Here is a 72,089-nt window from a genome sequence, read left to right on the forward strand (position 1 = left end):
AGCCACGTTCTGCATGTCAAGCAGGTCCTGCAGCGGTTATTGGAGAACCGTCTGTTCGTGAAGGCTGAGAAGTGTGATTTTCACGCCCACACGACGTCCTTCCTCGGGTACATCATATCCAGGGGAGAGATCAAGATGGACCAAGAGAAGGTTCGGGCGGTTCGGGATTGGGTCCAGCCCGGTACAAGATTGCAGCTCCAGAGATTCCTGGGGTTTGCGAATTTTTATCGGAGGTTTATCCGTGATTACAGCCGGGTGGCCGCCCCTTTAACTGTACTGACGTCTTGCACCAGAAAGTTCTGTTGGTCTCCTGAGGCAGACCGGGCATTTCTAGATTTGAAGAGCCGATTCACCAACGCCCCGATTCTCTCTCAACCTGACACTTCCCGTCAGTTCGTTGTGGAGGTGGATGCGTCTGATGTGGGGGTGGGCGCCATCCTGTCCCAGCGTAGCTCCACTGACGGTAAACTCCATCCCTGCGCCTTCTACTCTTGTCGTCTTTCTCCAGCTGAAAGAAACTACGATGTGGGTAACCGGGAGCTTCTCGCTGTGAAGCTTGCCTTGGAGGAGTGGCGTCACTGGTTGGAGGGAGCGGAGCAACCGTTTGTGGTCTGGACTGACCACAAGAATCTGGCTTACGTGCAATCGGCTAAACGTCTCAACTCCCGTCAGGCCCGGTGGGCTTTGTTTTTTGGACGCTTCAATTTTTCCCTGACGTTCCGACCTGGGTCGAAGAACGGGAAGGCGGACGCCCTGTCCCGGATGTTCTCCAAGACGGAGGAGAGTGGGGCCAAGACTGAGACGATTCTTCCCCAGAACGTTGTCGTGGGAGCCGTTACATGGAGGATTGAGGAGGATGTGATGGCAGCCCTTCGGACACAGCCCGGGCCCGGTAACGGTCCACCCGGTCGGTTGTTCGTGCCTGAGTCGGTTCGTTCTGCTGTCCTTCAGTGGTCCCACGCCAGCAAGATAGCTTGTCACCCTGGCGTTGCTCGGACTATGGCGCTACTGCGCAGACGATTTTGGTGGCCTGCCATGGGAGAAGATACCCGGAGGTTTGTTGCCGCTTGTCCTGTTTGTGCGCAGAATAAGAGTACCAATCGGGCTAGCTCTGGGCTTCTTCACCCCCTACCTATTCCCCGGCGACCTTGGTCGCATCTGGCCCTGGATTTTGTCACGGGGTTGCCCTCTTCTGTTGGTAACACGGTTATTCTGACCATTGTGGATAGATTCAGCAAGTTTGCCCACTTTGTTCCCCTCTCCAAGCTGCCTTCTGCCACTGAGACGTCCGAGATCCTGGTTAGGGAGGTGTTCAGGGTCCACGGGTTGCCCTGTGACATTGTTTCTGACCGTGGTCCTCAGTTTACCTCTGCTGTCTGGAAATCCTTCTGTTTGGCCATTGGAGCTACAGTCAGTCTCACATCTGGATTTCACCCCCAATCTAATGGTCAGGCGGAGAGAGCCAACCAGAAGATGGAGTCCACGCTGCGCTGTCTTGTTTCCTCTGATCCCACCTCTTGGTCCTCTCAATTACCCTGGGTCGAGTATGCTCATAATACTCTCCCTTCATCTGCCACTGGGATGTCTCCCTTCCAGTGCCTGTACGGTTACCAACCTCCCTTGTTTCCTTCTCAGGAGCGGGATCTCTCGGTTCCTTCTGTCCAGACCCACATTCGTCGTTGCCACCGCACCTGGCATCGGGCCAGGAAGGCCCTCCTTAAGGTTTCTGACCGGTATCAGATCCAGGCGAATCGTCGCCGTGTTCCTGCCCCCGCTTATACCGTCGGAGATAGGGTTTGGTTGGCTACACGGGATCTTCCTCTACGGACTGAGTCGAGGAAACTGTCACCGAAGTTCATTGGTCCGTTTGTAGTGGAGAGGATCATTAATCCTGTTGTGGTCCGACTCAAGTTGCCTGCTACACTAAGAGTACATCCCACCTTTCATGTCTCCTGCCTCAAGCCGGTTCTCCTCAGTCCTCTGTTGCCCCCTCCTCCTCGTCCTCCTCCTCCTCGGATGATCGGAGGTGGTCCTGTCTACACGGTGCGCCGCATCATGGACTCCAGACGGCGGGGTCGAGGGTACCAGTATTTAGTGGATTGGGAAGGATATGGTCCTGAGGAGAGGAGTTGGATTCCTCGGCGTCAGATCCTTGACGATGACCTGCTTCGTGACTTTTACCGCCTCCACCCTGGCGCTCCGGGTAGTCCGCCCGGTGGCGTTCGTCGGAGGGGGGGTACTGTCACGAATCCCGTTTCCTGAGTCGGTGTTTTGCCTGTGTTCTGTCCTGGAGTGTTTTTTCCGGCGTCCTGGAACGCACCCTGTCTGGTTGCCGGGCAATGTAGCCAGTTGGGAGTTCTGATTACCCGCACCTGTATCCCATCAGCTATCTGCACACCTGGTCCTGATCATCATCTCTCCTCTTCATAAGCCCGGACCTGACATCCATTCCCTGCCGGATCGTTAGCCATGAACAGTATGTTGTGCCATAGTATCAGCCTCAAGTTGGATAGAATTTGTTTTGTTGTTTTTTACGTATTGCTTGCCTTAAACTTACCTCCGTTTGTTTTGTCTTCAGTTACTCACCCGGATCATTTACCCCATTCCCGCCTGGTCGTCGGAGGATTCTGCTACCCCATTGGATCCACCTATTTACTCCCATCAACTCACCACCGCTGCCCGCTACGCCACCTGGATATATCTACCCATTCACATTCACTTGTAAATAAATACTCACCTTCTTCCTACTCTCCTTGTCCTGGTCTGCTTCTGGGTTCGATTTTGAAAGAACGTGACAACCAGGCCATCCTCCAAAAGTCTTCGCCTCACTGTGCGTGCAGATGCACTCACACCTGCCTGCTGCCATTCCTTAGCAAGCTCTGTACTGGTGGTGCCCCGATCCCGCAGCTGAATCAACTTTAGGAGATGGTCCTGGCACTTGCTGGACTTTCTTGGGCGCCCAGAAGCCTTCTTCACAACAATTGAACTGCTCTCCTTGAAGTTCTTGATGATCCGATAAATGGTTGATTTAGGTGCAATCTTACTGGCAGCAATATCCTTCCCTGTGAAGCCCTTTTTGTGCAAAGCAATGATGACGGCACGTGTTTCCTTGCAGGTAACCATGACTGACAGAGGAAGAACAATGATTCCAAGCACCACCCTCCTTTTGAAGCTTCCAGTCTGTTATTCGAACTCAATCAGCATGACAGAGTGATCTCCAGCCTTGTCCTCGTCAACACTCACACCTGTGTTAACGAGAGAATCACTGACATGATGTCAGCTGGTCCTTTTGTGGCAGGGCTGAAATGTAGTGGAAATTATTTTTTGGGATTCAGTTCATTTACATGGCAAAGAGGGACTTTGCAATTCATCTGATCACTCTTCATAACATTCTGGAGTATATACAAATTGCCATCATACAAACTGAGGCAGCAGACTTTGTGAAAATTAATATTTGTGTCATTCTCAAAACTTTTGGCCACGACTGTACTATCCCCCATAGTACAAAAGTTGACCTATTCAATTTTTCAACTTGTCCTTCAGTGTGAGATGCGATAGATCCCAAATTAATACAATCACTAGCATCAAAAAACCTTTTAAAAGCAATGATGCAACAGATCGTAACGTTTAGCTTAAAATGTTGATAAACTATTAGGCTATTTCTTCACATTAAAAGTGCAGCAATGCGCACACGGCACTAGGATATAAGCACGAATGTTCCAAAATGCAATCAATTATCATTCTCAAAAGTGACTGCAAATGCGATTATGCGTGTAATTCTTCATTATAAAGGTGCATTTTTATGGTAAAATGTATCTTCCCCAAACTTGAAACTCACGCGCCGCCTATGTATGCCAGTTAGGCTCTACACCGGTTGTAAAGCGGATTAATGTGCTTAGTTGTAAGAAGTTATTTGGCCACTTTAATTGTGATAAAGTGGCCTTATCAAACCTTATCAAACCTTATCAAAACATATAGGCCTATGGGCTAGGCTACATGAGGTGTGCGACTATGATTTAAAAAAGTCACAAAAAAAGGCATGACGTGTTTCTTGCCTTACTGCTCACAAGCTGGGCATCATTTACTATTGATAATATATCATTTACAAGTGATTTTGTCACCCATTACACTATTCTTAATTCAATATTGTTTTTACATTTACTAAATAATATATTTGTGATATTTGTTTCAATTTAGAATGGACCATTATCATGCACCTGTCTCAATGCACTTAAATAGTGAATGGAGGACTCTTTTCCCGTGGTTCATTTTCATGCCAGCCAGGTAGGCTATACTCCTGTTGTAAAGAGAAGCAATGTGCTTAATATTAGGAAAGTTGAGAAATATATATAGTAGGCCTTTACAAAGCTGATGGGATCAGATTTCTAATAGAGGCCATCAAAACTCTGTTTTCTCATGCAATTGCATAGCCATGAGCACATGGGCTCTCATTAAATGTTTGATTAGATTTTTGAATACATTTGCATTGATGTCAGAGTGATTAGAGGGATGATATAGTCTCCTCTCTCCTTTATTTTCCTAACCAGCAAGCCTAACCTCCAGTTATCTCTCTCCTCTATGTTTGTACCAAGCCCTGCTAGCTCTCTGTCCTCTATGTTTATAGCAGGCCTTGCTATTTCTCTCTCCTCTATGCTCCTAGCAGGCCTAGCCAGCTCTCTCCTCTCTCCTCTATGTTCCTAGCAGGCCTAGCCAGCTCTCTCCTCTCTCCTCTATGTTCCTAGCAGGCCTAGCCAGCTCTCTCCTCTCTCCTCTATGTTCCTAACAGGCCTAGCCAGCTCTTTCCTCTCTCCTCTATGCTCCTAGCAGGCCTAGCCAGCTCTCTCCTCTCTCCTCTATGTTCCTAGCAGGCCTAGCCAGCTCTCTCCTCTCTCCTCTATGTTCCTAGCAGGCCTAGCCAGCTCTCTCCTCTCTCCTCTATGTTCCTAGCAGGCCTAGCCAGCTCTCTCCTCTCTCCTCTATGCTCCTAGCAGGCCTAGCCAGCTCGCTCCTCTCTCCTCTATGTTCCTAGCAGGCCTAGCCAGCTCTCTCCTCTCTCCTCTATGTTCCTAGCATGCCTAGCCAGCTCTCTCGTCTCTCCTCTGTGTTCCTAGTAGGCCTAGCCAGCTCTCTCATCTCTCCTCTCTCCTCTATGTTCTTAGCAGGCCTAGCCAGCTCTCTCCTCTCTCCTCTATGTTCCTAGCATGCCTAGCCAGCTCTCTCCTCTCTCCTCTGTGTTCCTAGCAGGCCCAGCCAGCTATCTCCTCTCTCCTCTATGTTCCTAGCAGGCCTAGCCAGCTCTCTCCTCTCTCCTCTGTGTTCCTAGCATGCCTAGCCAGCTCTCTCCTCTCTCCTCTGTGTTCCTAGCAGGCCTAGCCAGCTCTCTCCTCTTTCCTCTATGTTCTTAGCAGACCCAGCTCTTTTCTCTACAACCCCATTAGCTCCTGTTGGCTGCAGTCTCCTCCACAGCCTGTTGGGAATCCACAGCCTTGAGTTAGAAATGTGTTTACATTTTGAACATGTTACAAATTATCTGCTAAGACTAACTTTGCGTGACTTGGCAGAAGCCTTCACCTTGCTCAGACTTTGTTTGGGTCAACCTTATTCTGGGGTTTGCTCTCTCAACTTGACTCTTTATCTGTCAGAGCTGCTCAGAGCCAGATGTGAACCCCAACAGAAGGTAAAGCTCTCATCTATCTGCCTATATGTATGCGTGTGTAGGGTGTGTGTGTGTGTGTGTGTGTGTGTGTGTGGCCGCCTGCCAATACACTCTCCCCTCAATCTAACAGCTCTCAGATTTCACTCAACACAATATACATTTATGAGGGAGTTACTACAACATGTAGTTCGTGTGTTGACATATTTTTATCCGCTGCTGCATCAAATTAAGAGATGTATCCAGGACTGTTTTTCTGATGTACCTTATCAGACAAGGAATAATGTCATTCATGTGTCTCATGCATCTCCCTGCTGAACCCTTATCTAAATTAAACTTTTCCCATATGTATCTTCCCAATGTGTATTTAATATTGTTGGGACAAAGGACAGCAGATTTGATTATCTAGTGCTTTAGTTGTATAAGATGGGAACTAGTCTGGTTAACATCTCTGGAGAGAACTCCAACACAGTGAGACTGAGAGTTTTATTAACGTTGGCAGTCTGAAGGACCCAGACCTGCAGCAGACCTTTAAACTGTGATAAACTGCAGGATGTTATTTTTAGGCCATCAGTATGAAGAGACTAATGGAAGGTGTTGTTAGAATGATATATGGATCTGTAGGGGGCTTGACTCACCATCTCTGAATATGTTTTTGAGATCCCAGCCAAGCTCACATCCTGAAAATATCTTTCGAGATCCTAGAAGATGCTGTAAGATCCTACAATATCTTAGAGGATCACCAGGCAGGGATACTTGTCTCTTGTCAGGGTTTAACAGGTAAACCCACAATCCAATAATACTGTATGCTATATGATATATGATATAAGGTATAAAACATTGTTATGGTACATGAGGCATTGATTAATGCTCAATTTTAAAATCAAATCTTTCTACCATCACATCTAAGGCAGTATGACACCAATTTTGATCCAACTTTGCAAATCAATTTCAATGGAGGTACATAACACACTCCCCACCTCTCGTCATGATCTGTTCCATCTTTACCGAGAACCATATTACGGATTTTAACAGGGTCAATAGCATCGCCGTTATAGAACATAGTAGGATGGTGGAACCCTATGCCATTCTGTATATCAAGTGTCTGTGTTTAAAATAAAAAACACTTAAGTTGTCAGATATATGCTGGTTTATTATCCATATAACATCAGCACAGAGGATCCTTTTTATATTCCTGACGAGTTATTCTCTGAATGTCTTGTATTTTGCTGTTCAGTTATTCTCTGAATGTCTTGTATTTTGCTGTTCAGTTATTCTCTGAATGTCTTGTATTTTGCCGTTCAGTTATTCTCTGAATGTCTTGTATTTTGCCGTTCAGTTATTCTCTGAATGTCTTGTATTTTGCCGTTCAGTTATTCTCTGAATGTCTTGTATTTTGCCGTTCAGTTATTCTCTGAATGTCTTGTATTTTGCCGTTCAGTTATTCTCTGAATGTCTTGTATTTTGCCGTTCAGTTATTCTCTGAATGTCTTGTATTTTGCTGTTCAGTTATTCTCTGAATGTCTAGTATTTTGCCGTTCAGTTATTCTCTGAATGTCTTGTATTTTGCCGTTCAGTTATTCTCTGAATGTCTTGTATTTTGCTGTTCAGTTATTCTCTGAATGTCTTGTATTTTGCTGTTCAGTTATTCTCTGAATGTCTTGTATTTTGCCGATCAGTTATTCTCTGAATGTCTTGTATTTTGCCGATCAGTTATTCTCTGAATGTCTTGTATTTTGCTGTTCAGTTATTCTCTGAATGTCTTGTATTTTGCTGTTCAGTTATTCTCTGAATGTCTTGTATTTTGCCGTTCAGTTATTCTCTGAATGTCTTGTATTTTGCCGTTCAGTTATTCTCTGAATGTCTTGTATTTTGCTGTTCAGTTATTCTCTGAATGTCTTGTATTTTGCTGTTCAGTTATTCTCTGAATGTCTTGTATTTTGCCGATCAGTTATTCTCTGAATGTCTTGTATTTTGCTGTTCCTCGAATGTGTTGTTGGCAGGTGATATGTTGTTGTTTCTCTGGTTCAAACCGAACCCTCTGCTCACACTCCTGGCCAGCGAGGATTATGGGTAGTGGCAGAATGAGGGCATGGTTTATGTCCCCAAAGATGCCGCAGCAAAACACATCTTAAAAAATAAATAATTTACACTCCAAACACCCCATAATAACTCCTCTTTGTTTTTTATATAAATAACACAAATAATAACTTAAAACAATGGATAATAACACAAACGTTATAGGCCATTATGGACATTTTGCAGTTTAGTTGTAACTGTGCAGACAGAGTGAATGTCTTTAAAAGGTTGTTAAAACGTTATTTAAAAGGTCTTCCTGTAGGTAGTGAGATGACGAGTACGGTATATGTGATGTGCTTCTGGAACATCCCAAAACAGAAGAGATTAAAGGAATGAAGTGGTTAAATGAAGCCTCTGGTATGTTGCTGCAGTTAACTTCAATTCCTTAGTGAGACCAACAATACCTTAGTAAAGCATTATGGTATCTGGCAGAACATGGAATGTCTCAACAGAAAAAAAAGCCTGTATACATCCCAAATGGCACCCTATTGTCTGAGTAGTGCACTACTTTTAACCAGGGCCCATAGGGCTCCAGTCAAAAGTAGTGCACTATATATAGAATAGGGTGCTAGTTTAAAGAAATACCATTTAACACGTCAGGTGCATAACAGAGATCAACGCTAACAATTGATATAATCATTAATTATAGTGGAGGATGATCAAGGCATACAGTATAACATACACATTTAACACGCTGTGTGTTCTGGTCTCTCTGTACTTTAATCCAGATATCATTCCTAACTTCATCAGCATCATCAGCGTTACACTCTTGCATTGTTAAACCTGCGTCCCACATTCCCCACATTCCCTGCACCCTATTCCCTACATAGTGCACTACTTTTTATTACATTAAAAATACTTTATTTATCCCACAAAGTACATTATTTTATATATGTAGGAAATACAGTGCCATTTGGTACACAGTCATTTTCAAACCTTAGTAAATTCATTGGGAGTCAATGAGCAGCTGTCACATGTAATTACATATGTATTTTAGTTCGTACATATATATTTATCAATATACTGTATATATTGTGTGTGTATGTATGTATGTATATGGTATGCTTTGAACACTTGTACAGTGAAAAGACAAGTCCAGCTTGCTGTCTGTCTTTACATTGATCCAACGTCAAGCCAACTGAGTTTTTGCTTTGGTAGTTCTCTGCTGACAGTTCATACCTGTTAATATGTATATGGTACTGTTTGCTTATTATACTACGTTTAGTTACACTTTATTTTACAGTCTGCTTTCTACCTGCAATTTACTTACATGGAAACAAATAATTATTACTCAGTTACTAGCTCTTAGACATAACATTGAAACAAATAATTATTACTCAGTTACTAGCTCTTAGACATAACATTGAAACAAATAATTATTACTCAGTAACGAGCTCTTAGAATGTTTGGAATGAAATGAAACATGGAGCACTGCAATAGGTGCCATTTGATATCACATCGTTTCCAATTTTCTTGATTGATTAAGTAGTCTATAATGAAGCAATGAGGCCCGAGGGGGTGTGGTATATGACCACGGCTAAGGGCTGTTATGCATGAAGCAACTATTGGCCATATACCACAAACCCCTGAGGTGCCTTATTGCTATTATAAACTGGTTACCAATGGAATTAGAGCAGTAAAAGTACATGTTTTGTCATACCGGTGATATACCACGTTTCTCAGACAATCAGCATTCAGGCTCGAACCACCCATAATAATACAAATTATAACCAGCTGTTGGTTTTTGCAAATTCCAGGTAAATACCAACTGTATTTTATTAGTTCTCCTATATTCATTACACTATTACCCATTATAATAAGGGAAGTAAGACTAGTATAATAGTACAACTATTATCCATAATAATACTTTTCTTGAGTAAAGTAAGTGACTGATCAGCTTACTTTGACATTACATTTTGACATTACATTTTGACATTACCTGGAGAATTCAGTCAGTAGGAACAGTTTTATTATAAATGTTCTCAAACATCCCTTTTCTAATTACTTTCCCTGTATTGCGTTTATCCCAAAACAACCGTTATGCTGAAACAGAGTGCTTGACTTCATCCATATCAAGGATATTGTTAGTATTATTGACCACTACCTGTTGTTTTAGATATATTTCCACACAGTGAGGTTGGAATAATACTGTGAAATGTTGAAAATCATGATAATTCCCTTTTAGTGTAGGAGCTGTTTGAGATAACTGCATGACATTTCAGCCTGTTTTGGTGGGGTGGAGTTTTAGCCTGCCTGTTGACATCACCAATAAGAAAGAGAGTTTCACATCTCTCTGCCAATAACAGCTATTTTTCAGATTTCCCCTCCCCACTCAGACCAATCACATACTGTTCCAGCTAAATTCTTGCTTGAGAAACTTGCTCTTTGCTAAGAAGCAAATGTTGTTTCTTTTTCACAATTTTTATTGAAATCAATCACAGTAAGGTACTTAATTGTTACTCAGAACAGCTGCATTGGACCTTTAACATTCGCACTCCTGAGGAGGACCGTGCATCAGTTTTACACTAAAAACCTTGGCACATGAAAGGATAAGTAACTACAGAACTTATTTACATTGTACCAGCCAGGAGAGTGGTGTTGTTGATAATGATGAGTAGTTGTATTTTCTCAGTGTTTCACAGCTAATATGACGTGACTGAAGTGGTATACTGTACCGACTGGAGTTAGATTATATTCAATTATACAACAAAGATCTGCAGCTCAGCCGTCACAACGTCCAAGAATCCCAACATGGGTCTCTTCATCCAGACGTCACAGCTTCAGTCCTTTCTGTTCTGTCCTCTCTGCTCTCTGTCCTCTCTCCCAACCTTCTTTCTGTCCTCTCTGCTCTCTGTCCTCTCTCCCATCCTTCTTTCCTCCTCTTTCTGTCCTCTCTGTCCTCTCTCCTATCCTTCTTTCCTCCTCTTTCTGTCCTCTCTGCTCTCTGTCCTCTCTCCCATCCTTCTTTCCTCCTCTTTCTGTCCTCTCTGTCCTCTCTCCTATCCTTCTTTCCTCCTCTTTCTGTCCTCTCTGCTCTCTGTCCTCTCTCCCATCCTTCTTTCCTCCTCTTTCTGTCCTCTCTGCTCTCTCAGTCCTCTCCTATCCTTCTTTACTCCTCTTTCTGTCCTCTCTGCTCTCTGTCCTCTCTCCCATCCTTCTTTCCTCCTCTTTCTGTCCTCTCTGCTCTCTGTCCTCTCTCCTATCCTTCTTTCCTCCTCTTTCTGTCCTCTCTGCTCTCAGTCCTCTCTCCCATCCTTCTTTCCTCCTTTTTCTGTCCTCTCTGCTCTCTGTCCTTTCTCCCATCCTTCATTCCTCCTCTTTCTGTCCTCTCTGCTCTCTCAGTCCTCTCTCCTATCCTTCTTTACTCCTCTTTCTGTCCTCTCTGCTCTCTCAGTCCTCTCAACTCTCAGGCCCATCCTCTCCTCTCCTCCTTTAAAGCCCCATTTCTCTCCTCTCCTCTTTCAGTCCTCTCCTGCTCTCCTCCTCTTTCAGTCCTCTCCTCCTCTTTCAGTCATATTCTCCTCTCCTCCTCTTTCAGTCCTCTCCTCTTTCAGTCTTCTCCTCCTCTTTCAGTCCTCTCCTCCTCTCCTCTTTCAGTCCTCTCTTCCTCTCAGGCTCCAGTCACCTCTTCCTTTTTCAGTCTCCTTCTCTCAGACGCCAGTCCTCTCCTCCTCTCTGCATTTCATGGGAATGAAGTGGGAGGTGATGTGTTCCCTCCTGGTCTTCTTCCCTCTCAGTGGTCTGCCCTTTTGAGACAGAGCAATGAACATCTCCTTGCCGTCTCTACTCGACTTAACAGACGAGTAAGCGTTGAAGTAGTTTTCTAGGAAAATCTCCTTGAAGTTGCAGTTCTCATTGTAGATTTTCTGTAAATAAATAAGGACACAAAATGGGACGATATTAGGCGTGAGGAGGGTTATAAACATTTTATGCTTTTTTTACTTGCTTATGTTTCTCCTATTTATATATGCATCATGTTATGGGTATGCTTGTAATTGTTAAGGGCTGGGGAGTTTTTCAAGATAAAAAAGAAATGGAATGGAGCTAAGAACGGGCAAAATCCTGATTCAGTCTGATTTCCACCAGATGAATGAATCTTTCAGCAGGACAATAACCTAAAACACAAGGCACTGTACAGTGCAGTGCATTCCAACCCTGTCCAGCAGAGAGAAGGTAGTTTAGTTAATTACCTTGCCTTGCAGCAGGCCAGTCCTGTTCATGGAGATATAGTACTGACTTTTCACTCCTTTGATAGCTAACACTCCTCCCTCGGACACCGTACGGACCTCCAGGATACCTACAGGAGACAGAGGGCAGATATATATAGTATACAGTGCTGAGTGAAAGTCTACACACTCCTTGCACAGTTTTCAGATTTTGCTGCCTTAAAATTAAATCTAAAAAGGGATTTTTGGTGTGTAGACTTTCCCTAGGGACTGTATATACCCTTTGAGCAACAATCACAGAGGACATATGGTACCTATAAACCTAACAATCACAGAGGACATACGGTACCTATAAACCCAACAATCACAGAGGACATACGGTACCTATAAACCTAACAATCACAGAGGACATACGGTACCTATAAACCTAACAATCACAGAGGACATACGGTACCTATAAACCTAACAATCACAGAGGACATACGGTACCTATAAACCTAACAATCACAGAGGACATACGGTACCTATAAACCTAACAATCACAGAGGACATACGGTACCTATAAACCTAACAATCACAGAGGACATACGGTACCTATAAACCTAACAATCACAGAGGACATACGGTACCTATAAACCTAACAATCACAGAGGACATACGGTACCTATAAACCTAACAATCACAGAGGACATACGGTACCTATAAACCTAACAATCACAGAGGACATACGGTACCTATAAACCTAACAATCACAGAGGACATACGGTACCTATAAACCTAACAATCACAGAGGACATACGGTACCTATAAACCTAACAATCACAGAGGACATACGGTACCTATAAACCTAACAATCACAGAGGACATACGGTACCTATAAACCTAACAATCACAGGACAAATATCTAAATACTACAGAAGACTGTCAAATATATCAATACCCACAATATATACCTATCAATCACAGTACTGATATAAGAGACTACCACAGTATCTAAATATATATAATGATGTAATAATCACATGACGAGGACCATCACAGTGGACCTATCAGAGAGTCCCAGTCTGGACAGATAGTAGGTATGAGACCATAGAGACCTAATAGCCAATCCCAGTCAAGCGTTCCTCTCCTCTTCTTAGTATTCATTTTCATTAATCTAACAGGAAGGAGGTCTTAGTGGTTAATCAGTCTGTGGTTAGGTTGGTCTCTGGATGTACTGAATGTATCCAGGCAGGCCCTCCTGTCTCTTCTCTGGGTGGCCATTACTAAACCACAGCCTCATGCCACGCCACATATGGGAGGCAGATTAGGCATACTCCCCCGGGACTGAGAAAACAACCTACTCTCCTGCGCTTTGCACGATACACCCCAGCCCCATCCTCAGCCTCAGCCCCAACCTCTGCCTCAGCCCCAGCCTCAGCGCCAACCTCTGCCTCAGCCCCAGCCTCAGCCCCAACCTCTGCCCCAGCCTCAGCCCCAACCTCTGCCCCAGCCCCAGCCCCAGCCTCAGCCCCAACCTCTGCCCCAGCCTCAGCCCCAACCGCTACCCCAGCCTCAGCCCCAACCTCTGCCCCAGCCCCAACCCCAGCCTCAGCCCCAACCGCTGCCCCAGCCTCAGCCCCAACCTCTGCCCCAGCCTCAGCCCCAACCCCAGCCCCATCCTCAGCCCTAACCTCTGCCCCAGCCCCAACCTCAGCCTCAGCCCCAAACTCTGCCCCAGCCCCAACCCCAGCCTCAGCCTCAGCCCCAACCTCTGCCCCAACCCCAGCCTCAGCCCCAACCTCTGCCCCAGCCCCAACCCCAGCCTCAGCCCCAACCGCTGCCCCAGCCCCAGCCTCAGCCCCAACCTCTGCCCCAGCCCCATCCTCAGCCCCAACCTCTGCCCCAGCCCCAACCCCAGCCCCAGCCTCAGCCCCAACCTCTGCCCCAGCCCCATCCTCAGCCCCAACCCCAGCCCCATCCTCAGCCCCAACCTCTGCCCCAGCCCCATCCTCAGCCCCAAACCCAGCCTCAGCCCCAACCTCTGCCCCATCCTCAGCCCCAACCCCAGCCTCAGCCCCATCCTCAGCCCCAACCCCAGTCTAGGATCGTAGACTAGATTTATCAATCTGTCAAATCTCATAAAATCACGCATTTCTAAACCTTCATAATTTTTTTCTGTCTGGATTTACACAAAGAACTCGTCTGGATGCTACAGCAATCAGCTCATTTCCCTGAGGTACTAGATTGATGCCTAGCTATAACAATACTTTTTTTTACACATGCATACATTTGATATTTTTTTACAGGAGTAAAAAGCTACAATAATCTAGTGTTTTTCTTTTGAAAAGGGGGCATAACAATTAATTTTCCAATTTACTGGTTCATTTAACATGAAGAACATCAGATGGTGTCTAGTATATATCGTAGCAAAACAAATGCTGTCAGGTCCAACCCAGGACTAATATGTTAATAAAACACAGTTGTGATAGCGAGTGAGCGGTTCCAGAGCAACATCTGTGTGTGTGTGTGTGTGTGTGTGTGTGTGTGTGAGAGAGAGAGAGAGCGAGAGAGAGAGAGAGAGAGAGAGCCAGCCAGCCAGCCAGCCAGCCAGCCAGCCAGCCAGCCAGCCAGCCAGCCAGCCAGCCAGCCAGCCAGCTAGCCAGCTAGCTAGCTAGCTAGCTAGCTCGCTCCATACAACAATAATATAACTGCTAGCGGGACACCTCGACAACATCCGGTAAAATTGCAGAGCACCAAATTCAAATTAAATTACTATAAATATTTAACTTTCATAAAATCACAAGTGTAATACATCAAAAAAAAGCTTAACTTGTTGTTAATCCAGCCACCATGTCAGATTTCAAAAAGGCTTTACGGCGAAAGCAAACCAAGTGATTAACAGAGGACAGCACCCCGCATACATGAAAAACATATTTCAACCAGGCAGGTGTGACACGAAAGTCAGAAATAGCGATGTAAAAAATGCCTTACCTTTGATGATCTTCTGTTGGCACTCCAAAAGTTCCAAGTTACATCACAAATTATCCTTTTGTTCGATAATGTCCTTCTTTATATCCATAAAAACTCAGTTTAGCTGGCGCGCTTCAGTCAATAATCCATCCAGTTTCCCTCCATCAAAATGCATACAAAATGAATCCCAAACGTTACTAATACATTTTTCCAAACAAGTCAAACAACGTTTATAATCAAACCTTAGGTATCCTAATACGCAAATAAATGCTAAAATTGAAGACGGAGAATAGTATGTTCATTACCAGAGATAAATAGGAAAGAACGCGCTTTCTTCCACGCGCTTGGAAACACTACAGCCAAAATGGGAGCCATCTAGAAAAACTACAATTTCTGGGTCATTTTTCCAAAAACCAGCCTGAAACTCTTTCTAAAGACTGTTGACATCTAGTGGAAGCCATAGGAACTGCAATTTGGGAGGACTTGGGCTTATAATTATAGTACTAGCCATTGAAAATACTAGCCATTTTGGGGGGGGGGATGGTTTGTCCTCGGAGTTTCGCCTGCCATATCAGTTCTGTCATACTCACAGACATAATTTGAACAGTTTTAGAATCTTAAGAGTGTTTTCTATCTAAATCTACCAATTATATGCATATCCTAGCTTCTGGGCCTGAGAAACAGGCAGTTTACTTTGGGCACACTTTTCATCCGGACGTGAAAATACTGCCCCCTATCCCAAAGAAGTTTTAAGGAACCAATAGAGCCCCACAGTGGAGGTGTCATAATACCCATAAAACCTAGCAAACAGGGAAATGGTTCCAATCATTTTTCCTCCATTCATTTTTCTCATAGTGTCACGACTTCTGCCGAAGTCGGTTCCTCTCCTTGTTCAGGCGGCGTTCGGCGGTCGACGTCACCGGTCTTCTAGCCATCGCCGATCCACCTTTCATTTTCCATTTGTTTTGTCTTGTTTTCCCGTACACCTGGTTTACATTCCCTCATTACTTGACGTGCATATAACCCTCTGTTCCCCCCATGTCTGTGTGTGGAATTGTTTGTTGTAAAGTGTTTGTGCACTTCAGACTGGTTTGCGACGGGTTATTTCAACCTGTATTTTGTTGTTCTGGGTGCAGTTTGTTTTGCCTCATTAAACTGCTCCGGTTGTTACCCATTTCTGACCTCCTGCGCCTGACTTCCCTGCAGCCAGTTACGCACCTCTTACACATAGGGAATTTTAGAAACACTTAATGTAAGGGATGTGTTTCGTGGAGGCTTACCCAGGCGTGACGTTTTGATAACCATGTAAATCTCTCTCGGACAAGGTGACTTTTATCAATATATTCGACTGTGTGTGTGGTTGAGAAACACCAGTGCTGTGGTTTTAGCCCGTGTGTCTGTAACTGGCAGTGTTTGTAACAGCGCTGCACACTGTGTGAGAGAAACCAGACAACTAGACTCTTTAACACCAGTTCAGTGAGCAGCTCAGGTCAATCATGTTAGGCAGAAACATTTTATGAAAACAACTGCAGTAAAGTCTGTTACTAAGTACATCCTCAATGCTAAAGGCATTTTAGATTATTGTATGTAGCACACAGAGAGAGAGAGAGGTCATTAGCAGATGAGCTCCCACGTTTTTCAGCATGTTTTTAAAATATTGATAGATTTAGGGTTAGACAAACTTAGATTTTTTGGCAGGGACATATAAAGGATGCTACCCTAAACAACATAACCTTCACTCCAAATCAAAACTACAACCCTACAACCTGATTTTGGACGGAATTACCTGGAATGCTTCCTACACCCAAGGATTATTATTCCCAAACTATACAGCAAATGCTCTGGGAAACAAACAGAAACCTGAATACACTATCCAACCTGGAACGAGTAATTCTTAGTCTGAAGCTATTTTTTATTTTCAAAAGCCAAGAAGACAAATACATTACAATGATATATTTTACTTTATAAGGACTGAAAGCTACCAAGCTTGCTAGGACAAAGAGATACAACTTCAATTATCAGTGACGTGTGAAGCGAGAGGTGTCGAAGCCTTTGAGCCAAACAAATGTCTCAAAGGCTTCGAAAGGCTACCCCATCCAAACCCAGAGGCCTTGAAAATAAATCTTCCTCCAGAAATAAAAGCTTCTCCCAAGTGGGGGTGACACCTACTCCCGTTGCCTGCTGCACTGCTGCTTGGATTCCACCTGGCGATTTGTTCACCGTCTGCCATGTTGTCTCCCCCTGTCTGGTACAGGTACCCTCTCTCCCGAGCGTTCTCTCGACTCCAGCACACAGGCACTGTTGGGGCGAGTGACTCTGAACTTACAAGTCGTTATATATTACATTTTTTTCTTGTGCATTTTGCTATTTCGCTATTTGCCTCATGACACCTGTATGCTTTGTTGACTATGAACTTTCTTTACCCAACCGTGGGACAGACTATGTTTGTTGCCACACTCGGGACTCTGACTCTCTATTGGTTACACGGACTGTTGGCCTCCCATCCCATTATAACCACCTCTCGCTGGCTTTGTATTCATGTTACCTGATGAAATTGCTGTACAATATGATCTTGTTGCCATCTGATGCACATTCAGATGTCATAAATCAGCACTGCAGAGCTGTCCCTGTCTTATGCCGTGCCTTGATTATATTAATGTTGATGATATCTGGAAATGTGCATGTACACCCTGGCCCACCTACTGTTGCTAGCCCCAATTCTGACTTGTGCTCTGATACCTGCTTCACTGATTTCTGCTCTCGTAAAAGCCTGGGTTTTCTGCACGTTAACACTAGAAGCTTATTACCTAAAATGGATCAATTGAAAGTGTGGGTTCACAGCTCCAATCCAGATGTGTTGGTCATTACTGAGATGTGGTTAAGGAAGAGTGTTTTGAATACTGATGTCAACTTTTCTGGTTATAACCTATTTGGGCAAGACAGATCTTCCAAAGTTGGGGTGTGGCAATCTTTACCAAGGATCACCTTTAGTGCTCGGTTGTCTCCACCAAGTCTGTCCCCAAACTATTTGATTTGCTGGTTTTAAGTATTAAACTTTCAAATAGCACTTTGTTGACTGTTGCTGGGTGCTATCGTCCTCCATCAACACCGGCCTGTACTCTACCTGCCCTAATCTCTCTCCTGGCCCCTTACACTAAGTCTGAATTTGTCCTGCTAGGTGACCTAAACTGGGACATGCTTAAACAACCTGACCAAGTCCTAAAGCAATGGGACTCCCTAAATCTTTCTCAGATTATTACCAATCCCACAAGGTGTGACTCCAAACACCCAGAAAAGGCTACTCTTCTTGATGTTATCCTCACAAATAATCCTGATAAATATCAGTCTGGTGTTTTCTGTAATGACCTTAGTGATCACTGTTTTACAGCCTGTGTTCGTAATGGCTGCTCAGTGAAACGACAAGTCCTGATTTGTCAAAGACACTTGCTAAAAAACTTTAATGAGCAAATCTTCCTTCATGAACTGGCCTCTGTAAAATGGTGTAGAATCAGCTTGATCCCCTCTGTCGAAGACGCTTGGACCTTCTTTTATGATATTTTCAGTGGTATTGTCAACAAACACACCTCCATAAAGAAAATGAGAATTAAAAACAGGTTCAGGCCCTGGTTTGACCGTGATCTTGCAGAGTTACTCCACCTTAAGAATTGCATTTGGCGAAAGGCTCGGCACACGCATACTCAGGCTGGCTGTCGCACTCTGATCTGTTTCACCTGTCCTTGTGCTTGTCTCCACCCTCCAGATGTCACCCATCTTCCCCATTATCCCCTGGGTATTTAAACCTGTGTTTTCTGTCTGTCTGTGCCAGTTCGTCTTATGTTCCATGTCAACCAGCGCGTTTTCCCCGTGCGCCTGCCTTTTCTATTCTATTTTGCTAGTCCTCCCGGTTTTGACCCTTGCCTGTTTTCTGGACTCTGTACCCGCCTGCCTGATCATTCTGCCTGCCCTGACCTCGAGCCTGCCTGCCACACTGTACCTCCTGGACTCCTGAACTGGTTTGGACCTTTTGCCTGTCCACGACCATTCTCTTGCCTACCCCTTTTGGATTACTAATAAATATCAAAGACTCAAACCATCTGCCTCCCGTGTCTGCATCTGGGTCTCGCCTTGTGCCCTTATACTGACTGGCTCTCGTTCAGGCAAATGAGAAATAAGTGCACTCAGGCTATCCGGAAGGCCAAAGTTAGTTACTTTAAGGAGCAGTTCTCTCTCTGTGGGTCTAACCCCAAGAAGTTCTGGAAAACGGTTAAAGACCTGGAGAATAAACCCTCCTCCTCACAGCTGCCCATGTCCCTTAAAGTTAATGATGTGGTTGTTACTGACAAGAAGCACATGGCTGAGCTCTTTAATTACCACTTCATTAAGTCAGGATTCCTATTTGACTCAGCCATGCCTCCTTGCCCGTCCAACATTTCCTAGTCTCCCACCCCTTCTAATGTGAGTATCCCAGATGCTTCTCCCTCTTTTTTCCCTGCCCCGCAACAAAGTTTCTCCCTGCAGGCAGTCACTGGGTCCAAGGTGCTAAAGGAGCTCCTGAAACTTGACCCCAAATAACCATTTGGGTGAGATGGTTTAGACTCTTTCTTCTTTAAGGTTGCTGCCCATATTATCGCCAAGCCTATCTCCGACCTTTTTAACCTGTCTCTCCTTTCTGGGGAGGTTCTCATTGCTTGGAAGGCAGCCACGGTTCGCCCTTTATTTAAAGGGGGAGATCAAGCTGATCCTAACTGTTATAGGCCTATTTCTATTTTGCCCTGTTTATCAAAAGTGTTGGAAAAACTTGTCAATAATCAACTGACTGGCTTTCTTGATGTCTATAGTATTCTCTCTGGTATGCAATCTGGTTTCCGCTCAGGTTATGGATGTGTCACTGCAACCTTAAAGGTCCTCAATGATGTCACCATTGCCTTTTATTCTAAGCAATGTTGTGCTGCTATTTTTATTGACTTGGCCAAAGCTTTTGATACGGTAGACCATTCCATTCTTGTGGGCCGGCTAAGGAGTATTGGTGTCTCTGAGGGGTCTTTGGCCTGGTTTGCGAACTACCTCTCTCAAAGAGTGCAGTTTATAAAGTCAGAAAATCTGCTGTTTCAGCCACTGCCTGTCACCAAGGGAATTACCTCAAGGTTCAATCCTAGGCCCCATGCTCTTCTCAATTTACATCAACAACATAGCTCAGGCATAGCTCAGGCAGCTGGCCCCACCCTGGATTTTGTGTTAAATGCTCTACAACAAAGCTTTCTTAGTGTCCAAGTTTTCTCTACCCTTAACCTTGTTCTGAACACCTCAAACAAAGGTAATGTGGTTTGGTAAGAAGAATGCCCCTCTCCCCACCGGTGTGATTACTACCTCTGAGGGTTTAGAGCACAGGTGTCAAACTCATTCCACGGGGGGCCGAGTGTCTGCGGGTTTTCGCTCCTCCCTTGTACTTGATTGATGAATTAACATCACTAATTAGTTAGGAACTCCCCACACCTGGTTGTCTAGGGCTTTATTGAAAGGAAAAACCAAAAACCTGCAGACACTAGGCCCTCCGTGGAATGAGTTTGACACCCCTGGTTTAGAGCTTTAGATAGTCACCTCATATAAGTACTTGGGAGTATGGCTAGACAGTACACTGTCCTTCTCTGAGCACATTTCAAAGCTGCAGGCTAAAGTTAAATCTAGACTTGGTTTCCTCTATCGTAATCGCTCCTCTTTCACCCCAGCTGCCAAACTAACCCTGATTCAGATGACCATCCTACCCATGCTAGATTACGGAGACATAATTTATAGATCGGCAGTTATGGGTGCTCTCGAGTGGCTAGAATATCTTTACCATTCGGCCATCAGATTTGCCACCAATGCTCGTTATAGGACACATCACTGCACTCTATACTCCTATGTAAACTGGTCATCTCTGTAAACCCATCGCAAGACCCACTGGTTGATGCTTATTTATAAAACCCTCTAAGGGCTCACTCCCCCCTATCTGAGATATCTACTGAAGCCCTCATCCTCCACATACAACACCCGTTCTGCCAGTCACATTCTGTTAAAGGTCCCGAAAGCACACACATCCCTGGGTCGCTCGTCTTTTCAGTTCACTGCTGCTAGCGACTGGAACGAGCTGCAACAAACACTCAAACTGGACAGTTTTATCTCAATCTATTCATTCACAGACTCAATCATGGACACTCTTACTGACAGTTGTGGCTGCTTTACGTGGTGTATTGTTGTCTCTACCTTCTTGCCCTTTGTGCTGTTGTCTGTTCCCAATAATGTTTGTACCATGTTTTGTGCTGCTACCATGTTGTGTTGCTACCATGCTGTGTTATGTGTTGCCTTAGGTCTCTCTTTATGTAGTGTTGTCTCTCTTGTCATGATGTTTGTGTTGTCCTATATTTTATTTTTAATCCCAGCCCCCGTCCCCGCAGTAGGCCTTTTGCCTTTTGGTAGGCCGTCATTGTAAATAAGAATTTGTTCTTAACTGACTTGCCTAGTTAAATAAAGGTTATATTAAAAAATAAACAGATCGTGCACAGACAGATAGAAAGACACAGAGCGACAGGCAGACAAACAGACAGACACAGAGCAACAGGCAGACAGACAGTGTAAGGGGTGCGTGTTGGTGGCAGGGAAGTCAGGCGCAGGAGAACGAACTTGTTATAAACGGAGTTGTTTAATAAATGCTGACAAAAGTGATGACCCCCGGGCCCTCCTTCAGCAGTGAAGTAATGGGAGCCGCTACCTGACCAAAACCCCGGATAAACCTCCGGTAGTAGTTGGCAAACCCTAAGAATTGCTGCACCTCCTTAACCGTGGTGGGAGTCGGCCAATTACACACGGCTGCAATGCGGTCACTCTCCATCTCCACCCCTGACGTGGAAATGCGATACCCTAGGAAGGAGACAGAATGTTGGAAGAACAGGCATTTCTCAGCCTTGACGTACAGGTCATGCTCCAACAGGCGACCAAGCACTTTGCGCACCAGGGACACATGCTCGGCGCGTGTAGCGGAGTATATCAGAATGTCATCAATATACACCACTACACCCTGCCCATGCAGGTCCCTGAAAATCTCATCTACAAAAGCTTGGAAGACTGATGGCGCATTCATCAACCCGTACAGCATGACGAGGTACTCATAGTGCCCTGAGGTGGTACTGAAAGCCGTCTTCCACTCGTCTCTCTCCCGGATACGCACCAGATTGTAAGCGCTCCTGAGATCTAGTTTGGTGAAGAAGCGCGCCCTGTGCATTGACTCTATCGCTGTGGCTATGAGCGGTAGCGGGTAACTATACTTCACCGTGATCTGATTTAGACCCCGGTAGCCAATACACGGATGCAGACCTCCCTCCTTCTTCTTCACAAAAAAGAAACTCGAGGAGATGGGTGAAGTGGAGGACCGAATGTACCCCTGACGCAGGGATTCGGAGACATATGTGTCCATAGCCTCCGTCTCCACCTGTGAGAGGGGATACACGTGACTCCTGGGAAGTGCAGTGTCTACCAGGAGATCTATCGCACAATCGCCCCGTCGATGAGGTGGTAATTGAGTCGCCTTCTTTTTGGAGAAGGCGAGAGCCAAATCGGCATATTCAGGGGGGATGCGCACGGTGGAGACCTGGTCTGGACTCTCCACCGTAGTAGCACCAACGGAAACCCCTAAACACCTACCTGAGCACTCTCGCCACCACCCTGTGAGAGTCCTCTGTGGCCAATAAACAGTGGGGTTATGCCAAGCTAACCAGGGTAGGCCCAGCACCACGGGAAACGCAGGAGATTCAATAAGGAAAAGACACATTTTCTCCATGTGACCCCCCTGCGTCACCATGCCCAAAGGAGCGGTGACCTCCCTAATTAACCCTGACCCTAATGGTTGACTATCTAAGGCGTGAACGGGGAAGGGCACATCCACGGGAGCAATGGGGGTCTAAACTATGAGCTAACGCTCTATCAATAAAATTCCCAGCCGCGCCTGAATCTACGAGCTCCTTATGCTGGGAATGCGGGGAAAACTCAGGAAAAGTGACAGACACAAACATATGTGCAACACAGAGGACTCTGGGTGAGAATGGTGCCAGCTCACCTGGGGTGAAGCCAGAGTGCCCTGCCTGCTGCCTGGATTCCCAGAGGAACCAACCCGGCACCGACCAGCAGTGTGACCTCTGCGGCCACAGATGGTGCACGAGCAGAAACCCCCTCCGGTCTCCCTGCGCACCGCCCCTCCCAGCTCCATGGGTATCGGAGAGGGGGTGCGGGAGGATGGAACCACCAGACCCGATCTGGACGTCCTCGAGTAGCCAGCAGGTTGTCCAACCGGATGGACAGGTCCACCAGCTGGTCGAAATTGAGGGTGGTGTCTCTGCAGGCCAGCTCCTGACAGACGTCCTCGCGCAGACTGCAGCGGTAGTGGTTGATCAGGGCCCTAAACTCCAGGGCAAACTCCTGGGCGATCCTCGTCTCCTACCTCAGATGGTAGAGGCGCTCACCCGCCGCTCTGCCCTCGGGCGGGTGGTCGAAGACTGCCCGGAAACGGCGGGTGAACTCCTCAAAATGGTCCAACGCCGCATCTACCCCTCTCCACACGGCGTTGGCCCACTCCAGGGCTTTCCCGGTGAGGCACGAGACGAGGGTGGACACCCTCTCACGGTCCGATGGAGCTGGGTGGACCGTGGCCAGATAGAGGTTAAGTTGGAGGAGGAAACCCTGGCAGTTGGCAGCACTCCCGTCGTACTCCTGTGGCAAGGAGAGACGGATCCCACTGGGTTCAGGCGGGAAAGGGGCGCTCAGGAGGCGCTGGAAGAACTCCCTGTCTCTCCCAGCGGTCCATTGTCTGGACAACGAGATCCATGGAGGCGCCCAGATGGTAAAGCATTACCGCATGCTCCTGGACGCGCTCCTCCACCTCCATGGCCGGGGTACTTTCTCCTGCTGACTCCATAGGTGGTCGGAGATTCTGTAAGGGGTGCGTGTAGGTGGCAGGGAAGTCAGGCGCAGGAGAACGAACTTGGTATAAACGGAGTTGTTTAATAAATGCTGACAAAACTCCAAAACAACCAAAATGTACAAAATAACAAAGTGGGTACAAAACCCGTCGCACACCAACACTAAATAGCACATCACATACAAACAAAACAATCTCCGACAAGGACATGAGGGGAAACAGAGGGTTAAATACACAACATGTAATTGATGGGATTGGAACCAGGTGTGAAGGAAGACAAGACAAAACCAATGGAAAATGAAAAATGGATCAGTGATGGCTAGAAGGTGGTGACGTCGACCGCCGAACACCGCCCGAACAAGGAGAGGGACCGACTTCGGCGGAAGTTGTGACAGACAGACTCAGAGCAACAGACAGACACAGAGCAACAGACAGGCAGGCAGACAGACACAGCGCAACAGACAGACATGCAGACAGACACATAGCAACAGATAGACATGCAGACAGACACAGAGCAACCGACAGACAGACAGACAGACAGACAGACAGACAGACAGACAGACAGACAGACAGACAGACAGACAGACAGACAGACAGACAGACAGACAGACACAGAGCAGCAGACAGACAGACACAGAGCAGCAGACAGACAGACACAGAGCAACAGACAGACACAGAGCAACAGACATAGAGCAACATGCATTCATACAGACACAGAGCAACAGACAGGCAGACAGACACAGAGCAACAGACAAGCAGACAGACGCAGAGTGACAGCCATACAGACGCAGAGCAACAGACAGGCAGACAGACATAGAGCAACAGACAGGCAGACACCGAGCAACAGACAGACATACAGGCAGACAGACACAGAGCAACAGACAGACATACAGACACAGAGCAGCAGCCATACAGGCAGACACAGAGCAACAGACAGGCACACAGAGAGACACAGAGCAACAGACAGACAGACACAGAGTAACAGACAGGCAGTTGTCATGCTTTGATGTGTGTGTAGCAGCTTCATGGACATAGACACTCAGATTAAGTGCTGAGCTCTTTGAGCCACAGCTATTTGTCAGATCAAAATTGATGCCAATGTCTCAATGTCAGGGAGATAGAACTGCAGTGGAGCGGAGAGGGAGAGGGGGAGGGAGTGGGAGAGAGAGAACCGCTGTAACAGTCAGACTCAGAGAGCTAGACCACTGCCAAACCCTAACGTGAGAAACTTTACTAAACATTTTGAGTAAATCTTTAATCATGTATTGAAGCCAATGGTACAGTTGTGGGAAGGTTGTAGTTGCACGAATGTTTCTCAATCCCTTCTTCTCAATCCAACCCTCACTGGTTAATATCTCCCATGGGAAGCAGGAGATGATCCAGCCCTCACTGGTTAATATCTCCCATGGGAAGCAGGAGATGATCCAGCCCTCACTGGTTAATATCTCCCATGTGAAGCAGGAGATGATCCAGCCCTCACTGGTTAATATCTCCCATGGGAAGCAGGAGATGATCCAGCCCTCACTGGTTAATATCTCCCATGGGAAGCAGGAGATGATCCAGCCCTCACTGGTTAATATCTCCCATGGGAAGCAGGAGATGATCCAGTCCTCACTGGTTAATATCTCCCATGTGAAGCAGGAGATGATCCAACCCTCACTGGTTAATATCTCCCATGGGAAGCAGGAGATGATCCAACCCTCACTGGTTAATATCTCCCATGGGAAGCAGGAGATGATCCAGCCCTCACTGGTTAATATCTCCCATGGGAAGCAGGAGATGATCCAGCCCTCACTGGTTAATATCTCCCATGGGAAGCAGGAGATGATCCAACCCTCACTGGTTAATATCTCCCATGGGAAGCAGGAGATGATCCAGTCCTCACTGGTTAATATCTCCCATGTGAAGCAGGAGATGATCCAACCCTCACTGGTTAATATCTCCCATGGGAAACAGGAGACGATCCAGTCCTCACTGGTTAATATCTCCCATGGGAAGCAGGAGATGATCCAACCCTCACTGGTTAATATCTCCCATGTGAAGCAGGAGATGATCCAACCCTCACTGGTTAATATCTCCCATGTGAAGCAGGAGATGATCCAGTCCTCACTGGTTAATATCTCCCATGTGAAGCAGGAGATGATCCAGCCCTCACTGGTTAATATCTCCCATGTGAAGCAGGAGATGATCCAGTCCTCACTGGTTAATATCTCCCATGTGAAGCAGGAGATGATCCAACCCTCACTGGTTAATATCTCCCATGGGAAGCAGGAGATGATCCAGCCCTCACTGGTTAATATCTCCCATGGGAAGCAGGAGATGATTCAGCCCTCACTGGTTAATATCTCCCATGGGAAGCAGGAGATGATCCAACCCTCACTGGTTAATATCTCCCATGGGAAGCAGGAGATGATCCAACCCTCACTGGTTAATATCTCCCATGGGAAACAGGAGACGATCCAGTCCTCACTGGTTAATATCTCCCATGGGAAGCAGGAGATGATCCAGTCCTCACTGGTTAATATCTCCCATGGGAAGCAGGAGATGATCCAGTCCTCACTGGTTAATATCTCCCATGGGAAGACTGGGGCTAGGCTGGGGCTAGGCTGTAGTTATATGATGAAAGGTATTGTGCTGCGGCTAGGCTGTAGTTATATAATGAAAGGTATTGTGCTGGGGCTAGGCTGTAGTTATATGATGAAAGGTATTGTGCTGGGGCTAGGCTGTAGTTATATGATGAAAGGTATTGTGCTGGGGCTAGGCTGTAGTTATATGATGAAAGGTATTGTGCTGGGGCTAGGCTATAGTTATATGATGAAAGGTATTGTGCTGGGGCTAGGCTGTAGTTATATGATGAAAGGTATTGTGCTGGGGCTAGGCTGTAGTTATATGATGAAAGGTATTGTGCTGGGGCTAGGCTGTAGTTATATGATGAAAGGTATTGTGCTGGGGCTAGGCTGTAGTTATATGATGAAAGGTATTGTGCTGGGGCTAGGCTGTAGTTATATGATGAAAGGTATTGTGCTGGGGCTAGGCTGTAGTTATATGATGAAAGGTATTGTGCTGGGGCTAGGCTGTAGTTATATGATGAAAGGTATTGTGCTGGGGCTAGGCTGTAGGTATATGATGAAAGGTATTGTGCTGCGGCTAGGCTGTAGTTATATGATGAAAGGTATTGTGCTGGGGCTAGGCTGTAGGTATATGATGAAAGGTATTGTGCTGCGGCTAGGCTGTAGTTATATGATGAAAGGTATTGTGCTGGGGCTGACTTTCGGCTAGCAGACAGAGTACTTTGTCACAGAAACACAGAGCTGAGAGCTATAAAGCAGCTGAGAGCTATAAAGCAGCTGAGAGCTATAAAGCAGCTGAGAGCTGTAAAGCAGCTGAGAGCTATAAAGCAGCTGAGAGCTGTAAAGCAGCTGAGAGCTATAAAGCAGCTGAGAGCTGTAAAGCAGCTGAGAGCTGTAATTCAGCTGAGAGCTATAAAGCAGCTGAGAGCTATAAAGCAGCTGAGAGCTATAAAGCAGCTGAGAGCTGTAATTCAGCTGAGAGCTATAAAGCAGCTTTATAGCTGTTTAAGGGTTGTAAATCTGAAAGCTTATCTCACTGAATAAGAAGCCTGTAGGATAAAGGCTGTACCACTCCTGAGTGTGTGGATGTTAATTAGGAACCTGCATCACAGCTGAGTGTATGGATGTTTATTAGGAACCTGCATCACCGCTGAGTGTGTGGATGTTAATTAGGAACCTGCATCACAGCTGAGTGTGTGGATGTTAATTAGGAATCTTCATCACAGCTGAGTGTGTGGATGTTTATTAGGAACCTGCATCACAGCTGAGTGTATGGATGTTTATTAGGAACCTGCATCACAGCTTAGGGTATGGATGTTTATTAGGAACCTGCATCACAGCTGAGTGTGTGGATGTTAATTAGGAACCTGCATTACAGCTGAGTGTATGGATGTTTATTAGGAACCTGCATCACAGCTGAGTGTATGGATGTTTATTAGGAACCTGCATCACAGCTGAGTGTGTGGATGTTTATTAGGAACCTGCATCACAGCTGAGTGTATGAATGTTTATTAGGAACCTGCATCACAGCTGAGTGTGTGGATGTTTATTAGGAACCTGCATCACAGCTGAGTGTATGAATGTTTATTAGCAACCTGCATCACAGCTGAGTGTATGGATGTTAATTAGGAACCTGCATCACAGCTGAGTGTGTGGATGTTAATTAGGAACCTGCATCACAGCTGAGTGTGTGGATGTTAATTAGGAACCTGCATCACAGCTGAGTGTGTGGATGTTTATTAGGAACCTGCATCACAGCTGAGTGTATGAATGTTTATTAGCAACCTGCATCACAGCTGAGTGTATGGATGTTTATTAGGAACCTGCATCACAGCTGAGTGTATGGATGTTTATTAGGAACCTGCATCACAGCTGAGTGTATGGATGTTTATTAGGAACCTGCATCACAGCTGAGTGTATGAATGTTTATTAGGAACCTGCATCACAGCTGAGTGTATGGATGTTTATTAGCAACCTGCATCACAGCTGAGTGTGTGGATGTTTATTAGGAACCTGCATCACAGCTGAGTGTGTGGATGTTTATTAGGAACCTGCATCACAGCTGAGTGTATGGATGTTTATTAGCAACCTGCATCACAGCTGAGTGTATGGATGTTTATTAGGAACCTGCATCACAGCTGAGTGTGTGGATGTTTATTAGGAACCTGCATCACAGCTGAGTGTATGGATGTTTATTAGGAACCTGCATCACAGCTGAGTGTATGGATGTTTATTAGGAACCTGCATCACAGCTGAGTGTATGAATGTTTATTAGGAACCTGCATCACAGCTGAGTGTATGAATGTTTATTAGGAACCTGCATCACAGCTGAGTGTATGGATGTTTATTAGGAACCTGCATCACAGCTGAGTGTGTGGATGTTTATTAGGAACCTGCATCACAGCTGAGTGTGTGGATGTTAATTAGGAACCTGCATCACAGCTGAGTGTATGGATGTTTATTAGGAACCTGCATCACAGCTGAGTGTATGGATGTTTATTAGGAACCTGCATCACAGCTGAGTGTATGGATGTTAATTAGGAACCTGCATCACAGCTGAGTGTATGGATGTTTATTAGGAACCTGCATCACAGCTGAGTGTGTGGATGTTTATTAGGAACCTGCATCACAGCTGAGTGTATGGATGTTTATTAGGAACCTGCATCACAGCTGAGTGTGTGGATGTTTATTAGGAACCTGCATCACAGCTGAGTGTATGGATGTTTATTAGGAACCTGCATCACAGCTGAGTGTATGAATGTTTATTAGGAACCTGCATCACAGCTGAGTGTATGGATGTTTATTAGGAACCTGCATCACAGCTGAGTGTATGGATGTTAATTAGGAACCTGCATCACAGCTGAGTGTGTGGATGTTAATTAGGAACCTGCATCACAGCTGAGTGTGTGGATGTTTATTAGGAACCTGCATCACAGCTGAGTGTATGAATGTTTATTAGGAACCTGCATCACAGCTGAGTGTATGGATGTTTATTAGGAACCTGCATCACAGCTGAGTGTATGAATGTTTATTAGGAACCTGCATCACAGCTGAGTGTATGGATGTCTATTAGGGTCCTGCATCACAGCTGAGTGTATGGATGTTTTTTAGGAACCTGCATCACAGCTGAGTGTATGGATGTCGATTAGGAACCTGCATCACAGCTGAGTGTATGGATGTTTATTAGGAACCTGCATCACAGCTGAGTGTATGGATGTCTATTAGGAACCTGCATCACAGCTGAGTGTATGGATGTCTATTAGGAACCTGCATCACAGCTGAGTGTATGGATGTTTATTAGGAACCTGCATCACAGCTGAGTGTATGGATGTTAATTAGTAACCTGCATCACAGCTGAGTGTATGGATGTTTATTAGGAACCTGCATCACAGCTGAGTGTGTGGATGTTAATTAGGAACCTGCATCACAGCTGAGTGTATGAATGTTTATTAGGATCCTGCATCACAGCTGAGTGTGTGGATGTTTATTAGGAACCTGCATCACAGCTGAGTGTATGGATGTTATTAGGAACCTGCATCACAGCTGAGTGTATGAATGTTTATTAGGAACCTGCATCACAGCTGAGTGTGTGGATGTTTATTAGGAACCTGCATCACAGCTGAGTGTATGGATGTTATTAGGAACCTGCATCACAGCTGAGTGTATGAATGTTTATTAGGAACCTGCATCACAGCTGAGTGTATGGATGTTATTAGGAACCTGCATCACAGCTGAGTGTGTGGATGTTTATTAGGAACCTGCATCACAGCTGAGTGTGTGGATGTTTATTAGGAACCTGCATCACAGCTGAGTGTGTGGATGTTTATTAGGAACATGCATCACAGCTGAGTGTGTGGATGTTAATTAGGAACCTGCATCACAGCTGAGTGTGTGGATGTTAATTAGGAACCTGCATCACAGCTGAGTGTATGGATGTTTATTAGGAACCTGCATCACAGCTGAGGGTATGGATGTTTATTAGGAACCTGCATCACAGCTGAGTGTATGGATGTTTATTAGGAACCTGCATCACAGCTGAGTGTATGGATGTTTATTAGGAACCTGCATCACAGCTGAGTGTATGAATGTTTATTAGCAACCTGCATCACAGCTGAGTGTATGGATGTTTATTAGGAACCTGCATCACAGCTGAGTGTATGGATGTTTATTAGGAACCTGCATCACAGCTGAGTGTATGAATGTTTATTAGGAACCTGCATCACAGCTGAGTGTATGGATGTTTATTAGGAACCTGCATCACAGCTGAGTGTATGGATGTTTATTAGGAACCTGCATCACAGCTGAGTGTATGGATGTTTATTAGGAACCTGCATCACAGCTGAGTGTGTGGATGTTTATTAGGAACCTTGATCTCTTCGATATCTCTTCTCTACTCTGGTGTTTCTAATCTTTTCTAAGGGGTTCTAAGCCCATGTGTGTCTCGGTACCGCTGAGTCACAGGCGTCTGATGTTTTATGGGGCGTAACACTGAGGATGCGTCTCAGGTCAGATCTGGCTGCTGAGGTTATTCAGGGAGACACATGGAGGCTGACACTGACTGATAGAACAGGGCCATATCTATTATACTGTTATACTGTTATAATAGGGTCACAATATATTTGTAATACTAACAGCGTCGCAATACTATATACCGTACAGTGTATTCTATTGTAATAACAGAGTAACAATAGTATTATCTGGTATATTGATATAACAGGGTAACAAATCAATGATACTGTTGTATATTGGTTATACTGTGTTATAACATGGTAACAAATCAATGATGCTGTTGTATATCTGTTATATTGTGTTATAACAGGGTAACAATACTATTATATAGTCTGTTGTACTGGTTTATAACAGGGTAACAATACTATTATATAGTCTGTTGTACTGGTTTATAACAGGGTAACAATACTATTATATAGTCTGTTGTACTGGTTTATAACAGGGTAACAATACTATTATATAGTCTATCTGTTGTACTGGATTATAACAGGGTAACAATACTATTATATAGTCTGTTGTACTGGTTTATAACAGGGTAACAATACTATTATATAGTCTGTTGTACTGGATTATAACAGGGTAACAATACTATTATATAGTCTGTTGTACTGGTTTATAACAGGGTAACAATACTATTATATAGTCTGTTGTACTGGTTTATAACAGGGTAACAATACTATTATATAGTCTGTTGTACTGGATTATAACAGGATAACAATACTATTATATAGTCTGTTGTACTGGATTATAACAGGGTAACAATACTATTATCTGGTCTGTTGTACTGGATTATAACAGGGTAACAATACTATTATAGAGTCTATCTGTTGTACTGGATTATAACATGGTAACACTACTATTATATAGTCTATCTGTTGTACTGGATTATAACAGGGTAACAATACTATTATATAGTCTATCTGTTGTACTGGATTATAACAGGGTAACAATACTATTATATAGTCTATCTGTTGTACTGGATTATAACAGGATAACAATACTATTATATAGTCTGTTGTACTGGATTATAACAGGGTAACAATACTATTATATAGTCTGTTGTACTGGATTATAACATGATAACAATACTATTATATAGTCTATCTGTTGTACTGGATTATAACATGATAACAATACTATTATATAGTCTGTTGTACTGGATTATAACAGGATAACAATACTATTATATAGTCTGTTGTACTGGATTATAACATGATAACAATACTATTATATAGTCTATCTGTTGTACTGGATTATAACAGGGTAACAATACTATTATATAGTCTGTTGTACTGGATTATAACAGGATAACAATACTATTATATAGTCTGTTGTACTGGATTATAACATGATAACAATACTATTATATAGTCTATCTGTTGTACTGGATTATAACAGGGTAACAATACTATTATATAGTCTGTTGTACTGGATTATAACAGGATAACAATACTATTATAGAGTCTATCTGTTGTACTGGATTATAACAGGATAACAATACTATTATATAGTCTGTTGTACTGGATTATAACAGGATAACAATACTATTATCTGGTCTGTTGTACTGGATTATAACAGGGTAACAATACTATTATATAGTCTATCTGTTGTACTGGATTATAACAGGATAACAATACTATTATATAGTCTGTTGTACTGGATTATAAAAGGGTAACAATACTATTATATAGTCTGTTGTACTGGATTATAACAGGGTAACAATACTATTATATAGTATGTTGTACTGGATTATAACAGGATAACAATACTATTATATAGTCTGTTGTACTGGATTATAACAGGATAACAATACTATTATATAGTCTGTTGTACTGGATTATAACAGAATAGCAATACTATTATATAGTCTATCTGTTGTACTGGATTATAACAGGGTAACAATGCTATTATATAGTCTGTTGTACTGGTTTATAACAGGATAACAATACTATTATATAGTCTATCTGTTGTACTGGATTATAACAGGATAACAATACTATTATATAGTCTGTTGTACTGGATTATAACAGGGTAACAATACTATTATATAGTCTGTTGTACTGGATTATAACAGGATAACAATGCTATTATATAGTCTATCTGTTGTACTGGATTATAACAGGGTAACAATGCTATTATATAGTCTGTTGTACTGGTTTATAACAGGATAACAATACTATTATATAGTCTATCTGTTGTACTGGATTATAACAGGGTAACAATACTATTATATAGTCTGTTGTACTGGATTATAACAGGATAACAATACTATTATATAGTATATCTGTTGTTGTCACGCCCTGACCTTAGATATCTCTGTTTTTCTATATATTTTGGTTAGGTCAGGGTGTGACTAGGGTGGATACGCTAGTTTTGTATGTCTAAGGGTGTTGTATGTCTAGGGGTTTTGTATGTCTATGTTGGCCTGATATGGTTCCCAATCAGAGACAGCTGTTTATCGTTGTCTCTGATTGGGGTTCATATTTAGGTAGCCATTTCCTCGTTTGTGTTGTGGGATCTTGTCTACGTATAGTTGTCTTTGTGCACATCAGTAGCTTCACATTTCGTTTGTTCTTTATTTTGTTTTGTTAGGTGAGTTTCAGTTTATTAAAATTATGTGGAACTCTACTCACGCTGCGCCTTGGTCTCATCTTTACGACGACCGTGACAGTTGTACTGGATTATAACAGGGAAACAATACTGTTATGTAGTATATATGTTGTACTGGGGCAACAGACACAACACACTCACCAGCAAACTGTCTGGAGGGTTTAAGAGTGTTCCCATATGTTTTTGAATAGCCTACAGCAGGGTTAGGCAACTACATTCAGCCGCAGGACGATTTCTGTCGGAGCGGATGGTCAGAACATAACTTTAATCATTTGTACACTACAAATTGACCACAACTAAGTCGAAAAAGAGATTGTATTTGAAAATAACAATACTTTCATACCTTGAATACATTGAGACAAGATCACATACGTCTCTTTTTTAAATTTGTGGGAATACTTGGGAACAGATTTCCTAAATTAAACAAATTTCTAGCTGAATTCCAGGTGATTTTACAGTATTTTCTTTTGACCAAAAACAAAAATCTTAAAATGTACTAAACTTTTGGGGGGCCAAAAGAAATCAATCACTGGTTTAAACTGGCTCTTGCAGACTCCTGGCATACAGTTACAAATGATTTCCTTAAAACCAGATACAGTAAAACCTGCTCTGCTGTCTATGAAGACCCTTATTCAGTGTTTTCACTACAAGCCAACAGTCCTCTACTAGCGTCATATGTTAGTGATTCAGATTAATATGCTCTGCCAATGGCTGTGTCTGAAATCTGGTTTGCCTACTACTTACTTAAACTGCATACTGTGTACTAATCATATAAACTCAGCAAAAAAAGAAACGTCCTCTCACTGTCAACTGCGTTTATTTTCAGCAAACTTAACATGTGTAAATATTTGTATGAACATAGCAAGATTCAACAACTGAGACATAAACGGAACAAGTTCCATAGACATGTGACTAACAGAAATGGAATAATGTGTCCCTGAACAAAGGAGGGGTCAAAATCAAAAGTAACAGTCAGTATCTGGTGTGGCCACCAGCATTAAGTACTGCAGTGCATCTCCTCCTCATGGACTGCACCAGATTTGCCAGTTCTTTCTGTGAGATGTTACCCCACTCTTCCACCAAGGCACCTGCAAGTTCCCGGACATTTCTGGGGGGAATGGCCCTAGCCCTCACCCTCCGATCTAACAGGTCCCAGACGTGCTCAATGGGATTGAGATCTGGGCTCTTCGCTGGCCATGGCAGAACACTGACATTCCTGTCTTGCAGGGAATCCCGCACAGAACGAGCAGTATTGCTGGTGGCATTGTCATGCTGGAGGGTCATGTCAGGATGAGCCTGCAGGAAGGGTACCACATGAGGGAGGAGGATGTCTTCCCTGTAACGCACAGCATTGAGATTGCCTGCAATGACAACAAGCTCAGTCCGATGATGCTGTGACACACCGCCCCAGACCATGACGGACCCTCCACCTCCAAATCGCTCCCGCTCCAGAGTACAGGCCTCGGTGTAACGCTCATTCCTTCGATGATAAACGCGAATCCGACCATCACCCCTGGTGAGACAAAACTGCGACTCGTCAGTAACGAGCACTTTTTGCCAGTCCTGTCTGGTCCAGCGACGGTGGGTTTGTGCCCATAGTCGACGTTGTTGCAGGTGATGTCTGGTGAGGACCTGCCTTACAACAGGCCTACAAGCTCTCAGTCCAGCCTCTCTCAGCTTATTGCGGACAGTCTGAGCACTGATGGAGGGATTGTGTGTTCCTGGTGTAACTAGGGCAGTTGTTGTTTCCATCCTGTACCTGTCCCGTAGGTGTGATGTTCGGCTGTACGATCCTGTGCAGGTGTTGTTACACGTGGTCTGCCACTGCGAGGACGATCAGCTCTCCGTCCTGTCTCCCTGTAGCGCTGTCTTAGGCGTCTCACAGTACGGCCACATCTGCAGTCCTCATGCCTCCTTGCAGCATGCCTAAGGCACGTTCACGCAGATGAGCAGGGACCCTGGGCATCTTTCTTTTGTTGTTTTTCAGAGTCAGTAGAAAGGCCTCTTTAGTGTCCTAAGTATGTATTGCTGTGACCTTAATTGCCTACCGTCTGTAAGCTGTTAGTGTCTTAACGACCGTTCCACAGGTGCATGTTCATTAATTATTTATGGTTCATTGAACAAGCATGGGAAAAAGTGTTTAAACCCTTTACAATGAAGATCTGTGAAGTTATTTGGATTTTTACGAATTATCTTTGAAAGACAGGGTCCTTCTTTTTTTGCTGAGTTTACTATTTAGAACATACTGTTTAATAAAAACCTAATGCAGTAAGCAACAAATATCAGCATACTAGGCTCATCCTACTGAGAATGCGTCATCTCATGCACAATTGTGTTGATTCCTGCCATTGTTTCATTTTGGTACTTAAAATGTAGGATAGCAAAAGGCAAAAATGTCATTATTATCCGTCTGGTGAGTGGTTGAGCCTTCTTGGTTGCGTGACATCACTCCTAGTCCTAACCAAAACGCAAAACACTGGCGGGCAATTTCTCTCACCTCGGATCTAAAACCAGTAGTAACCACCAACTTTAATGACAGTTATCTTACAATTCAAATACATATCTAATATTCCTGCACCGCAGTAACATTGTCGCAGAGGAATGCTTGTTCGCTAGCTACAGGGTTTGAGTCACCTCAGCTGTTTTTTTATGAAACAGTTCAGCTAGCAATGCTAGGTAGCTAGCTAACGTTAGCTGAACTACATCTAGACTCGGAAGTTTATGCATGGCCACATAGACACGGGATTCAGGGGCCAGCTGGTGAGATATGATTCTACTATGGGCAACAACAACTGGATGCTAGTTTGTTTTCAACAAAATATGTCAAACTCATAGCTGTATAGTTTATCCAGTGACCATCGCATTTAGAAGGATAGCTACTGACTGAAATGTAGCTAGCTCACTGGCCAGGCAGTAGCCACTACTCGCCAGCTAATTGTCGATTTCCTATTCTTTGGAACATTTGGGTTGACTTGCTCATATCAAGCAACAGACAGTTTGTATACATTTTTAAAATAATAATTTGTGGACTTGCTTTATGAATAATTGGTATGTAGCTGGAAGTCGGTGCTCACTGATCATCCCAGCGAGCACGCCTTTTCAGTGCATCTGTGTGATGTCACACACCCAAAAAGGCTCAACCAAGCGCCCGACGTAACTCATGAATATTAATGACTTTGCCTCCAGCTATCCTACGAAAGGAAATTTTGATTTTGGTACAGCACGTCCCCTCAGCTGATTATCAGCTGTTGTGAAAGCCATGAGTCTGGAAAGACCATTCTCTTCTTCAATAGCGTGCAGAGTATTCTACTAGATGAAAAGCGGAAATGAGTAAGACATCCTGGCATTTAAAGCATATTCTTATTATTTTACGAAATGTCACGTATTATAAAACATACCCAAAATGCCTACTATTTAGAACGCAAATATGGGTATTCAGGCACCGACTTTTATCTCGTCCGGTGTAATATACTATACTATAGGCCTGTTAGCTCATACAGTACAGTATGTTACCTGTGTTTGTTTTGGTTGTCAGGTTGGACTAACACAGTGGACAGGACATTGAGCAGAATACCCTGAGAAACAGATCCTATGCCTGTTCCTGTAACAGCCTCTTAACACTGTCCACCCTGAGAAACAGATCCTATGCCTGTTCCTGTAACAGCCTCTTAACACTGTCCACCCTGAGAAACAGATCCTATGCCTGTTCCTGTAACAGCCTCTTAACACTGTCCACCCTGAGAAACAGATCCTATGCCTGTTCCTGTAACAGTATCTCATTGTTGGGGTACTCTCTTGTTTTAGCATAAAGGGTTAGAAAGACTGACTAGAAAACAAGAGAAACTGGATGATTTAGTCTGCTCTAGTCAGCACAAATAGCACATAAATGTATGTATCTAAATGACTTCCTGTCAGCCATTGGAGTACATCAAGTTCCATCACAAGTCTCAGACACTAGTTTGAAAGACTGTCAGAGTTCACTTCATAATCCATCGCTGAACTTGTTCACTGTATGAGTAAAGTCTTAGATTGTCGTCTGTGCTCAGAGATGCTCTTAACGAAAAATATAGTTCAGGTCGGTGAGAACAAATTGTTGTGACCAACAGTTACTCTTTCCCCACTTTGTCATGTTTGTGTCCGCCTGTCTGCCTGCCTGCCTGCCTGCCTGCCTGCCTGCCTGTCTGTCTGTCTGTCTGTCTGTCTGTCTGTCTGTCTGTCTGTCTGTCTGTCTGTCTGTCTGTCTGTCTGTCTGTCTGTCTGTCTGTCTGTCTGTCTGTCTGTCTGTCTGTCTGTCTGTCTGTCTGTCTGTCTGTCTGTCTGTCTGTGCAGCGGTTGTGTTCAAGGCTGGTTAGTCCCCCAAGCCCTACTCACTTCACCTCGGCCCTGCCCTGCCCACCTCACTTCACCTCGGCCCAGCCCAGCCCTCCCCACCTCACCCCAGCCCAGCCTAGCCCAGGCCAGAGAGGAACAGAGCAATATGAATCAAAGATTTATTAGCTGTATTCATGGGCTCTTCAAAGGCCTGTCTGCCTGTGTGTGTGTGTGTGTGTGTGTGTGTGTGTGTGTGTGTGTGTGTGTGTGTGTGTGTGTGTGTGTGTGTGTGTGTGTGTGTGTGTGTGTGTGTGTGTGTGTGTGTGTGCGTGTGTGTACGTGCGTGCGTGTGTGCGTGTGTGCGTGCCTGCATGTCTCCCTGCTTGCTATTGTCAGACACATCTGGGTGGATCCATTTCTCTGCTTTTCAAGGCCAGTTTTTGTTTCGCAAGACCCATCTTCCCCCTCCTCACCAGAGACCCAGGCTACCCTGGTCACGCCAACATTCCACAGCCAGATAGACAGGCTACCCTGGTCACGCCAACATTTCACAGCCAGATAGACAGGCTACCCTGGTCACACCAACATTCCACAGCCAGATAGACAGGTAGACAGGCTACCCTGGTCACACCAACATTCCACAGCCAGATAGACAGGTAGACAGGCTACCCTGGTCACCAACATTCCACAGCCAGGTAGACAGGCTACCCTGGTCACGTCAACATTCCACAGCCAGATAGAAATGCTACCCTGGTCACCAACATTCCACAGCCAGATAGACAGGCTAGCCTGGTCACACCAACATTCCACAGACAGGTAGACAGGCTAACCTGGTCACGCCAACATTCCACAGCCAGATAGACAGGCTACCCTGGTCACGCCAACATTCCACAGCCAGATAGACAGGCTACCCTGGTAACACCAACATTCCACAGCCAGGTAGACAGGATACCCTGGTCACACCAACATTCCACAGCCAGGTAGACAGGATACCCTGGTCACACCAACATTCCACAGCCAGATAGACAGGCTATCCTGGTCACGCCAACATTCCACAGCCAGGTATACAGGCTACCCTGGTCACGCCAACATTCCACAGCCAGATAGACAGGCATATGGACAGGTGAGCAGGCAGACAGACAGATAGATAGATAGACAGGTGGGCGTGTGAGCAGACAGACAGGTAGACAGGCTACCCTGGTCACGCCAGCATTCCACTGACACACAGACAGATAGACAGACAGGCAGGGAGGGAGGCAGGCAGACGGGCAGGTGAGCAGACAGGCAGACAGACAGACAGACAGACAGGCGGGCGGGCGGAGAGTGAAGAGACAGACAGACACGATTGAAACCTATAGAGTGATTGTTTTGATGTCACACTCACACACACTAACTCCGTATCTCTGTGGATAGACTAGGTCAGCTTGGGCCACTTCACTGAGGTGTTTAATATGTGCGTGGGTGCGTGCGTGCTTCATGCCAGTTCATTTGTCTTGAGCGTCTGCATCCCCAGCCCCAACTCCCAGCCCCTTGGTTTACTTCATTAGTGGCTGTGTTTACATGGTGTTATGGTTTGCTTGGCCAGAGCCCACACCTGCTTCACTTTACCTCTGTCACTTTGGCTGCCCTAACAGAGACACATGACCCATTACCAGTGTGATTACACTGCAGAGGGAACATTGGACAATAACATCAGGCTGCTCCAGGGAGTCCCAGAGGGGAGAGAGCTAGCTGCTATATGACCGTGTTCCAACATCCTTATTACTCACTCAACAGACTGGGAGATAACTCACATAGACACAGAGGAATCTGCCAGCTGAGCTTTCTGTCTCTCCGCTTCTTGGTTTTTCTCCCTCTGTTTGTTTTTTGGTTTCTCTCTCTCTGTTTTTCTGCTCTCCCTGTTTTTCTGCTCTCTGTTTCTTTCTTCACTTTCTTTCCCCCTCTCTATTGCTCTCTCTCTCTCTCTCTCTCTCTCTGTCTCTCTCTCTCTCTCCATCTCTGACTAGACATGAGTGACTAAGATCTCAGCAACGTGGACATTGCTCAACCATATTGTTATTAGCAGTAACACATCAGCCGTAAAAATGTTTAGACATCTCTGAGAGTCTAAAGCAGCCCATAAATATACAGTGAGTAGAATGTATAAGTCACCCTCTCTACATCTACTGTTGCTGAGAGTCTACTCAGAGCCACCTGTTAGTAAGAGATGAATCCTACAACACAGACTGGAATTCAATCAAACCTGCCCCACCAGTTTACGCGGTATCTATCTTTGTTTACAAACTACGACCTGCGCAATATGAGTTTGTTTGATTGAATTCCATTGAAGTGATGAGTCCTAAGACAACACATACTGTAGATGTTAAGATGTGGATAATAAAACCAGCCTTACTGTAGCAATTAATGGGGTATTAAACATATAATATAACATTTGGATCTGTAACATTACTGTAACATTTGGCGGGTCTTATAGATATAGATATACACTAGATAGATAATTCTTACTGTAACAGTTGGCGAGTTAAGGGTTAATTAGGGCTAAGTGCATTGCTCAAGGGTACATCAACAGATTTTCACCTTGTCGGTTCAGGGATTCGAACTAGGGACCTGTCGGTTACTGGCTCAATGCTCTAACCCAGCGGTGTCAAACTAATTTTGTTCCAGGAGCCCCTATTTGGTCGAGGTCCAGGGGCCACACCAAAAATTGGCTATATTTTCGCTCCGTTAAAAATAGTTTTCTATCCATCGTTTTGGGAATTTTCAATGCTCCCGGACTGTCTAGCTTTCATTTCTGGGATTATTAGCGAGCTGGACAGAGTCAAGAAACTGTATGATTGTAGGTCCATTATCATTTATACTCAGTTTTGATTTGGTTTTAGTCATTTTAAAGTATATTGAGTTCGTTCCCCCTCGAGTGCCCGGACACACCTGCTCTAACCTGCTAGGCTACCTGCTGCCCTATACAGTGTATAGATCAGTCTCACTGTAACAATTGGTGGGGTCTTATAGATAGATATACAGTATATAGATCAGTCTTACTGTAACAGTTGGTGGGGTCTTATATATATATACACAGTATATAGATCAGTCTTACTGTCACAGTTGGTGGGGTCTTATAGATATATATATACAGTATATAGATCAGTCTCACTGTAACAGTTGGTGGCGTTTTATAGATATATATACAGTATATAGATCAGTCTCACTGTAACAGTTGGTGGCGTTTTATAGATATATATACAGTATATAGATCAGTCTCACTGTAACAGTTGGTGGCGTTTTATAGATATATATACAGTATATAGATCAGTCTCACTGTAACAGTTGGTGGCGTTTTATAGATATATATACAGTATATAGATCAGTCTCACTGTAACAGTTGGTGGCGTTTTATAGATATATATACAGTATATAGATCAGTCTCACTGTAACAGTTGGTGGCGTTTTATAGATATATATACAGTATATAGATCAGTCTCACTCAGCGGCGGCTACGATTTAACAGCGGCAGCCACTATTTAGCAGCGGCGGCAATGATTTAGCAGCGGCGGCCAAGATTTACCAACGCCGGCCCCGATTTAGCAGCGGCGGGCACGATTTAGCAGCGGAGGCCACGATTTAGCAGCGGAGGCCACGATTTAGCAGTGTCGGGCACGATTTAACAGCGGCGGGCACGATTTAGCAGCGGAGGCCACGATTTAGCAGTGTCGGGCACGATTTAGCAGCGGCGGGCACGATTTAGCAGCGGCGGGCACGATTTAGCAGCGGAGGCCACGATTTAGCAGTGTCGGGCACGATTTAACAGCGGCGGGCACGATTTAACAGTGACGGCCCTGATTTAGCAGTGTCGGGCACGATTTAACAGCGGCGGGCACGATTTAACAGTGACGGGCACGATTTAGCAGTGTCGGGCACGATTTAGCAGTGTCGGGCACGATTTAGCAGTGACGGGCACGATTTAGCAGTGACGGGCACGATTTAGCAGTGTCGGGCACGATTTAGCAGTGTCGGGCACGATTTAACAGCGGCGGCCCCGATTTAGCAGCGGCGGCCCCGATTTAGCAGTGACGGGCACGATTTAGCAGAGGCGGCAACGATTTAGCAGCGGCGGCCACTATTTAGCAGCGGCGGCAACGATTTAGCAGAGGCGGCAACGATTTAGCAGCGGCGGCCACGATTTACCAACGACGGCAACGATTTAGCAGCAGAGGCCACGGTTTAGCAGCGGCGGTGCAGATTTACCCATGGCGGCCCTGATTTAGCAGCGGCGGGCACACGGCGGCCCCGATTTAGCAGCGATTTAACAGCGGAAGCCACGATTTAGCAGCGTCGGGCACGATTTAGCAGCGGAGGCCACGATTTAACAGCAGCGGGCACGATTTAATGTATATAGGGGAAACACTGGTCTTACTGTAACAGTTGGTGGGGTCTTGTGTCCCGTTGATGTTGCCGTAGTCGTCGACGGTAAGGAACCACTGCGTCCGGCTGAACAGCTGTCGTATGCGTACATCTCCCCCTTCCATGTAGTCGTAGTTCCGTGCGTGGTGCTCGTGCTTGGAGCAGTTCATGATGGCGGCCAGCTGCTCGGGTGTGCAGTTGCTGCAGGCCACACACACGCTGCCCAGCAGGAAGATGAGGTGAAGGTACAGTCCCGACAGCAAGTTAGGCAGGTTGCATGGCAGTGGCATCCATCTGGGCATTATAATGCACTGCTGTGGGGCGCCACGGACAACATGCTGAAATACTGCTGTCTGCTCCGGCAGACAGAACAGAACAGAGTGCCAGACAGAGCCCTCCTAGCGCTGTTCACTAGGAGCCTGGATGGGCTGGTCCCCCTAACCTGTGACCTGTAACCCCTGGCTGGGGCGCTGAGGCCAGCTGGTGGGAGGTGGAGTGGGTGGAGGGTAGGAGGGTTGCAGAGTGACCAGGCACTAGTGTGATGTCTCTCTCTGTTTGGAGTTGTTGTCTGTCTCTCTGTTGTAAGGACACAAGGCTGTAGGTTGATGTCCGTCAGTCTCACTGTCTCTCTGTATGAATGAGGCCAGTCTTTATGTTGATGTCCGTCTGTCTCACTGTCTCTCTGTATGAATGAGGCCAGTCTTTATGTTGATGTCCGTCTGTCTGTCTCAGTGTAATCCTCACTGTGTGTGTCGGCTGTGTGATCCCGGCAGAGGAGACCGTCGTCCAACAGCAGACATTGTCTTGTCTGTTTCCGGATGTTTCCGGATGTTTCAGGGGTTCTGTGGAGGCCAGAGCTGTGGAAGAGAAGGATGTTTGTGTGTGTGTTAGATGTCTGCAATTTCTACAGCCTGTAATTTAGACAGCAGTCCAGTGGATGTGGATCTACAGTATACTACTACTCACTCCCACTTGGATAGTCTGATTCCCAGACAGTGTTGAGTGTTAAAGTGAGGAGTTGAGCTGCAGTGCTGAATGTAACACTGGACATCTGCTTTAGGTTTGTAACCTTGCTCTAGTAGCCGGTCCCTCTTAATCCCAGTGTGTAGTGGTTTACCAAACTGTCCCCAGACCAGTCTTCTGCCTACTGTACTGTACCTTACTGATCTGTGCTTTCAAAACCTATTCAATTAGCAACAACACTGATTGTGATATGTCCGATTTCATAGATTCTGTTGTCAATGGCTCTATCGGTCTCTGCGATCTTGTTGTTGTCATTTGTCTCAGACAGAGTTGTCTGGAAATGGAAATGGAAGCTGTGCATGCTCAAGATGTGATTCTCAAAAGATGCCAGCTCAAGATGCGAGTTCAAGTTCCTGAATAAAGTCAAAAAAGGGAAGTGAAATGAAGTCTCCTTTAGCTGTGTGTGGATAGATGGAAATATCCTAGAGCTGCTATCTCTATATTTCTATATATATCTCTAAACCTCTATCTGTAATATCTGTATCTGTCTGCAACACGTCTATAGACTTTCAGTCAGTCTCAACAGATAAACAGAAGCCTCACCAAACCCTGAGCTCCTATACACACATTCACTCATCAATTCACTAAATCACAAATAATCCAACAACTCTTAATTCATTTCCTAATACATTTCCTAAAAGTTTTCTTACTGCAGAGCAGTTCTTAACTGAATTGACTGGTTCAATAAAATGTAAATAAATATAAAGAGAACGAATAGAGAAGAGTTGAATAAAGTTGGAATAAAAACTTACATTAGTATGGAGCGTTCAGAGATGAAACAGTTAGTGGTATTCCTCTTCCTTAGAAGCTTTAGAGTTCCTGTGATCCCACTGCTTCTGATCACTTATAACCTGTGTGTGTGTAGGTGTGTGTGTGTGTGAGAGAGAGAGAAAGAGTGTATGTATGTGTGTGCATGTCCCTGGGACTTCTCAGTTAGTCAGTGCTTTAGCAGCCAGGCTCTCCTCTCTGTAGTGTGAGCTGTGCAACATCCTCCCTGTCCGTCTGTCTGTCTGTTGTGGGCTAGCAGGGAAGGCTAGCTCAGTCAGATAAATGTCTCTCTGACCTCACGCAACAGCAATTAGCTCCCAGCCACTCAGCTGTCACTGGTGGAGAGAGAGGGAGACAGAGAGGGAGAGAGCGAGAGTACCCCCGTTCATCACCAACCCTCGCCCCAAAACTCCCCCTTTCTGTTCCACTCTGTTTCTCTCTCTGTTTTACTCTCTCTCTCTCTCTCTCTCTCTCTCTCTCTCTCTCTCTCTCCCTCTCTCTCTCTCTCTCTCTCTCTCTCTCTCTCTCTCTCTCTCTCTCTCTCTCTCTCTCTCTCTCTCTCTCTCTCTCCATCTCTCTCTCTCCGTCTCTCTCTCTCTCTCTCTCCGTCTCTCTCTCTCTCTCTCTCTCTCTCTCTCTCTCTCTCTCTCCGTCTCTCTCTCTCTCTCTCTCTCTCTCTCTGTCTCTCTCTCTCCCTCTCTGTCTCTCTCTCTCTCTCTCTCTCTCTCTCTCTCTCTGTCTCTCTCTCTCCCTCTCTGTCTCTCTCTCTCTCTCTCTCTCTCTCTCTCTCTCTCTCTCTCTCTCTCTCTGTCTCTCTCTCTCTCTCCGTCTCTCTCTCTCTCTCTCTCTCTGTCTCTCTCTCTCTCTCCGTCTCTCTCTCTCTCTCTCTCTCTCTCTCTCTCTCTCTCTCTCTCCTCTCTCTCTCTCTCCGTCTCTCTCATGCTGTATCTCTATTTTTCTCAATTTCTTTCTCTCTCTCTTTCTCTGTTTTACTCTCTTTCTGCCTCTTTCTCTGTATCTCTCTCTGTATCTCTCTCTGTATCTCGCTTTCTCTCTCTATCTCTCTGTTTTTGTCTGTCAGTCGGCCAGTCATCCTGAGAGGGAGCTATAAACATGAAGAAATAGCTGATTTTCTCCTGGTCTGCTCCTGGAAAGTCATTCTTACATTAGCATGCTCTTTCAACGACCAGCGCAGCATCTCTCTCCTCCTTTCCCACCAAATGCCCCCTCACTTAAACGCTTTAGCATGGTTTCAAATATCAACTCCTGTGTCACTTTAAAGTTAGTTAGAAAACCGTACCTTGAATTAAAGAGCGTTATGAGATTATTACACAAAATTATAAACATCCAAAGACCAACCTTTCCCCTGTTATTGTACACGTCGCAATCATTCACTGGGTGTCTTTAGTAGCTTTGAGCCATCGTTAGAGAATAAGGGATTCATCCACCGCCAGACCTAAAGATCAAAGCCCTTGATAAATTCACACGCTGGCAGCCTTCTATTGGGGCAGACAGAACCAGAAGGCATGACCTCTCTCAGGTACTCATCTCCCTCCGGGGTAAAGCACTCTTTCACTTTCCATGTTTGTTATTAAAGCCCAGAATTTATCGCCTCACAAACCTGGCCTCTCCTAGGACTGGACACTTCAGAGAATTTATATGGTCCCTCATAACGAGGGCTCTCGTGGCGAGAGGGAGAATGCTGAGGAGTTTATGCCTCCCTCTCATCTGCTGAACTCAACTGGTGGTCATAAACATCTCATTGATTAGGTGTCAGTCAGGACCCAGCGAGTGGTTGTGGTGTGTGTGCGTGCGTGCGTGCGTGCGTGCGTGCGTGCGTGCGTGCGTGCGTGCGTGGTTGTGATATTTCAATGTTTTCTGCTCTAGTAATCTTTTATGGCCAAGGTTTTTAATATTTATGTGGCATTGAAACCATGTTGTTATTGTTTGCAATAAAAAGTGATCCACATGTTCACAAAGCGCATCACAAGATGCCTTGACAGCTTTAAAGCCAATAATGATGTAGGCTACTGTAAACACACAGCACCATATATCACCATTGTGTATACAACCAGACACCTGCTCCTTCCTCGGAGCGCGCTGCTTGGACATCTACTCCTTCCTCGGTGCGCGCTGCTTAGACACCTGCTCCTTCCTCGGTGCGCGCTGCTTAGACACCTGCTCCTTCCTCGGTGCGCGCTGCTTAGACACCTGCTCCTTCCTCGGTGCGCGCTGCTTAGACACCTGCTCCTTCCTCGGTGCTCGCTGCTTAGACACCTGCTCCTTCCTCGGTGCTCGCTGCTTAGACACCTGCTCCTTCCTCGGTGCGCGCTGCTTAGACACCTGCTCCTTCCTCGGTGCGCGCTGCTTAGACACCTGCTCCTTCCTCGGTGCGCGCTGCTTAGACACCTGCTCCTTCCTCGGTGCGCGCTGCTTAGACACCTGCTCCTTCCTCGGTGCGCGCTGCTTAGACACCTGCTCCTTCCTCGGTGCGCGCTGCTTAGACACCTGCTCCTTCCTCGGTGCGCGCTGCTTAGACACCTGCTCCTTCCTCGGTGCTCGCTGCTTAGACACCTGCTCCTTCCTCGGAGTGCGCTGCTTAGACACCTGCTCCTTCCTCAGTGCATGCTGCTTAGACACCTGCTCCTTCCTCGGTGCGCGCTGCTTAGACACCTGCTCCTTCCTCGGTGCGCGCTGCTTAGACACCTGCTCCTTCCTCGGTGCGCGCTGCTTAGACACCTGCTCCTTCCTCGGTGCCCGCTGCTTAGACACCTGCTCCTTCCTCAGTGCGCGCTGCTTAGACACCTGCTCCTTCCTCGGTGCTCAGAGCCCACTGCTTAGACACCTGCTCCTTCCTCAGTGCTCAGAGCCCGCTGCTTAGACACCTGCTCCTTCCTCAGTGCGCGCTGCTTAGACACCTGCTCCTTCCTCGGTGCTCAGAGCCCGCTGCTTAGACACCTGCTCCTTCCTCAGTGCTCAGAGCCCGCTGCTTAGACACCTGCTCCTTCCTCAGTGCCCGCTGCTTAGACACCTGCTCCTTCCTCGGAGCGCGCTGCTTAGACACCTGCTCCTTCCTCGGTGCTCAGAGCCCGCTGCTTAGACACCTGCTCCTTCCTCAGTGCGCGCTGCTTGCTAGGGCATTGTGAACTGTGGTGGCGTTGTGGTCTAAGTAACGCACTCCAGCTCCGAGCATCACAAGTTTGAGCCCAGTGCTTGGCAATAGTAAAAAAAAAAAAGTGTGAGTGCAGAGGAAGGAGTAGATGTCTAAGCAGCACGCTCCGAGCTCCAAGGAAGGAGCAGATGTCTAAGCAGCACGCTCCGAGCACCAAGGAAGGAGCAGATGTCTAAGCAGCACGCTCCGAGCACCAAGGAAGGAGCAGATGTCTAAGCAGCACGCTCCGAGCACCAAGGAAGGAGCAGATGTCTAAGCAGCACGCTCCGAGCTCCAAGGAAGGAGCAGATGTCTAAGCAGCACGCTCCGAGCTCCAAGGAAGGAGCAGGTGTCTAAGCAGCACGCTCCGAGCTCCAAGGAAGGAGCAGATGTCTAAGCAGCACGCTCCGAGCTCCAAGGAAGGAGCAGGTGTCTAAGCAGCACGCTCCGAGCTCCAAGGAAGGAGCAGGTGTCTAAGCAGCACGCTCCGAGCACCGAGGAAGGAGCAGGTGTCTAAGCAGTACAGTGGAGTTAATCCACTAGGCTTACAGTGCATTCAGAAACTATTTTGACCCCTTGACTTTTCCACATGTTGTTATGTTACAGCCTTATTATAAAATGGACTAAATAAAATCCCTCATCAATCTACACACAATACCCCATAATGAAAATGTATATATCACATTTACATAAGTATTCAGACCCTTTACTCAATACTTTGTTGAAGCATCTTTGGCAGCGATTACAGCTTCGAGTCTTCTTGGGTATGACGCTACAAGCTTGGCACACCTGTATTTGGGGAGTTTCTCCCATTCTTCTCTGCAGATACTCTCAAGCTCTGTCAGGTTGGATGGGGAGTGTTGCTGCACAGCTATTTTCAGGTCTCTCCAGAGATGTTTGATTGGGTTCAAGTCCGGGCTCTGGCTGGGCCACTCAAGGACATTCAGAGACTTGTCCCGAAGCTACTCCTGCGTTGTCTTGGCTGTGTGCTTAGGGTTGTATGTGAACCTTTGCCCCAGTCTGAGGTCCTGAGCGCTCTAGAGCAGGTTTTCATCAAGGATCTCTTTGTACTTTTCACTGTTCATCTTTCCCTCGATCCTGACTAGTCTCTCAGTCCCTGCCGCTGAAAAACATCCCCACAGCATGATGCTGCCACCACCATGCTTCGCCGTAGGGATGGTGCCAGGATTCCGCCAGACGTGACGCTTGGCATTCAGGCCAAAGAGTTCAATCTTGGTTTCATCAGACCAGAGAATCTTGTTTTTCATGGTCTGAGAGTCCTTTAGGTGCCTTTTGGCAAACTCCAAGCAGACTGTCATGTGCCTGAGGAGTGGCTTCTGTCTGGCCACTCTACCATACAGGCCTGATTGGTGGAGTGCTGCAGAGATGGTTGTCATTCTGGAAGGTTCTCCCATCTCCACAGAGGAAGTCTGGAGCTCTGTCAGAGTGACTATCTCCCTGACAGAGGCCCTTCTCCCCCGATTGATCAGTTTGGCCAGGCGGCCAGCTGTAGGAAGAGTCTTGGTGTTTCCAAACTTCTTCCATTTTAGAATGATGGAGGCCACTGTGTTGTTGGGGGGGAACTTCTGGGATCTGTACCTCGACACATTTCTGTCTCGGAGCTCTACGGAAAATTCCTTCGACCTCATGGCTTGGTTTTTGCTCTGACATGCATTGTCAACTGTGGGACCTTATATAGACAGACAGGTGTGTCCCTTTCCAAATCATGTCCAATCAATCAATTGAATTTACCACAGGTGGACTCCAAGTTTTTTTTATTATAAATATGCAAACATTTATAAAACCTGTTTTTCGCTTTGTCATTATTGGATATTGTTTGTAGGTTGATGAGGGAAAACAATGATTTAATCCACTTTAGAATAAGGCTGTAACGTAACTAAATGTGGAAAAAGGGAAGAGATCTGAATACTTTCTGAATGCACTGTATATATATATATAGATGAAAAACACACTGTATATATATAAATGAAAAACACACTGTATATGTATATAGATGAAAAACACACTGTATGTATATATAGATGAAAAACACACTGTATATATATATAGATGAAAAACACACTGTATATATATATATAGATGAAAAACACACTGTATATATATATAGATGAAAAACACACTGTATATATATATAGATGAAAAACACACTGTATGTATATATAGATGAAAAGCACACTGTATATATATATAGATTAAAAACACACTGTATATATATATATACACTGCTCAAAAAAATAAAGGGAACACTTAAACAACACAATGTAACTCCAAGTCAATCACACTTCTGTGAAATCAAACTGTCCACTTAGGAAGCAACACTGATTGACAATACATTTCACATGCTGTTGTGCAAATGGAATAGACAAAAGGTGGAAATTATAGGCAATTAGCAAGACACCCCCAATAAAGGAGTGGTTCTGCAGGTGGTGACCACAGACCACTTCTCAGTTCCTATGCCTTCTGGCTGATGTTTTGGTCACTTTTGAATGCTGGCGGTGCTTTCACTCTAGTGGTAGCATGAGACGGAGTCTACAACCCACACAAGTGGCTCAGGTAGTGCAGCTCATCCAGGATGGCACATCAATGCGAGCTGTGGCAAGAAGGTTTGCTGTGTCTGTCAGCGTAGTGTCCAGAGCATGGAGGCGCTACCAGGAGACAGGCCAGTACATCAGGAGACGTGGAGGAGGCCGTAGGAGGGCAACAACCCAGCAGCAGGACCGCTACCTCCGCCTTTGTGCAAGGAGGAGCACTGCCAGAGCCCTGCAAAATGACCTCCAGCAGGCCACAAATGTGCACGTGTCTGCTCAAACGGTCAGAAACAGACTCCATGAGGGTGGTATGAGGGCCCGACGTCCACAGGTGGGGGTTGTGCTTACAGCCCAACACCGTGCAGGACGTTTGGCATTTGCCAGATAACACCAAGATTGGCAAATATGCCACTGGCGCCCTGTGCTCTTCACAGATGAAAGCAGGTTCACACTGAGCACATGAGACAGACGTGACAGAGTCTGGAGACGCCGTGGAGAACGTTCTGCTGCCTGCAACATCCTCCAGCATGACCGGTTTGGCGGTGGGTCAGTCATGGTGTGGGGTGGCATTTCTTTGGGGGGCCGCACAGCCCTCCATGTGCTCGCCAGAGGTAGCCTGACTGCCATTAGGTACCGAGATGAGATCCTCAGACCCCTTGTGAGACCATATGCTGACACATGCACATTTGTGGCCTGCTGGAGGTCATTTTGCAGGGCTCTGGCAGTGCTCCTCCTTGCACAAAGGCGGAGGTAGCGGTCCTGCTGCTGGGTTGTTGCCCTCCTACGGCCTCCTCCACGTCTCCTGATGTACTGGCCTGTCTCCTGGTAGCGCCTCCATGCTCTGGACACTACGCTGACAGACACAGCAAACCTTCTTGCCACAGCTCGCATTGATGTGCCATCCTGGATGAGCTGCACTACCTGAGCCACTTGTGTGGGTTGTAGACTCCGTCTCATGCTACCACTAGAGTGAAAGCACCGCCAGCATTCAAAAGTGACCAAAACATCAGCCAGGAAGCATAGGAACTGAGAAGTGGTCTGTGGTCACCACCTGCAGAACCACTCCTTTATTGGGGGTGTCTTGCTAATTGCCTATAATTTCCACCTTTTGTCTATTCCATTTGCACAACAGCATGTGAAATGTATTGTCAATCAGTGTATAGATGAAAAACACACTGTACATCTATTAGACTATTTCAGTGGTTTTACTAGAGACCCAGTTCGCAGGTTAAGGTCATGTTTTTACCCAGACCAGAGACCACACTGGAGGTTAAGGACAGGGTCTTTACCCAGAGGTTATACCAGAGACCATACTGGAGGTTAAGGACAGGGTCTTTACCTAGAGGTTATACCAGAGACCATACTGGAGGTTAAGGACAGGGTCTTTACCTAGAGGTTAAACCAGAGACCATTCTGGAGGTTAAGGACAGGGTCTTTACCCTCACAGTCATGACATAGCCCATTTTCTCCGCAGGTGGTCTAAGTGTGTACATGTAGTGTGTGTACAGGTAGTGTGTGTACAGGTAATGTGAGTACAATGTAGTGTGGGTACAGGTAGTGTGTGTACAGGTAGTGTGAGTACAAGGAAGTGTGGGTACAGGTAGTGTGGGTACAATGAAGTGTGGGTACAGGTAGTGTGAGTACAGTAGTGTGGGTACAGGTAGTGTGGGTACAATGAAGTGTGGGTACAGGGAGTGTGGGTACAGGTAGTGTGAGTACAAGGAAGTGTGGGTACAGGTAGTGTGGGTACAAGGACGTGTGGGTACAGGTAGTGTGGGTACAGGTAGTGTGGGTACAGGTAGTGTGTGTACAGGTAGTGTGTGTACAGTAGTGTGGGTACAGGTACTGTGGGTACAGGTAGTGTGTGTACAGGTAGTGTGTGTACAGTAGTGTGGGTACAGGGAGTGTGGGTACAGGTAGTGTGTGTACAGTAGTGTGGGTACAGGTAGTGTGTGTACAGGTAGTGTGGGTACAGGTAATGTGGGTACAGGTAGTGTGGGTACAGGTACTGTGGGTACAGTGAGTGTGGGTACAGGTAGTGTGGGTACAGGTAGCTCAGTTCTGTTTGGTCTCTGCTCTGCTCAGCTCCGTCTTTGCTCAGCTCTGTTTGGTCTCTGCTTTGCTCAGCTCTGTTTGGTCTCTGCTCTGCTCAGCTCTGTTTGGTCTCTGCTCTGCTCAGCTCCGTCTCTGCTCAGCTCTGTTTGGTCTCTGCTCTGCTCAGCTCTGTTTGGTCTCTGCTCTGCTCAGCTCTGTTTGGTCTCTGCTTTGCTCAGCTCTGTTTGGTCTGCTTTGCTCAGCTCTGTTTGGTCTCTGCTCTGTTTGGTCTCTGTTTTGCTCAGCTCTGTTTGGTCTCTGCTTTGCTCAGCTCTGTTTGGTCTCTGCTTTGCTCAGCTCTGTTTGGTCTCTGCTCTGTTTGGTCTCTGCTTTGCTCAGCTCTGTTTGGTCTCTGCTTTGCTCAGCTCTGTTTGGTCTCTGCTTTTCTCAGCTCTGTTTGGTCTCTGCTTTGCTCAGCTCTGTTTGGTCTCTGCTTTGCTCAGCTCTGTTTGGTCTCTGCTTTGCTCAGCTCTGTTTGGTCTCTGCTCTGTTTGGTCTCTGCTCTGCTCAGCTCTGTCCTGTCTCTGCTTTGCTCAGCTCTGTTTGGTCTCTGCTTTTCTCAGCTCTGTTTGGTCTCTGCTTTGCTCAGCTCTGTTTGGTCTCTGCTTTGCTCAGCTCTGTTTGGTCTCTGCTTTTCTCAGCTCTGTTTGGTCTCTGCTTTGCTCAGCTCTGTTTGGTCTCTGCTTTGCTCAGCTCTGTTTGGTCTCTGCTCTGTTTGGTCTCTGCTCTGCTCAGCTCTGTCCGGTCTCTGCTTTGCTCAGCTCTGTTTGGTCTCTGCTTTGCTCAGCTCTGTTTGGTCTCTGCTTTGCTCAGCTCTTTTCCGTCTCTGTTCAGCTGTGCTCGTCTCTGTTCAGTCTCTGCTCAGCCTCTGCTCTGTTCAGCTCAGCTGGCCTTTACAGCAGAACAGCACAGGAAGTAGACTGGCCGCAGGCACGACAGACCTGCGTGAGTACACCTCTTTAACTTCTCTACCTCTCTCTCTTTCTTTATCTTACTTATTTTCTCTCCCACCCTCCTTATCCTCCTCTCTCTCTCGCTCTCTCGCTCTCTCCGTCTCTCTCTCTCTCTCTTTCAGTTTTATAGTAGATAGGTTATTGAGTAGAGTATAGTAACTACCAGAGGTATGTGCTGCGTCCAACCCAGAGGTCAGTCTTTAAAACCTCACTTTTCCTGCTAATTGATTCAGCTCATTGTTAAATCTGCAACGGCCAATAGAGCCTGAGAGGGCTGAGGTGCTTGGGATGGGACACGTTTGCAGAAACAAGCTAACACGCTAACAGAGCTCTGGAGGGCCAAACCTCCACTCTTAAAGTCAACTCCAGATACAGCCTGTTGTTAGGGATAGCCTTCTTACTCAGAGCTGAAGACTACTGTACGTGGTTCAGAAGAGCACTTACGTTCCAAATGGCACCCTATTCTGTATGTATTTCACTACTTTTGACCAGGGCTCATAGGCCCCATAGGGCTCTGGTCAAAAGTAGTGCACTTTATAGAGAATTGGGTACAATTTGGGAGAAACAGCCATAGTGAGTTAGACCAGAAGTATTTCCTTAGCACAATTTCCTGAAGACATGAAGGTACATTTACAGGACAGGTTATGTATTTTATTCTCAGATTCCTAAGCATAGAACACTTTGTGTACTTTGTGAAACTATCTAGACCTGCAGTATCAGTGTGAGTGTTGTTACGAGCGTCCAGTCTCTCTAGCTGTATCTTTCCTTATAATGTAGGAGCAGGGTTTATGGACTGTGGCTGATGGGGTGTCTGCAGGGGAGAGTTATGGTTTGGGGACAAATCACTGGTGACAGCTTCCAGGTAACACTTGACTTTTACTGGTTACTGTCTAATCATAGACCCCAAGGTCCAGCAGCTTGTGCTCCAAATGGCACCCTATTCCCTATATAGTGCACTGCTTTTGACCAGAGCCCTATATTGGCCCTGGTGAAGAGTAGTGCACTATAGAGAATAGGGTGCTATTTGGGACGTAGCCATACACATCAAACACAGACTGGACCTCAGTCCAACCAACAGGTTGGTTAAACAGCAGGTTAGTTACAGTGGAGGCAGGTGAGGGCGGCTCCTACTATTCACTGTAATAGAACGAATGGAGCGGCAGCAAACATATGGAACCACATATTGATGTGCTTGGTACCGTTCCATTCGTTCCGGTCCAGCCACCACTATGAACCCGTCCTCCGATTTAAAGTGCCGCCAGCCACCAGTGGTTAGTTGTAATGCCTCTATAGTCTCTTGTGTGAGATTGGGTTCTGGGTGCAGAATGCCTCATTGGCAGGATCAGAATAGGATTTTCCTGTTGGTTCTGTCCATTGGTGTTTCCAGCGAACCACTTCTCCTGCTGACACAGTGCTACATCCACTAGTTAGAGTAGTTCCCACTATTAGGCTACGCTGACATCTTCCTCCACACACACACACACACACACATACACACACACACTGCCAGTGCACCACTCTTTAAAAGCATTCCTGGGTGGAGGCGTATCTGTGTGTGTGTATGTGTGTGTGTTCCTGCTTCGTCCTGTCTTGTAGTGAAATGAGCAGGTTTACTCTGTGTGTGGATGGATGATATTTAAGGTCAGTTATTCTTAGCCCAGGTTTAGACTGTTTGGGTTTAGCTCTTGCTTTCTAAATTCCACCGTAATTGGGGAGCTCTAGGGATGGAGCCGACAACATTAGCCCTGCACTATAAATAACACACACACACGCAGCATGTGTAACTACCAGACAAGCAGACCTGTCTCCAACAACACTGGATCAGCTATCAGAGATCAAACACCATCTTACAGTGAAGAATACAAAGAAGATGTGTTGTTGCAGAATCAAAATGTCTTTTACTCATATCCTGTTACTGAAGGAAGATGATGATGATTGAAGATGTAACATGACTCACCATGAAACAACAGTATCCTGTGAAGAGGAATAGAACAGTCTGATCTGGAACAGCAGTCAAGGAGAGGACACAGAAAACACACTCAGACTGTCCCGCTGTAAACCAGCTCTTTAAAGCGTCTCTTCCTGGGTCCTAACACATACTGTCACAGCAGCAGTAAAAGGTGACAGAGAGTCACAGCCTAGGTTGTCACTTACAGCTCAGGTCAGGGTGGAGGGGTCAGCTCAGGTCAGGGTGGAGGGGTCAGCTCAGGTCAGGGTGGAGGGGTCAGCTCAGGTCAGGGTGGAGGGGTCAGCTCAGGTCAGGGTGGAGGGGTCAGCTCAGGTCAGGGTGGAGGTGTCAGCTCAGGTCAGGGTGGAGGTGTCAGCTCAGGTCAGGGTGGAGGTGTCAGCTCAGGTCAGGGTGGAGGTGTCAGCTCAGTTCAGGGTGGAGGGGTCAGCTCAGGTCAGGGTGGAGGGGTCAGCTCAGGTCAGGGTGGAGGTGTCAGCTCAGGTCAGGGTGGAGGTGTCAGCTCAGGTCAGGGTGGAGGTGTCAGCTCAGGTCAGGGTGGAGGTGTCAGCTCAGGTCAGGGTGGAGGGGTCAGAGGAACCCTACAGATAGTCTCAGATAGCTCCAGCTCAGACAGTCTCAGGGTAAGGCTTAGTGAGGTGTGAAAGAGATCATACAGATAGATGAGAAAAGGGTATGTGAGAAGGGGAGAGAGAGAGAGGGAGAGAGAGAGAGAGAGAGAGAGAGAGAGAGAGAGAGAGAGAGAGAGAGAGAGAGAGAGAGAGAGAGAGAGCTGCCTGGAGTTCCTATTGGTCACTTCTCAGACCTGTCCACTCCCCCTCTTTACAGTCACTCTGGATATCACCACAGGTTAGACCAGGCTATGTTACACCATGACTTCACCACAGGTTAGACCAGGCTATGTTACACCATGACTTCACCACAGGTTAGACCAGGCTATGTTACACCATGACTTCACTCCAGGTTAGACCAGGCTATGTTACACCATGACTTCACCACAGGTTAGACCAGGCTATGTTACACCATAACTTCACCACAGGTTAGACCAGGCTATGTTACACCATGACTTCCCTCCAGGTTAGACCAGGCTATGTTACACCATGACTTCCCTCCAGGTTAGACCAGGCTATGTTACACCATGACTTCCCTCCAGGTTAGACCAAGCTATGTTACACCATGACTTCACCACAGGTTAGACCAGGCTATGTTACACCATGACTTCACTCCAGGTTAGACCAGGCTATGTTACACCATGACTTCACCACAGGTTAGACCAGGCTATGTTACACCATGACTTCACTCCAGGTTAGACCAGGCTATGTTACACCATGACTTCACCACAGGTTAGACCAGGCTATGTTACACCATGACTTCACCACAGGTTAGACCAGGCTATGTTACACCATGACTTCCCTCCAGGTTAGACCAGGCTATGTTACACCATGACTTCACCACAGGTTAGACCAGGCTATGTTACACCATGACTTCACTCCAGGTTAGACCAGGCTATGTTACACCATGACTTCACCACAGGTTAGACCAGGCTATGTTACACCATGACTTCACTCCAGGTTAGACCAGGCTATGTTACACCATGACTTCACCCCAGGTTAGACCAGGCTATGTTACACCATGACTTCACTCCAGGTTAGACCAGGCTATGTTACACCATGACTTCACCACAGGTTAGACCAGGCTATGTTACACCATGACTTCACTCCAGGTTAGACCAGGCTATGTTACACCATGACTTCACCCCAGGTTAGACCAGGCTATGTTACACCATGACTTCACTCCAGGTTAGACCAGGCTATGTTACACCATGACTTCACCACAGGTTAGACCAGGCTATGTTACACCATGACTTCACCACAGGTTAGACCAGGCTATGTTACACCATGACTTCACCACAGGTTAGACCAGGCTATGTTACACCATGACTTCACCACAGGTTAGACCAGGCTATGTTACACCATGACTTCACCCCAGGTTAGACCAGGCTATGTTACACCATGACTTCACTCCAGGTTAGACCAGGCTATGTTACACCATGACTTCACCACAGGTTAGACCAGGCTATGTTACACCATGACTTCACCACAGGTTAGACCAGGCTATGTTACACCATGACTTCACTCCAGGTTAGACCAGGCTATGTTACACCATGACTTCACCCCAGGTTAGACCAGGCTATGTTACACCATGACTTCACTCCAGGTTAGACCAGGCTATGTTACACCATGACTTCACTCCAGGTTAGACCAGGCTATGTTACACCATGACTTCACTCCAGGTTAGACCAGGCTATGTTACACCATGACTTCACTCCAGGTTAGACCAGGCTATGTTACACCATGACTTCACCCCAGGTTAGACCAGGCTATGTTACACCATGACTTCACTCCAGGTTAGACCAGGCTATGTTACACCATGACTTCACCCCAGGTTAGACCAGGCTATGAAAGAACATGACTTCACCCCAGGTTAGACCAGGCTATGTTACACCATGACTTCACTCCATGTTAGACCAGGCTATGTTACACCATGACTTCACTCCAGGTTAGACCAGGCTATGTTAGAACATGACTTCACCCCAGGTTAGACCAGGCTTTGTTACACCATGACTTCACCCCAGGTTAGACCAGGCTATGTTAGAATATGACTTCACCCCAGGTTAGACCAGGCTATGTTAGAACATTACTTCACCCCAGGTTAGACCAGGCTATGTTACACCATGACTTCACTCCAGGTTAGACCAGGCTATGTTACACCATGACTTCACTCCAGGTTAGACCAGGCTATGTTACACCATGACTTCACCCCAGGTTAGACCAGGCTATGTTACAACATGACTTCACCCCAGGTTAGATCAGGCTATGTTACACCATGACTTCACTCCAGGTTAGACCAGGCTATGTTACACCATGACTTCACTCCAGGTTAGACCAGGCTATGTTACACCATGACTTCACTCCAGGTTAGACCAGGCTATGTTACCAGGCTACTTCACCTGGAGTGAAGTCATGTTGTAACATAGCCTGGTCTAACCTAGAGTGAAGTCATGGTTAGGGAGTTGTGTAGTGTTGTAATGGGTCTCGTTAGTGGCTGGTGCAGAATGTGAACAGGTGTTATGTCTCAAATTAAACACTACTCCCTATATAGTGCACTACTTTTGATCAGGGCCCATAAGGCTCTGGTCAAAAGGATTGCACCACATGTGGAATAGTATTTAGGACACAGCCTGTGTCTGGGGAAAACTCTGATCCACCTTAATACAGCAACAGCTGCTGGGGATCAGGTCTGCTCTATGGAAGAGCACTGCCTTGCCTTGCTTTGACAAACACACTATAGAGGGAGAGAGACATCGAGGGATCAAACAGAAAGAGAGAGACGGGCAGAAAGAGAGACAGAGGATGAGAGGGAGAGAGAGAGCTGGCAGGCAGGCAGTGTTTTTAAGGGTTTAGGGGTACAAATCTCTCCTTCATCTGTGGCTCTGATCACAATTGAACTGAACAAGCTCTGGAAACGCTAACATCTGAGTTCCTGCCTGCCCACCTGTTAGAGTAGGTGTGTGTGGGTGGGTGTGTGTGGGTATGTGTGTGTGAGTGTCTGTGGGGGGGTATGTGCTTGCGTCCATGTGTCTGTGTATGGTATAAAGTTTCCTCTATACAGGACACCGTGTGTGTTTGTTTGACCCTAGTGTAGTGAGTGTTGGGGTTAGAAGTGGCGACATGGGGATTTGAACAGGGCCTGTCACACTGTGCAGCCATACATCATGTGTCCAGTACTAATCTCGTTCCCAGACACTTTCACCCAAAGTCTGGTGGACCAACGCATCAAACTCGGCCTTCGTTAGCCAATACAGAAAGCCGGGAGAAACTCCCGCCGCATAGACATTGGCTTAATCGGCATAATCTACCAACCAATCATCTTCTACGATGCCTTCCCCCTAACCCTATCCTGTACACCACAAGCACAGAGCTACTCTTCGCAGTCGTGTGATTCGCTTAAATTAAAATATGACAAATACTTTACTCAGTAGGTCACTCCCACTAAGGCCAATTTTGAGTGGTTGATATCCCAGGTTTATATGTGCTGTGCACAATAGCCTGCAGGTGAGGTTAGTCCAGTGCCAACCTGATCCATAGATTTAGGGCAACATTTTGGTGCGAAGTGCAGAAAATACCATAAACCTCATTATAATCTTGAAGTGTGATTTAATCTGAAAATGTTCTTCAACGATGTCCGTTATAAGGAGCGGATTATGTAAGGGATAATCAACGAGAGGCTGTGTGTTCTATGGAAAATAATAAATGACTTGGAAGGTGTGTTCCACGAACGCATAGAGCCCTGAGTTGATTATCTCTTATATACTGTACCATGGCTATAATTTAACACATTTGCCGCTCAAAATGTTTTCATTTGTCAGTAGAAATGTTTTCAATATCCACTGAAGTAGGAAGCAAGTTTACTAGATAGCTACAGTAGTTGCCTTGGTAACCAAACAGACTTGCTAGTTTAGCTAACCAAACCATCAGTCCTAGCTTGCTATTATGAAAATCTAATTCAACAATGCCGATAATGTTTTCAATTCGACTTTTGCTGCCAAAAGCAGCATGGAACATAAGAATGAACTATAGCCATTGAATTCTACCGTGCTGATATTCCGTGCGTTATAGGGAAATAATGCACGCTCTAGAATGCCCTTCAATCTAATCAGAAACAAATATTTAACAATGCCATGGTCTAATTGAAAAAACGGAGCAATATATAAATAGTTTCCTCTTCAAAACGCACATTGTTGAAGAAAAGTTTCATTCAATTCCCATGATAATGAGGTAAGTTTTCCACTTTGCAGTGCTCAGTGCTTTTGCACCTATAGCCTGATCATGACTCTGGTGTTAACCATACCCACACTATGCAATAATCACTTAGTGTGTGTGTGTGTGTGTGTGTGTGTGTGTGTGTGTGTGTGTGTGTGTGTGTGTGTGTGTGTGTGTGTGTGTAAGTCAGACCTGCAGATGGAGTTTGAAGAGCTGGTGTCCAGCGCCAGGAGACTAAGTCTCAGCAGCACAGAAAAGCAGAAGAGAGGAAGCATTGCCAATGCTGACTCTAGGATGGACCGCAAGAGAGAGGTAAAACAGCAATATGGTACACTACGTTGATTCAGAGAGAAGTAACACAATTACCCATTTCTACTGAGCTGGGTCGAGCCAAGTCAAGCTAATCTGCACCAGGCTGGCCTGGTTATGCATCCACTGTAGTTGACAGAACCCTGCTGGAACGCTGGAAAGAAAATATCTGAGCCAGAACAGTACTGTTTGGGTCGGCACCATAGTGTAAAAATGGTAAAGGTGTCAAAGTGTGTGTGTAGTTATCATGTGTACTTGTAATGTGTTGTGTGTTTAGTATTAGTTGTAATGTGTTGTGTGTTTAGTATTAGTTGTAATGTGTTGTGTGTTTAGTATTAGTTGTAATGTGTTGTGCGTTTAGTATTAGTTGTAATGTGTTGTGTGTTTAGTATTAGTTGTAATGTGTTGTGTGTTTAGTATTAGTTGTAATGTGTTGTGTGTTTAGTATTAGTTGTAATGTGTTGTGTGTTTAGTATTAGTTGTAATGTGTTGTGTGTTTAGTATTAGTTGTAATGTGTTGTGTGTTCCAGTCCCACTACATCGGAGCAGGTCCAGAGTTCCAGCATGTCCGTTTCAAGCCTTGTGGTCAGAGTCCTCTGGTGTCTCGTTACCTGCACCTCCATGACATCCCTACACCCGCTGGATCTGACACACGCAGGATCAGACGCACTGAGATCACCAACCTGACATATCCTTGCACACACACACACACACACACACACACACACACACACACACACACACACACACACACACACACACACACACACACACACACACACACACACACACACACACACACACAAACAGCACAAACAGCACAAACAGCACAAACACACACAAACACACAGGGGCGCCGGGAAAATTAGGACGATTCTAAGGGCCTGTGACTGACAGGGGCCCTAAAAAATTATTAGAACATTAGGTTAAAAAAAAATTATATAAAAAATTATTAGAACATTAGGTAAAAAAAAATATATATAAAATTATTAACCTATCATCCTTAATATAATATTTTATTTACAGAGCCTCTGTATTGCCTAACCCCCCTCTATTTACATGAAATGGTTCGGTCCTGCCCCCAAACCAGGGGCAAACGGTACTTGCTAGCAGTGAATTGCGAGTGAGGAGTGCCGGTGGAGCATCATGTCTCAGCTTCCTAAAGAAAAATCTGGCTTACAAAAACTAAAAGAAAGACAGAAGAGAGAAAAGAAAGGGCGACGATATGTCACCCAATTTTTCACAAAGGAAGGTGGGTGTAGTCCGTGAGTGTTAGAAATTAACCTGTTAGCTTAGTCCATAGTGAAATCGGCTACTTTTGCTCCCCTAACATTAGTTACTTAATATCTTCACAGAAAATTCTGAGTGTTTACATTTCACTCTTTTAGCCCTTCATTTAATCAATGCAGCAAACCTTTAGCCAGCTATTCGTACTAAATCAGTTGTCCCTGCCACTGCCTGGTGCCAGGCCCAACAGATGCCGCTTCAGGCTCAGCCCTGTCTCCCCATCCCCATACCCCTGAACCAGCCCTGTCTCCCCATCCCCATACCCCTGAACCAGCCCTGTCTCCCCATCCCCATACCCCTGAACCAGCCCTGTCTCCCCATCCCCATACCCCTGAACCAGCCCTGTCTCCCCATCCCCATACCCCTGAACCAGCCCTGTCTCCCCATCCCCATACCCCTGAACCAGCCCTGTCTCCCCATCCCCATACCCCTGAACCAGCCCTGTCTCCCCATCCCCATACCCCTGAACCAGCCCTGTCTCCCCATCCCCATACCCCTGAACCAGCCCTGTCTCCACATCCCCATACCCCTGAACCAGCCCTGTCTCCCCATCCCCATACCCCTGAACCAGCCCTGTCTCCCCATCCCCCTGAACCAGCCCTGTCTCCCCATCCCCATACCCCTGAACCAGCCCTGTCTCCCCATCCCCCTGAACCAGCCCTGTCTCCCCATCCCCATACCCCTGAACCAGCCCTGTCTCCACATCCCCATACCCCTGAACCAGCCCTGTCTCCCCATCCCCATACCCCTGAACCAGCCCTGTCTCCCCATCCCCATACCCCTGAACCAGCCCTGTCTCCCCATCCCCATACCCCTGAACCAGCCCTGTCTCCCCATCCCCCTGAACCAGCCCTGTCTCCCCATCCCCATACCCCTGAACCAGCCCTGTCTCCACATCCCCATACCCCTGAACCAGCCCTGTCTCCCCATCCCCATACCCCTGAACCAGCCCTGTCTCCCCATCCCCCTGAACCAGCCCTGTCTCCCCATCCCCATACCCCTGAACCAGCCCTGTCTCCCCATCCCCCTGAACCAGCCCTGTCTCCCCATCCCCATACCCCTGAACCAGCCCTGTCTCCCCATCCCCCTGAACCAGCCCTGTCTCCCCATCCCCATACCCCTGAACCAGCCCTGTCTCCACATCCCCATACCCCTGAACCAGCCCTGTCTCCCCATCCCCATACCCCTGAACCAGCCCTGTCTCCCCATCCCCATACCCCTGAACCAGCCCTGTCTCCCCATCCCCATACCCCTGAACCAGCCCTGTCTCCACATCCCCATCCCCCTGAACCAGCCCTGTCTCCCCATCCCCATACCCCTGAACCAGCCCTGTCTCCCCATCCCCATACCCCTGAACCAGCCCTGTCTCCCCATCCCCATACCCCTGAACCAGCCCTGTCTCCACATCCCCATACCCCTGAACCAGCCCTGTCTCCCCATCCCCATACCCCTGAACCAGCCCTGTCTCCCCATCCCCATACCCCTGAAGCAGCCCTGTCTCCCCATCCCCATACCCCTGAACCAGCCCTGTCTCCCCATCCCCATACCCCTGAACCAGCCCTGTCTCCCCATCCCCATACCCCTGAACCAGCCCTGTCTCCCCATCCCCATAACCCTGAACCAGCCCTACTCCCAACTGAAGAAGGAGGTGAGCGGCATTGTGTTGAATGACATGTCAGTTGGCATAATTGCAGGTACTGCAATACATTGAGGACAGGAATGTGATTCTCCAGTCAGGAAAAATCTCCCTTGACACAGAGGCAGCCAATATCAGAGCCTTAAAGGAAGAGGCTCTTAGAGATGGATGGGAGTCTCTCCTGTCTGAGGCAACACTGATTTCTCCCCAAATGGATGTTGCACCTCAATTTAGCAAGGAACACAGCCGCCAGAGGAAATGGAAGAGATTCCATGATGAGACCTCTCAAGAGGAGACAGCTCAGGACAGTGCAGAAAAGGTGTTTCGGAACAGTGTTTTTTACTGCTATAGACAACATCATAAGTGACTTGGACACTAGGTTCCACACCACTGCAAAAATTGTAGAATCATTTTCTAATGTTCTGAAAGTTGGGAAGATTAGTGAGGATAAAGTCCCTTCTGTGTTCCAACCACTGATCATGAAGTATTCCAGAGATCTTACACCTGAGTTTCAAAATGAAGTAAGACACCTGAACACTGTATATGCTGCCACCTTCCCCCCTAACTTGTCCCCTCTTTGTCTCCTGAATGCAATTTGTAAAATGCAGCTGAAAAAGCATTTTTGGATAAGTGTGCATTGCTTTACGTATATTTTGCACACTGCCTGTGACTGTTGCTGGTGACGAGAGAGCTTTCAGTAAGCTAAAACTGATATAAAACTATTTGAGGTCCACTATGTCCCAGGACAGGCTTTGCAGTCTTGCCATGCTGTCCATTGAAAGTCAGTTAGCTAGACTTGATCAGTGACTTTGCTCGCAAGAAGGCTCGGCGCTGGGCTCTTGGTGAGTAAGGCTGAGCAAGGGCCAGTGATAACTGTTAAATGGCATGACGATGGCTATTGGATCACTACACACATGATGCCCACAGGCTGAGAACCAGATGTGTCTACACGTAATGGCTGGATTACCATAAACGTTGTTGTGCACAATCAAGACCCCAAGTGGAAGAAACCTATTGATTTGGTGACCCCTTGACCTTTCCTGTAGCACCAACATCAGGCCTTTTCATTTTCATTTTGTTTTCCATTTTCCAGTTCCACTTCTCCAGCAGCTTATTTTCTAGTTGGTATGTATACTTAGTTCACAAATCTGCTGCTGATTTGATTATTTTGTTTGTTATATCATTCTATAGATGATAAAGTTAATTTATTTTAATTGAAGAGGTTCATGTATATTGAAGTTATATTTATTTTAAGTTTATTTTAAGTCATTCATGTTAAGAGCATTTTCCATTCAAGAATTTGACCATTAAAGACAACCTTTAGCACATTTCTTATAGAGGGTATCAGTCTTGCATCAAATAGTGAATTCCACTGTATGCAGAATGTTGCATGTCTGCACAGTGTTATATTTTCACAGCTCATTGTCAGTAAATATCGTACAGTAAATATTGGACTACAAGAGAGTTGCAAAGGTAGAGTTATTTAAGGCTTTGAATGGGTCGATTGGGTTCTGGAGGTGTGTGGTTACAGCAAATGTGCAGGGTTGGTGTGGCCTGTGGTGGTGGGGCCCAATGTGATATATTTTCATGGGGCCCAAAATCCCTGGCGGCGCCCCTGCACACACACGCACGCACAGACACACACACACACACACAGCACAGACACAAACACACACACACATACACACAGGCACACACACATGCACAGACACACACACATGTTGTTTTGCACACAGCTGGCACACTGTATTTATGCTGAGAACAACATGTAAAACATACTCTTAAACATGCTAATAAAACATGCATGGATTATGTGGGACTGTACTTTACTGGAGTTAATGAACCACTTAATGAACCTGGCACAGGAGAAGAGGGGAGGGCTGAGTACAGGGGGTACAGAGTTCAAAGTTAACTAATCTAATATTCTGACTGTAAAACTGTAAAACTCTGAGATAATCATAGTTTGGGAATGTGTAGGACCTGATAGGTTTTAATGAAATGTAACATAACAGAAGTTAGATAGAGATACACTATATATACAAAATTATGTGGACACCCCTTCAAATTAGTTCATTTAGCTATTTCAGCCACACCCGTTGCTGACAGGTATATAAAATTGAGCACACAGACATGCAATCTCCATAGACAAACATTGGCAGTAGAAAGGCCTTACTGAAGAGCTCAGTGGCCTTCAACGTGGCACCGTACAGAAAGGTACATACAGAAATGGTTTGTCGAGATTGGTTCCGGAAGAACTTGACTGGCCTGCACAGAGCCCTGACCTCAACCCCATTGAACACCTTTGGGATGAATTGGAACGCCGACTGCGAGCCAGGCCTAATCGCCCAACAGTGCCCGACTTCACTAATGCTCTTGTGGCTGAATGGAAGCAAGTCCCCGCAGCAATGTTCCAACATCTAGTGGAAAGCCTCCCCAGAAGAGCGGCGGCTGTTATAGCAGCAAAGAGGGGACCAGCTCGATATTAATGCTCATGATTTTGGAATGAGATGTTTGACGAGCAGGTGTCCACATACTTTTGGTCATGTAGTGTAGTTTGTCATAAGAAGGTGACAGTAGTTGTATTCCTTGACTGTCTGTGGTGTAACTCCTTCCAAACCCACCTACCAAGAGGTGCTGACTGATGTGGAGGAGAGGAGCCACAGAAGGCAACAGGAATACAACACGTAAAATACACACACACACGCACACACACACAAACACGCACACGCACACGCACACACACGGGCGCAGAAATACAACATAAGCAAGACATAGATAGCTTCCCCAATAATATTACATGACCATTACAGTATAACATGTCTGACAGCTCTCCTCTACTCCCTATCCATCCCTGTAGGTTCTGCCAGCAGACGAAACAGGAGATAGCTGACATCCACAGAGATCGACTGATCCATAACATGGAACTCAACAGGTAGGAAATTAACACATTGTCCTCACTGATGTTTTAGTCACTTTGACAAATATTGATTTAGAACTGAACTGAACTGAACTTTAACCTTTCCTGTGTTTCCTTTTCTTGTGTGTCCAGGATGAAGAAAGAGATTTTCAGTGACCGCATGGAGGTGAAGATCGCCAGCGAGGGAATCATGAATAAATGGGTAGCTGAACTCTCCACTGTATAGTTATATAATATCTGTACTCTAACCAACTTTTGTCACATAAATTAAACTACAAGGGTTTGGAGAACACAAACAGTACAGACTCTACGTAATACAGAGCCTTTCGTCTGTCTGTGTGTGTGTTCAGAAGCACCCCCCGTACCGTCAGCGTCTGCAGAAGGGAGAGGGGAAAGAGAGGAAAGAGGAGTCAGAGGAGGTGAAGAATGCAAACCAACCTTCTGTTTCTCCAGAGAACCGAAAGACAGCTGGACAATGACAACTTTCAGCACAGTGTCTCTCTCTTTATGCCACTCAGACCTACAGAACAGGATGTCAGTGTCTCTCTCTTTATGCCACTCAGACCTACAGAACAGGATGTCAGTGTGCTACATTAATATATATTTGACATTTGTTTTCATTGAAATTCACCCAGATGATTTAAATGCCAATCTTCACACTTCACCATCTAAGTCGCACTGTGATTATTTCCCTTCAGTCTGTTCTCCCTTTCTCAGACGCTGACTTGAAACAGTGTGTGTGTGTTGGGCCAGAGCAGGGCCAGTGTGTTTTATGACAGGCTCATGTCCTGCCTGAGTGAAGTCATAAAGGCTCATCACAGAAACATATTACCTCTCAGAGACTCACAGCACACCAGAGGAGAGGGTGAGGGTGTGCGTGTGTGTGTGTGTGTGTGTGTGTGTGTGTGTGTGTGTGTGTGTGTGTGTGTGTGTGTGTGTGTGTGTGTGTGTGTGTGTGTGTGTGTGTGTGTGTGTGTGTGTGTGTGTGTGTGTGTGTGTGTGTGTGTGTGTGTGTGTGTGCGTGTGGTGCGTGTGTGTGTGTGCGTGTGGTGCGTGTGCGTGTGTGTGTGTGTGTGTGTGTGTGTCAGAAGAAGAAAACAAATCTACAGTAAAATGAATGATACATACAGCAAACAAAAAAGTTATAAAAAAATACAATGCTAGAGCTTGGGACTATAAGTTCTATCTGCAAAAAGATGATTCTGGGAGCTGTCTTTAAAGTTCCGAACCCTCATTGGTTTGAATAGTGTCAGCAATTTTGATATTGTATTATTTTGAACTTAACAACATGAAATGGGGGTATTTAATGTTCTATACAGGTAGAGAACATTGAACAGAACAAGGCTATGTCAATAACTACATTCTGACTAAAATGCAGATAGAATCTTCTAGTCCCAACAATGACTTGTGAAAAGTATTTTTTGAGAATCTGAGATCTTTCCGCGTTCATCTCTTTCCTGGTTCTGAGAAGCTATGACATTCTCCTCTGGTTCTGAGAAGCTGTGACATTCTCCTCTAGTTCTGAGAAGCTATGACATTCTCCTCTGGTTCTGAGAAGCTATGACATTCTCCTCTGGTTCTGAGAAGCTGTGACATTCTCCTCTAGTTCTGAGAAGATGTGACATTCTCCTCTGGTTCTGAGAAGCTATGACATTCTCCTCTGGTTCTGAGAAGCTGTGACATTCTCCTCTGGTTCTGAGAAGCTGTGACATTCTCCTCTGGTTCTGAGAAGCTGTGACATTCTCCTCTGGTTCTGAGAAGCTATAACATTCTCCTCTGGTTCTAAGAAGCTATGACGTTTTCCCCTGGTTCTGAGAAGCTGTGACATTCTCCTCTGGTTCTAAGAAGCTATGACATTCTCCTCTGGTTCTGAGAAGCTGTGACATTCTCCTCTGGTTCTGAGAAGCTATGACATTCTCCTCTGGTTCTGAGAAGCTGTTACATTCTCCTCTGGTTCTGAGAAGCTATGACATTCTCCTCTGGTTCTGAGAAGCTATGACATTCTCCTCTGGTTCTGAGAAGCTGTGACATTCTCCTCTGTTTCTGAGAAGCTGTGACATTCTCCTCTGGTTCTGAGAAGCTATGACATTCTCCTCTGGTTCTGAGAAGCTATGACATTCTCCTCTGGTTCTGAGAAGCTGTGACATTCTCCTCTGTTTCTGAGAAGCTATGACATTCTCCTCTGGTTCTGAGAAGCTATGACATTCTCCTCTGGTTCTGAGAAGCTATGACATTCTCCTCTGGTTCTGAGAAGCTGTGACATTCTCCTCTGTTTCTGAGAAGCTGTGACATTCTCCTCTGGTTCTGAGAAGCTATGATGTTTTCCCCTGGTTCTGAGAAGCTATGACATTCTCCTCTGGTTCTGAGAAGCTGTGACATTCTCCTCTGGTTCTGAGAAGCTGTGACATTCTCCTCTGGTTCTGAGAAGCTATGACATTCCCCTGGTTCTGAGAAGCTATGACGTTTTCCCCTGGTTCTGAGAAGCTGTGACATTCTCCTCTGGTTCTGAGAAGCTATGACATTCTCCTCTGGTTCTGAGAAGCTATGACATTCTCCTCTGGTTCTGAGAAGCTGTGACATTCTCCTCTGTTTCTGAGAAGCTGTGACATTATCCTCTGGTTCTGAGAAGCTATGACGTTTTTATCCTGGTTCTGAGAAGCTATGACATTCTCCTCTGGTTCTGAGAAGCTGTGACATTCTCCTCTGGTTCTGAGAAGCTGTGACATTCTCCTCTGGTTCTGAGAAGCTGTGACATTCTCCTCTGGTTCTGAGAAGCTGTGACATTCTCCTCTGGTTCTGAGAAGCTGTGACATTCTCCTCTGGTTCTCACCATGTGATGTGTTGACTTCCCCGTGAGATATCAATAACTGTGCTTTGTCAGAAGTTTATACTCCCCAGTGTTTCTGTTTCAGGATCCCTAGAAAACACACACACACACACACACACACACACACACACACACACACACACACACACACACACACACACACACACACACACACACACACACACACACACACACACACACACACACACACACACACACACACACACACCTACCTCAGAAGTCATATGACCGACAACCAATTATCAAAACTATGGAGCAAAACAAGTAGTTTACATCATCTGCTTTCAACTTCGCAGCCCAAACCACCCACACACACACAGCCCAAACCACCCACACACACACAGCCCAAACCACCCACACACGCACATGTACACACACAGCCCAAACCACCCACACACAGCCCAAACCACACTGGTATTTAAATGTTGATTTGAGTAATCTCTAACATCCTCCTGTTGATAAATATAGTTATGATTGATGAGCTCTATTCTGGCTGCCTGATGGACTGGTTTGGCTATGTGTGTGTGTGTGTGTGTGTGTGTGTGTGTGTTCTTCCCTACTGGAGAGAGGGTGATAGCGTGGAAAACTGCATAATGTGCACTGGAACCCCTCTGGCCTCCTTCCTCCCTCCCCTGGCCTCAGAGTGTGAGTGTCTGTTAGGATTAGAGGTTAAAACAGTTCTCAGAACTGAAACGTCCAGCCTACCTGAGAGAGGAAAAGCTCTGTGAGAGAGAAGAGGTGAGAGAGAGAGAGAAGAGGTGAGAGAGAGAGAGAGAGAGAGAGAGAAGAGGTGAGAGAGAGAGAGAAGAGGTGAGAGAGAGAGAGAGAAGAGGTGAGAGAGAGAGAGAGAAGAGGTGAGAGAGAGAGAGAGAAGAGGTGGGAGAGAGAAGAGGTGAGAGAGAGAAGAGGTGAGAGAGAGAGAAGAGGTGAGAGAGAGAAGAGGTGAGAGAAGAGGTGAGAGAGAGAGAGAGAGAGAGAGAGAGAGAGAGAGAGAGAGAGAGGATCTGAGGTTAGAAAGGATTCTGTAGAGGCACGGGAGGAACCTGTCTGCAGGCCAGAGGAATAACTTTAGTAATCGATTGCGTCCCTCACCGTCCGCCTGTTTCATAAGGCAAGGTGTGTATGTGTGATTTTGTGTTTTATACAAGACTAGGTATGTCACTGTCATCAGAACAACTACAAAAGCACCGAACCACATGGATAAACAACATGAAACATGTTGTAGAGAATTAGTTACATGAGCACAACAACAACTCAACAACACAGTCATGGCAGTAACAACATCTATACTCGAACAACAACTCAACAACACATTCATGGCAGTAACAACATCTATACTCACACAACAACACAGTCATGGCAGTAACAACATCTATACTCACACAACAACACAGTCATGGCAGTAACAACATCTATACTCGAACAACAACTCAACAACACAGTCATGGCAGTAACAACATCTATACTCACACAACAACTCAACAACACAGTCATGGCAGTAACAACATCTATACTCACACAACAACTCAACAACACAGTCATGGCAGTAACAACATCTATACTCACACAACAACTCAACAACACAGTCATGGCAGTAACAACATCTATACTCACACAACAACACAACAACACAGTCATGGCAGTAACAACATCTATACTCACACAACAACACAACAACACAGTCATGGCAGTAACAACATCTATACTCACACAACAACTCAACAACACAGTCATGGCAGTAACAACATCTATACTCACACAACAACACAGTCATGGCAGTAACAACATCTATACTCACATAACAACTCAACACAGTCATGACAGTAACAACATCTATACTCACACAACAACACAGTCATGGCAGTAACAACATCTATACTCACACAACAACACAACAACACAGTCATGGCAGTAACAACATCTATACTCACACAACAACACAGTCATGGCAGTAACAACATCTATACTCACACAACAACACAACAACACAGTCATGGCAGTAACAACATCTATACTCACACAACAACTCAACAACACAGTCATGACAGTAACAACATCTATACTCACACAACAACTCAACAACACAGTCATGGCAGTAACAACATCTATACTCACACAACAACACAGTCATGGCAGTAACAACATCTATACTCACACAACAACTCAACAACACAGTCATGGCAGTAACAACATCTATACTCACACAACAACTCAACAACACAGTCATGACAGTAACAACATCTATACTCACACAACAACTCAACAACACAGTCATGGCAGTAACAACATCTATACTCACACAACAACTCAACAACACAGTCATGGCAGTAACAACATCTATACTCACACAACAACTCAACAACACAGTCATGGCAGTAACAACATCTATACTCACACAACAACTCAACAACACAGTCATGGCAGTAACAACATCTATACTCACACAACAACTCAACACAGTCATGGCAGTAACAACATCTATACTCACACAACAACTCAACAACACAGTCATGACAGTAACAACATCTATACTCACACAACAACACAACAACACAGTCATGGCAGTAACAACATCTATACTCACACAACAACTCAACAACACAGTCATGGCAGTAACAACATCTATACTCACACAACAACTCAACAACACAGTCATGGCAGTAACAACATCTATACTCACACAACAACTCAACAACACAGTCATGGCAGTAACAACATCTATACTCACACAACAACTCAACACAGTCATGACAGTAACAACATCTATACTCACACAACAACTCAACAACACAGTCATGGCAGTAACAACATCTATACTCACACAACAACACAGTCATGACAGTAACACCATCTATACTCACACAACAACTCAACACAGTCATGACAGTAACAACATCTATACTCACACAACAACTCAACAACACAGTCATGGCAGTAACAACATCTATACTTACACAACAACTCAACAACACAGTCATGGCAGTAACAACATCTATACTCACACAACAACTCAACAACACAGTCATGGCAGTAACAACATCTATACTCACACAACAACTCAACAACACAGTCATGGCAGTAACAACATCTATACTCACACAACAACACAGTCATGACAGTAACAACATCTATACTCACACAACAACTCAACAACACAGTCATGGCAGTAACAACATCTATACTCACACAACAACACAGTCATGGCAGTAACAACATCTATACTCACACAACAACTCAACAACACAGTCATGGCAGTAACAACATCTATACTCACACAACAACTCAACAACACAGTCATGGCAGTAACAACATCTATACTCACACAACAACACAACAACACAGTCATGGCAGTAACAACATCTATACTCACACAACAACTCAACAACACAGTCATGGCAGTAACAACATCTATACTCACACAACAACTCAACAACACAGTCATGGCAGTAACAACATCTATACTCACACAACAACTCAACAACACAGTCATGGCAGTAACAACATCTATACTCACACAACAACTCAACAACACAGTCATGGAAGTAACAACATCTATACTCACACAACAAC

General features: G+C 45.7%; 1 protein-coding gene across 1 annotated transcript; it reads right to left on the reverse strand.

Moving 5' to 3' along the window:
* Nucleotides 1–11,356: 11,356 nt before the first annotated feature.
* LOC120042218 (fibroblast growth factor 7-like) lies at nt 11,357–42,485 on the reverse strand. Its single transcript, XM_038987080.1, has 3 exons — nt 42,209–42,485; nt 11,923–12,029; nt 11,357–11,598 (listed from the first exon to the last, which is right to left on the reverse strand). The coding sequence occupies exons 1-3, from the start codon at nt 42,483–42,485 to the stop codon at nt 11,383–11,385; spliced, it is 600 nt and encodes a 199-aa protein (XP_038843008.1). The 3' UTR covers nt 11,357–11,382.
* Between the last annotated feature and the right edge of the window lie 29,604 nt (nt 42,486–72,089).

Source organism: Salvelinus namaycush, unplaced genomic scaffold (genome assembly GCF_016432855.1).
Source record: "Salvelinus namaycush isolate Seneca unplaced genomic scaffold, SaNama_1.0 Scaffold638, whole genome shotgun sequence".
In the NCBI taxonomy this organism is placed as follows: Eukaryota; Metazoa; Chordata; class Actinopteri; order Salmoniformes; family Salmonidae; genus Salvelinus; species Salvelinus namaycush.

Bases quoted from the DNA above. Each gene is read 5' to 3' on its own strand.
- LOC120042218 (XM_038987080.1), bottom strand. From the start codon at position 42,485: ATGCCACTGCCATGCAACCTGCCTAACTTGCTGTCGGGACTGTACCTT. The intron at 12,030-42,208 runs GTAAGACCAGTG...TGTCTCCTGTAG, and splicing joins AGACCCCACCAACTGTTACA to GTATCCTGGAGGTCCGTACG. The intron at 11,599-11,922 runs GTAATTAACTAA...ATTTATTTACAG, and splicing joins CTGGCCTGCTGCAAGGCAAG to AAAATCTACAATGAGAACTG.